General features: G+C 33.8%; 3 protein-coding genes across 5 annotated transcripts; 1 reads left to right on the forward strand and 2 right to left on the reverse strand.

Moving 5' to 3' along the window:
* The first annotated feature begins 3,965 nt into the window (after window positions 1-3,965).
* LOC100267391 (kinetochore protein SPC25 homolog) lies at window positions 3,966-14,955 on the forward strand. The gene is made up of 8 exons (XM_010664825.3): window positions 3,966-4,235; window positions 4,622-4,687; window positions 5,884-6,030; window positions 12,751-12,864; window positions 12,948-13,037; window positions 13,127-13,249; window positions 13,372-13,607; window positions 14,561-14,955. The coding sequence occupies exons 1-8, from the start codon at window positions 4,067-4,069 to the stop codon at window positions 14,570-14,572; spliced, it is 957 nt and encodes a 318-aa protein (XP_010663127.1). The 5' UTR covers window positions 3,966-4,066; the 3' UTR covers window positions 14,573-14,955.
* A 7,884-nt stretch (window positions 14,956-22,839) lies between these two features.
* Window positions 22,840-25,365, reverse strand: LOC100263820 (short-chain dehydrogenase TIC 32 B, chloroplastic). Of its 2 annotated transcripts, none has more exons than XM_002281521.4 (8): window positions 25,189-25,365; window positions 24,483-24,714; window positions 24,141-24,220; window positions 23,857-24,010; window positions 23,684-23,762; window positions 23,509-23,596; window positions 23,356-23,402; window positions 22,840-23,214 (listed from the first exon to the last, which is right to left on the reverse strand). In XM_002281521.4, exons 1-8 carry the CDS (start codon window positions 25,310-25,312, stop codon window positions 23,026-23,028), a joined length of 993 nt encoding a protein of 330 aa, XP_002281557.1. In that variant the 5' UTR covers window positions 25,313-25,365; the 3' UTR covers window positions 22,840-23,025. The 2 variants fall into 2 exon arrangements, with proteins under 2 accessions (XP_002281557.1, XP_059590132.1); XM_059734149.1 differs by lacking the exon at window positions 25,189-25,365 and adding an exon at window positions 24,790-25,125.
* Window positions 25,366-45,068: 19,703 nt separating this feature from the next.
* Window positions 45,069-69,558, reverse strand: LOC100241550 (suppressor of mec-8 and unc-52 protein homolog 1). Of its 2 annotated transcripts, XM_002281497.4 has the most exons (16): window positions 69,432-69,558; window positions 68,826-69,036; window positions 61,782-61,934; window positions 58,528-58,576; window positions 56,072-56,155; window positions 55,599-55,702; window positions 54,018-54,104; window positions 53,831-53,884; window positions 52,631-52,726; window positions 51,029-51,156; window positions 50,612-50,738; window positions 50,456-50,515; window positions 50,179-50,286; window positions 47,966-48,066; window positions 45,624-45,675; window positions 45,069-45,413 (listed from the first exon to the last, which is right to left on the reverse strand). In XM_002281497.4, the coding sequence occupies exons 1-16, from the start codon at window positions 69,461-69,463 to the stop codon at window positions 45,315-45,317; spliced, it is 1,545 nt and encodes a 514-aa protein (XP_002281533.1). In that variant the 5' UTR covers window positions 69,464-69,558; the 3' UTR covers window positions 45,069-45,314. The 2 variants fall into 2 exon arrangements, with proteins under 2 accessions (XP_002281533.1, XP_019082149.1); XM_019226604.2 differs by lacking the exons at window positions 68,826-69,036; window positions 69,432-69,558 and adding an exon at window positions 58,721-58,814 and having other exon boundaries at window positions 61,782-61,894.
* Window positions 69,559-72,089: the final 2,531 nt, after the last annotated feature.

Consider the following 72,089-nt stretch of genomic DNA (forward strand, 5'->3'; position numbering starts at 1 on the left):
CTTTTTTAGAATTTGTTATGAGAAAAAAGTTATTGCTATGTTTGATAACTATTTTCGAAAATAGTTCTCAAAAATAACTTTTGCAAACTATTTTAGATGTTTTGTATAATAAAAATTTGTTTGGATATCTAAAATGTTTTTAATATTTTTAAAAATAATTTTTATATCTAGTGTTTTATTTTAAAACATTTTACATATTTATATAATTATTTTTTAAAACAGTTCTTAAAAAACAAATCAAAATAACATAAAACACATAAAAAATATTATTTGAAAATATGATATTTTTTATTCTTGGAACAAAAAACAAAAAAAAAAAATTTTTATTATCAAACGCGCTTTTCTAATTTTTTTTTCTAAAAAACGAAAACTTGTTCTCTTGTCCAACAAGTTGTAAAAGTTTCTAGAATAATTTTAAGATGTTTTCAACTTTTTTTACAGGATTTCATGATAAACAATTAAAAAATTTGGAGAGCACTTTGTATTTTTATTTTTTATTAGAAAGTGTTTGTTTATATTTAAGTTCTCAAATAATTTTTTTCCTAAATATAATATAAAAATTTTTAAAATTATTCTCAAAAATTATTTTTCAGAATCAATTTTAAAGATATTATCAAATATGTCATTGAAAACATTTCTCTATACTTAGAAAAAATAGTTTTTTAATTTAACAAAAACAGAAATAATAAAAAATTTTATTAAAAAAAATCAGATTTTTTGGAATAAATTTGATATGTTTTGATTTTTTAAATGGGATATTTTGAACAATAATTAAAAAATTATAAAGAATAATTTAATAAATTTTACATCATGCACAAGTTTACAGAACTTCATGGGTAATAATGCTGAAAAAAACTATTCTTTTTTACATCTTGTCTTTCAATAAAATTTTAGTTCCCACTTTGACAAGTGTTTTTAAAAATATATATATTTTTTATGTTTTATAGAATAAAAATCAGTTTAAAAATTTAAAATATTTTTAAATATATTTTAAAAAATAATTTTCATATCTAAAATTTTATTTTAAATTATTATATATGTTTGTATAATTGTTTTTTAAAATATTTATCAAAAAAATAAATAAAAACAGGTCAAATATACATTTTGAAAACATCATATTTTTTGTTTTTAAAAATAGAAAATAGAAAATAATTTTTTATTATAAAATTTATTTTTAAAATTTTTTATTTAAGAAAATAGAAAACTATTTTGGAAAATAGTTTCATCATGTAACCGTTATATTATTTTTTTAAAATAACTTTTGGAGTTTTGTTTTCTCCACCCACAACGAATTAAAGACCAAAAACCAAGACGAATTGATGAAAGGACAAGCAAAGTGGTAAAGTGCTCACTTTTGAGCAATTATTACCACAAGAAACAATCCCAATGAGTAAAGTCCTCAAAATCAACGGATTCCAACCCCAACTTTTGTAAGTTAGGTCTCATGGGGTTTCGCAAAAATCAGCTCACATCCTTCCACCTGAGAGAACAAAATTTGCCGTGTGCTTTTCCTTTTCTTTCTTTTGCTTTCTCTTGGGGTTTTGTTGGAACCTTCTTCTCTTCTTTCAAGGGTAATGCCCTATTTTGCTTTCCTTCTTTCGGCTCTAAAGGGGAAAGAGACCATGTATGGTATGATTTTTAGTCTTGTCTTTTCCTCTCTTTTTAGGGCTCAACCTTTTTATTAGTGACTATGGTGAGCTTACCATGTCCATCTTGTTGTGGGGTTTGTGGGAATGAGACCATAAAATATTTGGGTTTTTGTGTTGATGCAATGCATTTTGAGTCAATGCGGGTTTTAAAACTCAACCATCTTATCATACTTTCTCATGTTGGTATTAACAATATTTTTGTATATAAAAAATATGGAAAGGAGCCGAAGAGAAGTTTTCTTCTTTTGCTAAATGATTTTGGTCACATTTGGGACGTTAAAATAGAGAATAAGAATAAGAATTTGAAAGAAATATTTGGTTAAAAGGGACAAAATAATCCCTAAAATCGGAAATCTAACCCTTCCCATATTTTTTCTCTGGAAAAGTAATATATTTTTAATATAAATGTTATTTTCTATTTTAAGTATTTACATATAAGGTTTTAAAAAAAAATGTTTATTTTTACAAGAAAATAATGAAGATATTTTTGTCTAAATGATGTCAAAAAATTGTGAGAGGTTAAATTTCAAAAATTAGGTTTTGAGAGGCTCTTTTAATCAAATAACCCAATTTGAAACCACTAGAGAAGATACCTGCATAATGGAAATGTCTGATCTTGACATTTTGGGCCTAGGCCTTTTGGGCTAAGGTCAAAACATAGAGAGAAAAAGATAATGGATATTGAAGACCTGGCATGAGGAGCCCCTTGGTGCAAAAGTCAACTCAAAAAAATTTGAGACATCGTATGAATCAAGCATTGGTTCATGGGATTTGACAATTCATGATTTTTTTTCTTGGGTTTCTTGCCATTTTTGGGCTTGAAATTCAAGGCAACATTGATATCCATGTGGGTCTTGCTATTTTAGGTTTGAAGTTTAAGGTAACATAGAAATCCATGTGGGTGTTGTGTGATGTTGGTCAAGCCATATTAATTTTTTTGACATGTAGGTTTGAAATTTTGTAATGAACTAAGCATATGTTAAGATTATAACTAGCATGTGTCCATAACGAGTGTGCTTTCCTCTTTCTTCTAGGCCATTTTGGGTCCAAAATGGCCCATTTACCCATCTTTTGGGCCTATTTGGAAACCGCGTTTTACAATTTCGGTTTGTATTATCCTTTTAGCCCAACCCTAAAATTAACAGGCCTATTTTTTTACATTATACCAACTTTTATGTGGGCTAAGGCCCTAACATGAAGAGCCCATAGCATGGCTCGGTACATGAAAACAAAGAAAACCCAATGGGAAGATGTGGCCCTTTTGAAGATCAACCCAATGAAATGGGCTTCTCCATTTTGGGAAAAAATAAATTATAAATAAAAATGAAACTGCTAACTTAGAATTAGCTCATTGGTTCACCGAATCAACGGTCCAATGGTCAATTAGTCCTACTAAAGCGTAGTTCAAAGGTGAGGTAGTCCAATTATCAATTAGGTGGTGTGTGGTTTTTTTTTTTTTTTTTTCCACTTAAATATAAATTGAACTTAATTTAATATAATTCTAAATACAACTTGATAATATTAAGTAGAGTCACCCTTTTTAATTTAGGCATTCAAAGTTGCGATTTTAGGTGTCTAGAGTCATATTCTTCTCAATTCGATATATCGTTTTCATGATTTAGGTGTTTAGAATACCATTTTTTTAAATTTAGGCGTTTAGAACTGTAATTTAGGTATTCAAAGCCACTTTCATGATTTAGTTATTTAGAGCAACAATTTTAGGCATGGAGATCTATAATTTCAAATGTTATAGGGATTAGAAGTGTTAATCAACTATTTTTTCAAACTTTTTTTAAAAAAATTCATATTTTAGTTTTCCTATTCAATTAAAAATATTGGTAAAAAAGTTAAAAACTCAAAAAAAAAAAAAAAAAAAAAAAAAAACAAATAATTGAAGCTTGAAAATAAATTACTTTAAAAAAACAAACACTCCATTTTCAAAGTCCTTCAAAGTAAAAGGGTGAATTGAATTAGAGAGATTCGATTGATTGAAAGAGCCGATTGGATTTGATATTTAAAACATTGCAAACAGAAAACGAAGGAAACTCAATGTGCCATGGTGCACTTGAAAAATGAAACGGTGAAAGTCCAACTTTGTGTTAGCACTCGAAGAAGCAGAATAACGGAGTAAACCCAACGTTGCGTTTTAGCACTCGGAGAAAGAAAAAGGAAAAACGCTCATATTACCTCCACCGTTTGATGCGTAGAGCGGTGCCAACGTGGAGCGCCACCTGTCAAATAATCCCTTGCAAAGCATGGTATCTCCGTGCAACCTCCAGCCTACGTATAAATTCTCTCCAGGCCCCAACTGCGTTTAAAGTAGAAATGGCGGGCTGAGCGTCCAATTTCGCTTCGCATTCAAACTCTCTCTCTCTCTCTCTCTCTCTCTCTCACTCATTCTCTTTCTCTCTCCACAAATGCAGAGCAAAGTGGAGCAATCTGCACGGACCAAAATGCAGGAGCTGCGATTGATCTGTGACAAGGAGATTCCGATTCAGCAGCAGAAAATTGACTCCGCGGTGCTTTCGTTTCGGAGATCTCTGGAGACGCTCCAGTCCAAAGCACATAAAACGGTCGAAAATCAAGGTCCGTTTTGATTTCTCGTTTTAGGGAAGGAATTTTGAATTTGATTGTTGGTTTTTGAAGCGAAACCTAGGGTTCCGGTTAAGATTACGTACTCGGAGTGGAGCTAGGGTTTGTATGTCGAGTGTGATCAGTTAGGGTTTCTTTTGGTTTGCTTTGTTTGGTTGGTGAGAAAGCGTAGGAAAGCGTTGAAGGTTCTGTGCATCAGAGGATAGGAACTTTTGATTAGTTATTCTATTTTGTTTTATTTTTCTTTTTTCAGTTTTTTTAGCAACCATAGGGGGGGTTAAGGAATGAATCCAACATTAAATTAACTGTTGGGGCATAATGTTGAATTTCACCTTATAGTATTCAATGAATGAGCTTGATGTGTTTGTTTTATTTTACAGTAAAACTAGGAAAGCTTAAAGCTCAATTAAGAGAGATGGAGGATGATTTGGTGAAAGCTCTAGCAGGTATTTTTTGTTTTCTGAATCAAAAGTTTGGTTTGTTTTCTTGAAGCTATAGCTCCCAATGGATAATTCTTTAAGTTTTCTCAGTGCATCTGAAGGGAAACTGTGGATGGAATTGGTTGTTTTTACATAAGATTGAATTTGAATGTTTAGTGCATTATACTGTTTTGGTTTAAGATCTTGGGAGTTCAGTTTTTGAATTTGCATTTATGTCCTGTTTTGGCACTTGCATCATTGTCTCGATTTTTTCTTTTCTTTTTTTGTTAAAATATTTCAAAGGTAATAAAATTGTGCAATTTGAAATTGTTGAGCTGCTTCTTTGATCTTAATATTTCTTTGGAAGTGACATTGATTGACTAATTTTAGATACCTGCATTATAGTCTATAATAAAATAGAAATATGGATTTGAAAATGCTTGTTTTTTGGGAAGCAAAATTTTGAGTTGCTCATGAATTGTTAGAAGACATTAAGTGGAGGACACTACATGATTGGAATATATAAACCTGCTAGTGAAAGTATCTTTCTCACTTGGATGCATATGACTTGAAGAAATGGTAAATCTAATAAATGAACTTTTCTTTAAACTGGCACCTATGTGTTTGGCATGCTTAACATTTTTTTTGCTTTTGGGGCAGGGTACTCTTTTTGACTCTATTTGATATATATGGAATAGAGAACAGGTTTATATAGTTAGAATTTGAGGCTTATTTAGGAAATTTCAGAACACCCTGCTGGCAAAGTTGATAATATCTATATCCATCTATCTATCTATCTATATATCTATATATCTATACATATATATTTATTTATTTATGATGAAAGAATTTATGTCTCCAGTTGATCATCAAGAAAATTTTTTCCCAGCTTTTCAATTTAAAAGCATGCTGGTATTTTTGTTGGCCAATTTACTAATTTCTTGATATACTCTTCAAATATCAATGTCCTCATCTATAGCATTCTAGCATATACAGATTTCTTTCTTATCTGTTAGCCAATTAATTCAGAAAGCTTTCATTTTTCTCACCTATTCAAACAATGATAATTATCTTCTTTTTTTTTTCTTTTTTTTTCTTTAAAAAAATATTAACAAGTTCATTTGTGTAAATTTCTCTATGGGTTGTATGATATAAATAGTTATATAAATTTTCTCAGAAGTTCAAACTTGCATTTCATTATTGTTTTTTCCATGGCTTTATAGTGAAGACACGTAAAGAGGCCAAGAAGATGGCTATAATGGACTCAATTTCTGCTACAAAGGCTAAAATAGAAGAGCTTAAGAGAATTGTTGAAGAGCACAAAGCTAGAAAAGATCAATGTGCAGCAATAATATCTCAACAAGATATAGGTAATTTACTTTCATCAAGTTGACCTTCTACGTTATTCATCTACGTTTAAGGTTTTTATGGCATTCATAAATTTTATGGAAGCTTAAGATGAATTGAATAATAAGCTATTCTGCTTGTAATTTCATCTTAATCTGAATGACATGTGCTCATTTAAATGGAACCAAAGCTTTCATCAATTGTACTGCTTTTCACCATTTGATACAGGGAAAATGATAAAAACATTAGGTTAATGAAAGTGGATTATGAATGTAGAGTAGGATAATGATGGTGTAGAGTAGCAATTTCCCAATTATTCCCTAAGGAAGGGTTATAGTGGAGATTTTGGATTGGGATTCTTGAATTTTTAAGAGGGAGTGATTCAATTGAAGTTGAATGCATTAAAAGTGCTTTGTTATTTTTTATTCTTTTTTTATAAAGAAACAAAACAATTCATTACCATGAAATAAGTGCAAAGAAGAATGGGAAATCCTTCCTTCATAATATCAACCGCTACATATCTCTAATCAAAAGTAGGACAAAACTATCAATTTTTTATAAGCCAGGAAAGTAATGCATTAAGAAGTGCTAAAAGAAGGGAGGGCAAAGTACACAGGATTTATACTAGGACAATACTATCTATTCCAGAAAACATAGAGCATTGTTCTAAGTGCAAAATCAATATTTAAGGGGTAGAAAATTCTCTATAAAGGACATCAAATGTTTGGTTTCCTGATTTTTTTGCTTTCATATTTACTACATGATTAGTTAAACGAGGAATCCTACTAAGAGAGCACTCAAATCTCTGAAGTAAAATTGAAAACTTGGTGAAGCTACTTATCAAATTTCCATGAACCTCTTTCTTTCTTATTTATCCAAGATAGGATTACTGTGGAATCTCCCTCTACTAGAAGGTTGGAAATACCCTTAAGGTCTTTCTACCGGGCTACAATTTCCACCTTAATTGCTAGACCCAGTCCAGTATGTTTAGAGAACATTCTCAATATTCCATGGTGATCCATGATGATTCATGAACATTCTTTCGATTCCTAGCTGTCATGGATTTCTGAATGAGCACCCATCATAAGTCAACTTGACACAACCAACTAAAGGAGTCTATTTAGAACATATCTTCTCAGCTAACCTAGTAGATGCGCATACTAGGTTTGAATTTAGCAATATAATAGTTGAAGGGTTGTATGTAAATAATGCACTAGTTGATGCCCAAAGGGAAGAGGAGAAATAAATGGAATCCCATAATGTGTCCAACATTTTCAATCTATTCTTAAAAACCTTGCATTCCCCTTCAGCCATATGGTCCAAATTATTTGAGGCTAACAATACATCAATGTGGCTTCCCTTTAAGAAGATCTCCAAAACCCTTGTAGGAAATTGTTACCATCCACCACACTCCTAGGCGGAACCTAATCAATCCAAACAACCTATGCCCTAATGCCAATGCTATTAGACAATGCAAAAATAAAAAATAAAAAATAAAAAAAATCTAATGATTCTTCACTCTTCTTACACATGACACACCACTCTGAGCTAAGGGCTTTGTAGGGTCTCTTCATCCATAGTGAGTCATTGAAATTAACCTTCCTACTTGCAACCAACCATGCAAACATTTTGACTTTGGGTGGAGTTTTGGCTTTCTAAATGAAATTTGCTGGAACAAAGAATCTTGAATTGATGGGAACAAAGACTCTATTGGATGAATTAATTAAGAACATAGTAGAGGATGTCAAAAACCAAACTCTCTCATTGGGGAAGGTAGGTGATAAATGCACATGGACTAAAATCAACATAAGGATAGTGAGTTTTTTTTTTAAAATTTTTTTAAATAAAAAAAGATTATGTCGAAAATTGAAATTCTATGATGAAAATGAGGAAGAAATAAGAACTAAAGAAACATAGGAGTTTCTTGTCCTTGCTACTTTATAAAGGTTAGGGAACTTCTCAAAAGTAGATTTTTGTACCATCACTAATTGAATACTGAGTGAAACAAGAGTAATCAAAGAATACTTATGTAGTGGCCTTCTAAGGACACTAATGAGACCACCTAGCAACAACATTGACATCCCATCCATTAGAGTGTGGCCCATGAATGCTCAAAATGATATTGTACATAAAACATTGCTCTCCCTTGGGAACCTCCGCAACCACTTTCTCATGCCCATTCACTCTTTGGTTTACAATATTAGGAAGGCAAAAGAAGAGCTTTGTGAGTGAAAGCATAATTTTTCATTTTTTAATGAAGGATAGGGGTCTAGATAGAGATGATTAATGAAAAAGATCTAAGTATACAATCTTTACTAGAGTTCCCTTTTGGCACATTACAATACACATCTCCCATTCTCTATTTTATATAAAATAGATAGATTTATATGCTTGATTCCAAATGGTGGGACTATAATAAGGCTTTATTGAGTTGAATTGGTTATTTATTGCATATGATTATTTTTAACTTAGTTGATAGAGTGGCTAGTGGTATCTTTGAGTTGTTTAAATTATCTTTTGATAAATAAGAGAATGTAAATAAGTGTAACTAGTGCACAAGAGTACACAAAACATATACAAGGAGTGCTAAAAAGGCAAAAAAAAAAAAAAAAAAGGAAACAAAAACCCACTCCCTCCCTCAATAAGAACCTAACCAAACTATAAAACCAAAACCAATAGAGACATTGTGCTTCCATCTATGTACACCTTAATCCATAGAGATAAATTGTTAAGGAAAGAGCTTTTGAGCCTTTGATTTGACATCTTGTTTTCCAACAATCTTCAGTTTCTTTCCTTTCAAATAATCCAAAAAATACATAAGGGAGTGGCTTTCCAAGCCTTCTTTCGCCTTCTATCTACAAAAGAGCCATTTCACCCTAGGAGAGTCTCCCTAATTGAGACAAAAATAATCAAAGGAATATCAAATAAAGAGAACATCAATTTCCATAAAACCCTAGCCTTGTCACAATGAAGAAGAATGTGATAAGTGGATTCTGCATCTTTACACGTGGCATGCCTTATGACTAACAACCAACCTCTTCTTTGTGGTTGGTCCAATCAACGCATTACCCCAACAAGCCTCCTAAGTGAAAAAGCTCACCTTAGAAGGAATTTAGGAGTTCCAAATTATCCCTAATGGAAAAGGGATAACACAATTCACTGACTATCCTTGGATTTTAAATTAGAATTGCTTCACGATATCCAACTCCTAATCATTCAGATTTCTTGCAAAACAAAAGTTCCAATCTCCTCATTTTCCCCTCTGCTCCCATAAATTTGCTACCCATGCATCTTTCAATTTGGTTAAGGCAAATAAGGATGAGAATAACACACTTAAAGGCTCCTCACTACACCATCTATCTTTCTAAAACTTCACTTTGCTCTCGTCACCCACTACAAAGGAGACTCTTGTGTTAAAGAGATCTCACTCCTTTTTTAGAGCTTTCCATGGACCTTAAAAGAGTCTCTCACCTCACACAACCACTCCCCCTTCCCCCTTTTGCTCCTTGTATTTCCCCCTTATGACCTTTCATAGCGTTTCCTTTTCACACAAATAATGCCAACACCATTTGTACAAAATGGTTTTATTTTAGCAAAGAGGGAGATTGAACACCTAGTCCTCCTTTTGACTTGGCCTTATAGATAGTCTACCGCTTCACTAAGTGCAATTTGTTCTCTAAGGCTACTCCTCCCCAAAGAAAATTCCTTTGAATCTTCTCTAGCCTCAAACTAAAAATTCTCAGAGTGGTGAAAAAAGACATGAAGTAAATTGGAAAATGGGATATAGTACTATGAATCATTGTAAGTTTTTTCCCTTTTGAGATGTATTGCCTCTTCCGCATTGAAAGCCTTCTACGAAACCACTCTTCAACCCCATCCCAAACCACCTCCAATTTGCATGAGGTCCCTAAGGGAAGTCCTAAGTAAGAAGTTAGTAGCTCCCTTACCATACAACCAATCTTAGAAACCAACTCTTCCATGTTATCCACCATACCAACTAGAATGATGTAGCTCTTCTCCAAATTTATCTTCAAACCCAAAATGACTTTGAACCATATGAGAAACTAACATAAATTAGTGACTTGCTCCTAAGAAGCCTTATAAAAAACAATAGTGTCATGAATATAAAGATGAGAAATTTCCTCCCTCACTCCTTTTTCCCCCCACTTTTAAATCGTGACAAAACCTCCTTCTTGGGGTCTCAAAAACAAACTATTGAGAGCCTCCTTTGCAATCACAAAAAGGTAGGGAGAAAGAAGTTCCCCTTATCTCAACTCTCTAGAGTTTCAAACAAAGCCTATGGGAGAACCATTTACCAAAACGGAGAAATTGAATGTAGAAATGTACCACTTAATCCACTCTAGCCATTTATGCTCAAACCTCATCTTGCCAAGAATCACTATAAAAAAAATACCCAATTGATATGATCATAAGCCTTCTCAATGTCAAGGTTGCACAACAATCCATAATATTATTTTTCAACAATGAATCAACAACCTTGTTTGCTATTATCTTTGCATAAAGAATTTGTTTTCCCTCCACAAAAGCATTCTAGAATTTGGAAACTACTTTTCTCACCACTTTCTTCTTGAGTCTATTGACCAACACTTTTGCTAACGGTTTATAAAGGCCTCCTACCAAACTTATGGTTCTAAATTCCTTAAGATCTTCTGCTCCTCTCTTCTTAAGGATAAGCACCATAAAAGAAGCATTAAGGTTTTTTTACTAACCTTCCATGGTCATGAAACTCATTAGAAAAGCTTAATGCTTTAGTTTTCACAAACTCCTAATTGAATTGCCAAAAGACCATAGAAAAGCCATTCGGGCTTGGGGCTTTGCCACCATTCAATTTTGATAACACACCATACACTTCATCCTTTGTGAAAATCTTGTCTAGCTTCCCAAACTCTTTGATCGTCTAGCACCTCAAAGGAGATAGCATCAATGCCAAGCCTTCAATCCCCTTCTTTAGAGGTCTTAAATGCCTTGGCCACCCCCTCCTTTATCTCTCTCTCTCTTGCTTCTATAAGCCACACCCCATTTTCTTTAATCTTGGTAAGAAAGTTTCTTTTTCTATGAGCATTGTCCATCTAATGAAAAACCTTAATATTTCTATCTCCCTCCTTAAGCCAAATTTCTCTTGATTTTTGTCTCCAAGATGCTGCTTCCATCAATGCCCAATAGAGTATTCTATTATTCTTTTGCATTTTACATGTCAGAAAGATTTTTATAGATCAATCCCTGTTTTTTAAAGAATTGGCCCTTTTAACTATTTACCTTTGTAGCAATGTGATAGGTATCTAATGGAGAATTATTATTGAATTTCAAGAATTTCAAGAAACAAGAGTCCCAATTGATCCTCAGATAGCTATTCGAGAGGCTATCACTCTCCTACCAGATCCAAACAATATCCAGCCCTTGTAATTCCCTCTCTTTTCCTATTTAAACCATCTCAGCCTGTATCCAGACTGTGACCTAGCCTATACTAAGGCTGTTACAACTAACTGTCAGGTGGCAGTACATTCCTCTTCTCTTTTCTAGTATACACATAATGTATAGGAGGCCTATCACAATGTTGCTGATTTCTCATCTCTAGTTTCCAGATGGCATCATATTCCCTTACTCTGTATAGGAATGACAATAAGTCCTCCCTAATTTGAAGTTGTTTTGGGCATTAAGTTCCATCTGGAGCACAGTTTCATTATAGAAATTGATATTTGGAAAATAGTCCTTAGTCAATAGATGTGTACCAATTTAAGATGATGCCTCCCCTAGTTGGTTCAGCTGATTTGGGGTCCTAGTTACAGTTATTATGCAAGGGTATACAAGTGTAGAAGAGCAAACAGATGTTAAAGGGCATAGCTCTTTTGTTGACACTCAATAAAATGGGGTGATGAGATGGATCCAAAGTATAGAGCTTTTGCTTGGGCAGGTTCATGAAAGCCTTACCATTGACAAGGCAGGGAGGACAGACCTGTTGCATGATTATATGTATTGTTACATAGCTGACCTGAACTAGTTAGGATCAGCTATTGTTGAGTTGGAATCATATTGCTTTCAGTGTCATTCTTCAAAAGAAGGCATTTGTATCTTTCCCTTTTTCCATTTCAACTCCAGCACTCCACTTGCATCTGATCATAAATAGACCAAATTGCATTTATTTTCAGCATTGTTGCATCTGATGCCTTATATTTCTGTGGTAACTGAGTTAGCAGAATCTATTTATCTCTGCCTAGATGTAGCCGGTAATATATGGACTCATGTTTACATGTATCATTTTGAGCCTGTTCCAGCATGGGCATGGTTATATGGAATTTAGATGTTTTTGAGGTTTCCATGCTATTGTCCTCTTATTAGAATGTTATGACTCACTACTTATCAGTTTGTAAGATGATACATTTGTTGATTTTCTAAAATTTTGAGATAGAAAGATCTTCCTTTTATCTGACCATATTGATTTTGGTTTATTTACCTCCACAATCCTTGTCTTTTAACATGCTTGAAGCAATGAATAAATATATAAAAAAAATAAAAATATCTCTCTCAATACATTGACTTTTATGTTTGTATTCCTCTGTCCTCTCAATTTGCTCCTTAACGATGTTTGGACTTTGACTCTATATTCTATTTTTTTTTTCCTTTTAGATATTTAGTGAATTTTTTTATTTGCATCATTTAGTGCTAAGGTTATCCTAGTTTACTGCCTGATCTGTGCCCCAATTTGTCCTTTGGTATGTCAAAAGCTTTGGCAACATATGAAGGAAAGGGTGACCAAGTCACTGGACGTAGAGAAGAAATACAAGAGGCCATTGCTTGGTACAATGAGGTCCTTGGTTTTCAAATTGAAGGTGGACATGGTAATTAAAATGTTCTTGTTTGTGGAACTTGTATTTATTTTTTTGTCATATATTAGTTCTTATAGATTTCTGTTTTGCTGTAGGAGTTAAATTCATATTCACCAACATCAACTCGAAAAACCCAAGTGAGGAGTATTCTTTCACCATCCGCCATGCAAACGATACTTACACCTGTAAGTGATATATTCCTTTATTTGTTTTCTGACTACATTATATGGACATGCATTTTAATCATCTCTTTTTTCTTTTTCATAATCCTCAGTACTGGATTGCAGTCCACACTTGAATGACATCAAAGAGTTAATCCATGAGTTGAATAGAACGAATGGTTTATTCAAATTTGTCAGAATTATGAGAGAGAAGTTCCAAAAAGCTGCTGAATTTGGTATGACATTATCCCTTGCATCCTGCATGCTTGAAAGTTGGCCCCCCATTAATTCAATTAACTAGACTAGAGCCACAATGCTTTATATAGTAAATATTTTTGCACCTTTTATGATTCAACAGGAGTTCTGCCTCAATTTACACCTCTTCATCAACACTCTTCCACAATCTCCATTTCTGCTCCAGTTTCTTCAGTTTCAACTGATAATAGAGATGAATCTCCAGCTGAGAAAAATGAGCTTCAAATTAAACATGAACGAACCAACTGGCATTCTGAGAAAGCTATTCATGAAGGGGGTAGACATGCATTTCTGTCTCCTGGATCTGCATTATCTCTTCGTCGATCCCCTCGATTTCAGGTACCATCGATTGAACTATATGACATATTCCTGCATGTCTCTTTGTATGATATCTTGAAACTTGCATCTGGACTATCTAAAACCACAGTGGAATTGCATTAGTTTCAGTTTTTTAGTTTCAATTTGTTGATTCAAAAGCTGTGCCTGTGTTATATTTAGGGCCTTTCTAGTATATATCCATCTCAATCATGGAGAAAGGAGCATTGTAATGGGTAGACAGTTTTTACAAAGCCTTCAGGGCAAACCTTAATGAATATAGGGCTGTGGTACAAAGAGGATATTGGCAGACAGCATATGGCATTTATGCAAGTAGTTAGAAGGAATTTTTCTAATAATGTTATGATTCATAATTCATGACATTCACTTAGAACCATTGACTTTCATGTTTAAAAAAGAAAGAGTGGACTTACTATTCAGTGTTACTATCTTGGCAAAGAATCAGCTTCAGGCAGTTTAAAACTGCTTAAACCTCCAGAGTTTGTGACTAGTAGAATTGTATTTTAGAAAATTTACGAACTTTATTAAAAATACACTAGAATGTGTTTATGATTTGGTCAAAATACATTAGAATGTGTTAAAAATCTATGATGTTTTGGCCAATAGGTCCAGAGCCAAAACTAAATCAGTTCGAAGAGTTGGTTTAATGGAATGGGTTTGATTTTGCTAGCTCTTTCCATGAATTATTACTTTCCTAAAGTAATTATACTAGTAGTCAGTTTAGAGTCATCCAAGTTGGTTACCCTTAATAAGTCTCTTGGAGAAGAATTAAATAAAAATGACTTTCCATCCTAGTGCCTCTCATCCGTAAGTTTATGAATGCTTTGCTTTTGGCTTCCCTGCTTAGGATTCTTTTATGAACATTCTTATGATTCTTGGACCATCGATGTTGGTACTCTATAAACTTAGAATTATTTTTTTATGAATAAAATTCATGATCAAGGAACATATGACAGGTTAGAAAATGAAGATGGAGTGGTGGGTGTTATGTCACCTGCAATCCCATCACCTGCAACTGACCCGGACAAACCATCACCCGTCAGACACGGCAGCCTTACCATTTTGGTAGCACTTCTGAATTTTGATAGGCTTATACTGGGGTTGAAATGTAAGGGTGATAATCCCAGTAACTGTTAACTGTTAGTGAAGCTTGTAGTTCCTTTGTATCCATCTAATCAATAGGGCTTCAAGCTGTGGTATTCAATTTAATCATTTGGTGTAAATGTGGAAAAGGTACTCTCCTGCTATGAGAGTGGATGGATGGAATAGGCCTGGTTTCATACTGGTAGCTGTTGTCATTTATGAGTGTAACTGCCTTTGCACCACATCATTTTATTGGGGGCTACGTCCAGATTAATATCGTGCAAATGAAAATATACAGCCACAGGTACACCATCTTAGCTTACACAACTTGTGCTATACATGACGTAATGCTTTAAGTGTATACAAACCACACACGCGTAGGTTTTGTGTATATTTATACCACTGAATCCATAAAATAAATAAAGTTTTTTATTTTGCTCCTTCACAAAAAAAAGTCGAAAAATATGCTTAGGGCCTATTTTTTAGCATGTTACACATTTGGTGACCCATCTTTTTGGCAAATCGGGCCAAAAGACTCCATTAAAAATAATGTCTCCTGCCAAAAAAATGCAAACATGTTTCTTATGTCAAAACTGGAAAGTAACATCGCCATCCACTTTATAAACCAGTTAATGCTGTTATACTTTTCTTTTTTTCTTTTAAATTTTTATATTTTACAAACTCGCTCATGTTCGAAAATGCATCTATCTTCTGTTTTATTTTTTATTTTTTATTTTATGGTTTCTACTATACAAACTTGTTCATCTTATTCCATGCATCCACATTTTTTTTATATATATATCTTTCATCAAAATTTATAAAATTATCAATTTTTTAGATAAATATTATAATTATTTTTTTATTAAAAATGAATAATAACATTTGAATTTTTTTTAAATGAATAACAATACTTAAGAATTCAAATAAATTTTTATCAAAATTAAAAAGAATAGTAATTTATAAAGGATATATAAAATAAATGGATAAAATTTATTCATTATTTTTGTTAAAAGATTATAATATTTTACTCAAAATTTAAACAGATTAATATTTTCTTAAATCTATAAATTATATTTATTTGTTAAAAATAAAATAATAATATTTTGATAAGTGATAAGTTCTCATAATGCTTTTTTAAAATAAATATAAAATTAAATGTAATTCATTCTTTTAAATATTCAAAACTTTCTGTATTACAAATATGCATTTACTCCTTAATTACTATCAAGATATTCTACACCAATGTGGTCTAAATTTTTGTAATAATTTCAAAATTATTTTTAAAAACTACTAAAAATGCATCAACCATTTTCTTAAAAAAAATATTGTTAGGTTGCTAAGAGTCTTCACTTAGTTAGGGATTCTAGACTGTTAATAGTCTCACTTAGTCAAGATTCTGAGGCTGCATCTGCCACATCTAACCAACAAATGGTGTCGATCACTTGATTGCAAATAACTGTTCACGGATTAAACGACAAGAATTATTTAGAGTGGACACAATATGTTATATTAGCGATCGATGGTAGAGGCAAGTTGGGAAATCTGACGGGAGAAATACAGAAACGTGTAGAAGGAGACCCAGATTTCAGAACATGGAGATCAGAGAATTCCTTAGTGACGACATGACTTCTCAATTCCATGGAACCATTTATTGCCAAACCCAATATGTTCTTGCCTACAACAAGAGATGTTTGGGATTCAGTATGTGAAACTTATTCTACAACAAGAGAATTCCTCTCAGATCTTCGAACTAAAATCGAAGCTTTGACAATCCAACTAAGGAAATCGCGAGGTTACTGTTTATTATAATGAAATGGTAACCTTGTGGCAAGAATTGAATCAATGATTGTGCTTGACATATGAAGAGAGAAGAAAACATTCAAGTCTATATGTTTTTGGCTGCTGTAAATCGCAACTTGGATAAAGATAAAAGGGCGGATTCTTGGTTGAAAGCCTTTCCCATCTGTTTGTAAGGTTTTTTCAGAGGTAAGGCAGGAAGAATGTAGGAAAAGAATCATGTTCAACAACCTTGAATTGACTCTGAAAACATAACCCGAAGGCTTAGCACTTGTTTCATGAGGTCTTGATTTAGAAGGAGACATGACAACAAAAAAAAAAAAAAATACCCTGGTGTGATCACTACAAGAAACTGTGGCACACTACGGAGACTTGCTAGAAGATTGATTGCTACTAAAAAAACAGAATATTTTAGATAGTAATTCTCGTAAGTTTCACATCTTTTGAACAGTAATTATACTTAAAATACTCAATTAACAAGTTGTTGCTCTTATAAGAGTTGTTAACAAGTTTTATGAAGTTTTGGAGTCATTTTAAGGTATGATTTTGATAAATTGGTGATAAAAAAAATGAATCGATTTGAAGAAGACAAATAATATTGATGATGATCCAAATGCATAATAGAAGAATCAATATAATTAGTTTAGATCAGGATTTGTTGCTAATTTGGAGGTAGTTAAGGTGTAGTCAAAAGAAGAAAATGAAATAAATGACAAAGAGGAGCTTAAAAACCAAATGTTGTAGATTCGCATGATCATGCGAAAATTTTGCGATCATGCGAAAATTTTGCAGTCATACGAAATGGTCCAAAAAGCTCTTTGATGCTATTGCTACTCCACTGAATTTCGCACGACTGTGCGAAAATGACAGATTTCATGTAAAATGGCCAAAACTCATGCGAAATCATGATTTTAATGTTAAACTCCAGATTTGTGAATTTGGAAGATTCTAGAAAACCAATTAGAGTTTGCCAAGTGTCCACTTGACATTAACGTATAAATAAAAACTTGAATCTCTCATTAAGCGGCTTTTGATATATATATATATATATATATTTAAAGATTTTTCTAGAAACTTTTTCTCTCAATAGAATTCTCTATTTTATTTCATTTCCTCTCATTTTCTCACTAGTCAAACATGCCTTGTGAGACCAAATCTCTAAGCATAAGTGGCTAAATCTTATTTTTCTCGGAGGAAGGAGGATCTAGAGACAAGATTTAGGGTGAATTAGAGAAATGGGCTTTAATTGCTAAGGTAATTTGATCCAATTGATTGATTACTTAAGTTTTGAGGATTTTTCTCTTCAAATTATTTTGAATAACTATTACATTGCAAACTATATAGATTCATTAAATTCTTAAAGCTATATTTAATGAGATTGAATAGTTGCATTGTAGGAATCATTGGAAGATGATTTAAGATGAATTAAATATATAATTTAAATTGATCTCTGGGATTAAATAACCTAATTTGAAGAGAAATTAGGTCTAAACTTAAAACTAAATCTAAATCCGGTTTAGATGAGAATTTAGGTATTTAATCTAACTTAACGAAAAATAGATCTCAACATCTATTCACCATGAAAATTGTTTTCTAGAAATCCTAACTCTAAGAATTTATTTTCCTATTAATTTTCTCTTATTTTACATTCTATTGTTTTTCTCAATTAGAAATCATTGTTATTTTGAATTTTCACCAAGAATTGTTAAATCATTTTCACTTTATTACAATAATTTCTTTTCCCGTTAAGGCCTTAATTGTTAAGAATAATCCATCCTAGTGGAGGACACGTAAAAACCACTATACTATGGTAGTTTGTACTAAAACCATTTTTGATCGGGTACAGGCTACTCTAGAATAGTGAATTAACTTATAAATTATGTTTTGATGAGATAAACAATGAAAAATCAATCAATCAAAGATTCATTGGAAGCTACAACGCCTGAAAAAGCGATCCAATGGTTGGGCTCTTCAAACCATGATTGAAAGTTCTCAAGAGCAACAAGTTAACTCAAGCACCACTCATTTCACAAGGGAACAACTAGAACACTTATAAAAACTCTTTTAATCTCCACAATTCTTCGTTAATCCTTCTTATTCTTTAGCACAAACAAGTAATTACCTAACTGCAACACTTTTTAGTGTCAAGTCTAACCCTTCATACTCTTGGATTATCGATTTTGGAGCAACTGACCACATGATAGGTTGTTCAAGTATTTTTTTTATCCTATAGTCCATGTGTAGGGAATAAGAAAATTAAAATTGCAGATGGTTCAATTTCGATAATTGCTTAAACTAGGAATAAAAATCTCATTTTCCCTCACTCGTTTCTAATGTGCTTCATGTCTCGAATTTGTCTTGTAATTTATTGTCCATAAGCAAAATTATTCATGATCATAATTGCCGTGCTAACTTCTTTCCATCACGACGTGAATCTCAGGAACTGGACTCATGGAGGATGATTGGCAATGCTAAGGAATATGGTGGACTCTATTTTTCTGAAGATGGAATGAATTCAAGTAAACAAGTCCAGAGTACCTATTTTGAGTCTATTTCTATTTCTAGTGATAGTGAAATAATGTTGCAGCATTATAGATTAGGTCACCTAAGTTTCCAATATTTGAAGTACTTATTTCCAAAATTATTTAGAAATAAAATTTCATTTTCATTTTAATGTGAGATTTGTGCTTTAGCAAAACAACATCATGCTTTTTATCTACCACAACCTTATAAACTCTCTACTCCATTTTTTTTTAATACATAGTGATGTGTGGGGTCCTTTATGTGTTTCTACAGTTTTTAGAAAAAAATTGTTTGTCACGTTCATTAATGATCACACTATGGTCAGTTGAGTTTATTTGCTTGAAGAAAAATCTGAAGTGGAGAGTTTTTTTTTTTTTAAAAAAAATAAAATTATACCATGATGCAAACACAATTTCATGAAAAAATCAAGGTTTTTAAAAGCAACAATGGTAAGGAGTATTTTAACAAGATTTTGGGGCAAATTTTTCTTGAAAAAAAGCATTGTTCATCAAAGTTCTTGTAACGATACCCACAACAAAATGGAATAGCCAAAAGAAAAAATAAACACCTTTTAGAAGTTGCACGAGCATTACTTTTTACAAATAATGTTCCCAAATATCTTTGGGGTGAAGCAATTCTTATGACCACTTATCTCATTAACAAAGTTCCTTAAAAAATATTGGGGTTCAAGCCATTGTTAGAAGTTTTTCAAAACGTTTACCTTACATTTAGGCTTACATCTTCTTTACCTTTAAAAATATTTGGATGTACTATTTTTATTCATAACCATGGAAAAAGGAGTGGTAAACTAGATCATAGGGTTAGAAAGTGTGTTTTCATGAGTTTTTCACCAAATCAAAAAGGGTACAAATGTTACGATCCAATTTTTTTTTTCAGCTGTTTGTTATCAGGGATGTTTCTTTCTTTTTTTTAAACTAACTGGTTTTACTGCCCATCTTTAGGAGGAGAGAGAAAAGAAATGAAGATTCGAAAGATTCAAAATTTCTAGGTTTTTTCAAACTTCACTAGAAACTTCACTAGAAAAATGTGATATATTTCCAAGGTTTTTTCAAACTTCACCAGAAAATTGTGATGTCTTTCCAATTACTAATAGAGTTTTTACTCTTAAAAGAAATTAAAAATCTTTCAAACTTTGAAACCACTGGCCAAGATTCTAATTTAGGAAAATTTGATTAGTTTTTTGAAACAACAAATTCTAACTCAAATTTTAATTTTGAAACTAAATCTAATCCTAATCAAATAGAAAAAACAACTTATGTGTCCAGTGAAATAGGTTTTGGTCAATCTCTAAAGCCATCATAAAATCACAATCCTGTTGGCATCGGAAATGGAGGAAAACAAGTCTAAAATCTTTGGAATAGTTTATGAGAGGAAGTATCCAAATCAAATAAAAGAAATCAACGCTTCTCTATCAAGTCATGAATCCAATCCAAGTCAAGTTCAAGAGTTTCCAGGTAATTCTCAAACTGTGTTAGATAAAATCTCTCAGTTTTGCTCCAATTCTCCAAATGAGTCATTTAATGATTTATATGTACCCACAGCAATCCATAAAGGAAACAAGTTTTGTATCAATCATCCAATGTCCAGATTTGTGTCTTACAAAAATCTTTCATCATCTTTTTCTGTTTTCACTTCTCAACTTTCTCGTGTAAAGATTCCAAAGAATGTACAAGATGTTTTGCGAGTTCCAGAGTGGAGGAATGTGGTACTTGAGGAGATAAGAGTACTTGAGAAAAATAAGACATGGGAAATTGAAAACCTACCGAGAAGAAAAATCACAGTGGGCTGCAAATGGGTGTTCACCACCAAATACAAGTCAGATGGGACTTTAGAGAGGTATAAAATGAGATTGGTGGCCAAAGGTTTCACACAAACCCATGGCATCGACTGCTTGGAAACTTTTGCACTTGTGAAGAAGCTAAATATTGTAAGAATACTCTTGTCACTTGCAGCAACCTTGGATTGACCTTTATAACAATTGGACATCAAGAATGTTTTCTTCAATGGAGGTTTGGAAGAAGAAGTCTAAATGGATCCTCCATCGAGGTTGAATAAGGGTTTAGATCAAAGATGTATAGGTTAAAAAAATCATTATATGGTCTTAAACAATCACCGAGAGCATGGTTTGAAAAATTTACTTGATCGGTAAAAAGACAAAGGTATAGTCAAGCTCAAACCGATCACACTATGTTCATCAAGCATTCAAGAGATGGAAAAGTGACTATTTTTCTAGCGTATGTAGATGATATCATACTCACGGGTGATGATGAGAATGAGATGAATCAGTTGAAGACTTGTCTAGTAGTAGAATTTGTGATCAAAGACTTGGGATCCTTGAGCTATTTCTTAGAATGGAGGTAGCTCGATCTAAAAAATGGATTATGGACTCACAACAAAAATATATCCTACATCTACTCAAAGAGACTAGGATGAGTGGTTGCAAACCTACGAACACACCGATTGATCCTAACAAAAACCTTAGAGATAACAAGCAAGGGGCTCCTGTAGATACGACTCAGTACCAAAGATTAGTGGGAAAATTGATTTGTTTGTCTCATACATGGCCTAACATTGCATTTTCCATTGGTATGGTGAGTCAATTTATACATTCTCCAAGTAAAGAGCATCTTGAAGTTGCTTATCAAATATTGAGATACTTGAAGAGCTCTCCAAAAAAAAGTTTTACTTTTCAAGAAGGGTGAACAATAGACAATTAAAGCCTACATAGATGCAGACTGGGTAGGGTTTGTGACATATAGAAAGTTTACATCCGGGTAATGCACTCATGCTTGGGGAAATCTGGTTACATGAAGGGGCAAAAGGCAAAATGTAGTAGCCTAAAGCAGTGCAGAGGTTGAGTTATGGAGTGTGTGAAATCATATGGTTTCAACGAGTACTTGAAGAATTGAAGCAACGAATAAACATGACTATAAAGTTGTATTGTGACAACAAATCAGTTATAACCATAAATCACAACCCAGTGCAATGCAACATAACCAAGCACATCGAGATTGATAAACACTTGATAAAAGAAAAACTTGAAGCAAGACTTATTTACATGTCATTTGTTCCTCCCATGTAGCAAACTATTGACATTTTAATGAAGGGATTGTGTTGACCAAACTTTGAATTTCTTGTTAGCAGGTTGGGTTTCATTGACATCTATGCTCCAACTTGAGGTGAGGTGTTAGAAGAAAGTTAGGAAGTTAGTTAGGATTTTTAAGTTTTCCTTCAATAAAATCCAATAACAAACTTGGAGTAGTTAGGACCTTTCCTATTTTTTCTCTTCAGTTACTATTTTTTCTCTTCACTTAGTTAGGATTCCAAGTTACTAAGGATCTCACTTGGTTAGGATTCTAGGCTCCTAAGAGTCCTATTTATTTCCTACTGTATTCCAAAAGTAATTTAATAAAAAAAGAATGTGGATTATTAATACATACTTATATATGTTTACTCATATTCAAATTTTAGTTTATTATCCTAAAGACTTTCAAATTTTCTTTCTAAACCAACAAATTTTGAATACTTATTATATTGAATTTATTAACCAATCTAATAATTTATAAAAAAATATCTTTAAACTCAAAAATTAAACAAATTAATGCCAAAATTTCTTAGGCCAAAATATTGTCATCATTTTTTGTTTTTATTTTTATTTTTATTTTTCTCTTTAGGTATAACAAATGATGGAAAAATGGAAAAACGGGAAGGCAACTTGCCAAAGGAGGTCAGATTTTGATGAGATAATCCCTTTTCGACTACGGTACCAAGCCCAATCCCAACCTCCCGACCCTACACACAGAGAGAGACATTGGGAGGACAATACTGACTGTTCCTTTATTACTTTGTACTTGACCACTAAATGCCAATGCCTTGTACACATTATATACGTATATGTAAAAAAAAATATGTACAGAGAGAGAGCGAGAGAGAGAGATGAGTTCCTGTTATGTATAGAGTTATACAGAAGAAAAAGGACACATCTCAAGTCCAAGTCTCAGGCAGCAGCAGCTGGTAGACGCAACCGTCTGTGGATCAATGCACGGCTCTGCCTCCATAGGTTGTGTGCTTCACTTTCATCATTTGCCATGCTTGAGCAGCTACACTCGTTGCAGTCTGCGTAGTACTTTCCACTCACTCCTTCTGTCTTCCTACTCAGTCCTACGTAGCATGTCGTTGATGCTCCCTGCGCCCATCCACCCACAAAAACATCAGCACCCCCCCCTTAGCTTTAGCTTAAACCCCAAACTCCCTTCCTTCATGTCTATCTTAATTCTTAACTTCATAACTCACTCATCATATAAGGTAATGTGGATGACAACATTACCTGAGAGGTCGATTTTAGTAGCTTTGATGCTATGAAAAACAGAGAATCTGCAGCACATATTCATAAACATATCATTAGTCTTGACTCTTCTCCTCTTCTCTTCTCTTCCATTTTTTTTTTTTCTAAAATTGTGAATGAATGATGAATTCTTGCCTGTGATAAAGCCTTTGTGATCTCTGATGATCCCTGTCTTCACAATTCCTGGGTGCACTGCATTGATTGTCACTCTTGCATTTCTTGCCTGCAATGTAACATTACACAACATTTATCCTTGTTTGGTTGTTGAGAAAATTGAAGAATCCCCATTAAAGGGGAGACTTAGGTCTACCTTAAGCTGTCTTGCCAGCTCCTTGGCATGCAATATGTTGGCTAGTTTGGACTGTGCATAGGCTCTAGTGCCATTGTAGCTGCACCCGTTGTGATTAAACAAGATAATGAGATGGGAGTACGGAAAAACATATATATATATATATATTGATATAATTAAGGAAAGTAATTTACTTTTTTGGGTTAAGCATCTGGTTGAAACGAAAGCCATCTCTCTTCACCCAGCTGTGAATTACCGAAGAAACATTGATTATCCTTCCCTGTATGCCTGTTTGTGCTGCTGTCTCTACCATCTTCTCTATCAACAACTCTGTTAATAAAAAATGCCCTGCCCAAAGAATTAATTCAAACAGATATCATTTATTCTTCCCCACAAAAGTCAGTCCCTGGCCCAGGACCAAGCTCAGCTCCTAACCCTGCCCAAAAACCCTAAAGCAGAGCAAAGTTGGGAGATTTACCTAAGTAATTTGTAGCAAATGACATCTCAATTTTGTCTTCAGAAAACTCCAACTTGTGAGAGAACTTTCCTGCATTGTTTCTGCAAAAGTCATTTTCTTCCCCATTAGTTGTTTATATTGCTTCTTCAAATACATGGAACTTTATTATAGTATGGATGAGTACTAAAAACGTAGTAGCCCACATGTGCATATTTGGATCTATATGTCTAATTTGTTTGTATCTTTATACCTTGATCTCCTTTATTTATATCTTTAATATATAAAGATGTGAGTACATCAGATGAAAAAAAGTATTCATCAGAGAAATGGGACATGAATGGAGAATGATGCGACATAACTCACATGAGGATGTGTAGGGGGAGTCCTAGAGATAAGAACTCAGAGCAGAACCTCTTGATGGAGGCAAATGAGCTGAGATCAATCTCCAACACTATAACCTCAGCCTTTGGGCTCTCCTTCTGGATTCTCTCCTTCATTTCACCTGCTTTCTTCAAGTCCCTCGCCGGAATGATCACTCTCACCCCTCTTTTAGCCATCACTCTCGCCGTCTCCGCCCCTATGCCCGACGTAGCCCCTTCAATATCAAACCCACAACATCAAAATTCAACACAATTTTCCTTAATTTTAGAATTCAAGAACCAGATGAAACCTTGTACTACTGAAGAGGATATCATTAGAGAACCAATGAGGGGAAAACTATTCAGGAAAGGACAAAACCATAGTACGTACTGTAAGTCTGTGGTGAAAAGGAACCATTATTAAATACAAGTAGGGATTCTGATTGGAGGGAGAAGTACACACATATATACACATCACCCAAAAACATCCGGGGAAAATGTTTTCATTCAAGAAAGGCTAAGAAAAAAAAAACATAGTAAGCAACTTCTTGGGAATTTCCCTCAAAACCCCATTAAAGATTTTAGATTCGACACACTGTAGGAAGATTAAAGCACTCATTGGAGAAACTCTTGGGATCCAAACAGAAAAGAAACTGATGCATTACTAGAAAGTTTGATTTCTTTGTATTTTTCCATGGTTAGAGACAAACCAGTGATTATAGCAGTCAGCTGAGAAGGAAGAGAACAATCTTCCGTAACTTGCTCAGCAGTTGAATTGGAGCCATACCCACTTGGGCCTGCAAGACCTGCTAAGTACCTTAGTGTTTCCTTCATGAGGGTGCAACTTTAACAGCGAGAGAGCAGCTCTGGTAGAGACCAAAGTCTATTTATATATATATATATATAGGGAGAGTTTGCATATATATGGACAGAAGTTTTCAGCCTATCCCTATGGTAGGGCCAGATGGTAGATGGAGTTGGCTTCTTGACCCATCAATTCTCTCCTGTTTATGGGTGATTGGTTGAGACCACCTAACTTGGGTGGACCTCGCTGTGGATGATTTTTGAGCCATCTACTGTGAAAATGCACCAACATTTTGTGTCTTTTTTGCTATAATTACTGTCTGCTATATTGTGGGTGTCTTCCATTTTTTCTTTTTGTGTTGTGGGCTATGGAGATTGTTGTTTCCACTCATGTTTTGTCCACTTCATTTTATTTTCATTTGCTTAAAGAAACATATATAATTTGATGTGACATAAAGGGCTTTCACATGAGATAGTAAAATTATGGAAGCAATTAATAGTTTGGAATTTGGAATTCTTTTTCTTTTTCTTTTTCTTTTTCTTTCACTTTTCACTTAATTTGTCTGACGTGGCCACCATAAAAAAACCCATAATTTGCCCATCAGAAAAAATTCCCCAATTAATTCACCACTAATTACCCTCTGTTAACGCCATGTGCTTTTTCCTTTTTTTGTTTTTCCCACCAACCAATCACTCCTTTCCTATCATTTAATTCCCTTCCTTTCCCTGCTCCAAACACCATCTATGAATTTGTGGAGGCCCATCCCTCATGTCTTCTCAGTATATATTTTATGAATGGTAATTAAGTAATTAATTATTCCCATCCATAATTCAAAAAAATATCATTAAAAAATGTTGAATAATAAATCTGAAAACCTTCCACTAGGAATGTAATAATTACAAGTCTCATTTATGAGTGAAAACACACACACACGGGTGAGTGATGGACAGTCACAGTGGCATCATTCCCACGTGCACCTCTAGAAAAAGGAGAAAAGAAAGAAAGAAAACAAAAACGTAGCAATTACATGCAAGCAAATTGAGAGAGAAGTAAAAAGCACTTTACCATGAGAAAATAGGGAAGAAAGGTGGTGAAGACAAAAATGCTTTTGTTGCGTGCCTCTAACTCTCCTTTTTGTCTCAATGGCGAGCCCGTGGTTGTTTTTCTTTGAAATTTCATGGATGATCAGGTTGAGAAATGATGGGCAATGTTGGATGTTTGAGGGACTAAAAGAAAGCATTGAGGTTGACTCCTCAACAATGGAGTTGTGTAGTGGCTATGCACTAGGGCCCCATTTGTTTCCCAACTCTCAAACACCTTTGATCCTGAAAAAAAACACCTCCATATATGCCCACTGCCATGACCCATCAGAGTTTTTACATGTATACATGAAGCTACTAGCTGAACCACTAGTTGTCTTGCAGTACTACTTTTCACATGTGATCTTGCCTAGCTCTTCTTCTTCTTCTTCTTTATTAATCACTTTGGTTCATTCTCTCATTTCATTCATTCATTCATTCATTGCATGCCCACAAAAGTTAAAGAGAAAGTAAGAAAAGATTTATTGATTGTCATGCCCATTTTACATGCTTGTTGGGAACAAAAGCCACTTCCCATTATATTCTGAAAAAGAAAAAGAGCTAGCTAGGGTTATTGTTCTTCTTGTGAGAGAAAAGAGGGAGTTCTGAGTTTGCTTGAAGACTTTTTTTTTTTTTTTTTTTGAATTTAAGTTTTGGGGTTTTTGTTTTTATATTTTTTGGTCATTCCCTCGTGTGCATGTAAGTGACAGAAGGTACTCATGAGATTAAAAGAGAAACAAGATTAAGTTGAGTGATTCCATTTTAGTTAATCATACCAATATTTGAATGAAATGAATGCATGCTTGAGTAAGAAAGCATGAAATGAAGTGTCAAATTAAACCATTGGTATAATTTGAGATGGATGGTCATGGTTGGTTTAGATACACTTCTTATTTTTATTTTTAAAAATAGAAATTAAAAACTCTTTCATGAAAAGTAAAAAATTTAGTTTACGTTATTTAAAATTATTTTTAAAATATTTAAAATTTGAGATATTAAAAATTATTTAATGCTTGAATTTTTAATCAATTTTAAACAAGTATAACATTTTTAATATAAGTCTCCAAAAAGTTCTAATATTTTATGCACAAATTATTATTATTTTTTGTTTTTAAAAATAAAAAGTGTATCGAGAATCAGATAAACGCTAAGTTGGTTCAAAAATTAGTTCAATAGCAAATAATTTTAATCCCATCATTTTAAGTAAACTTTAAGTCTTTAACCATCTTTATGCTTTTGTTGGCACACATAAAATGAGACCAAAAAAAAAAATTCCTTTTTCCCATATGCCCTCTCTTATCCTTTTCCTCGGCAAGGGAAATAGTTTACTTTACATGAGCCATACATTCAAGAGACATTGAAAAGTATTGGCATTGAGAAAATGGAGTTGTGTCCATTTTCCTATCCTTTAATCATCTTTTGTTAATTGCCAACAACTCCACTAAGTCAAATTATAAGAGCCAACCGCCTAATCTTGACCATTAGCCTTCCTAATCAATGAAGATGGGATTTCTCCACCAAAATCCCAACAACCCAATTTCATTAAAAAGTGAATAGACACACAAATCTTAAGAGGGAAAAACAACTAGCTAGAACCCTAAAAGAATGGTCCCCAAGTGACCCCAGTGTGAATTTTTCCTACCTGAATTGATGCATTCAACAAAGTGAAAAATTCCTTCACCGACCAAAAATGTGCCCATATCACTATCATATCAACCTACCTTTCCCCATTCATGAAAATTAAGAAAAGAGGTTGCTTAAAAAATAACCCATTATTGATCATGTACCCTTACCCCTAATCCTAACCCTAAGCTCACGTGCCATTCGTGTGGACCACAAAGATAGGCGACCCCACTCTCCGAGCCATTCACGGATGAGATTTGGGCACAACCCATCACCTCCAACATGGATTGTTATAGCTTTAAATAATTATTAGTCTAAAAAGTCTTTCCCTTAGGAGCCAAAATACAATTCATTGCATTGTTTTTCCTTGGTTGGGGCCTTTGAATAGTATGATTTGGAGAAAAGTAGGCTTGTCTTTACCTCACATTGCAACATATCTAACCAAAAAGAAGGTGGGTTTTAACAATTAAGTATCAAAGTCCAAGGAAAATGCTAGTTGGATTCCCATTGTAGATCAAGGCTAATATATCAATATATATATATATATATATATATATATATATATATATATATAAGTATGATCAATGTGAAGCATGGAGATGTGTCTGTGTGTATATAAATATATATATATACCTCCCCATGACCGACATTGGATTGAATACACGAGAGATTTCAAAAGTTGTGGTTAAGAAAATAAATTATTTTATTCAAGTTTGGATGCCGGAGAGGAGACATTGGAATTCATAGTGAAAACTAATTCAAAGACAGTATAATGTGGATGTTTGCCATTCTTAGTCAATGGATGCACTGTTGAAATGGACGTGGCCATGGTTGATTAGAACTTCAAATCATTTTTTTCAAAAGCAAAATGATGGATGATTTGGCTTCAAGTCTTTTGGATTAGCCCTAAGTCATGATTTTCAGGTTTGAACTTTCCTCCCAATCTGCCTTTTTCCCCCTAATGGACGCTCATTTTTCCTCCCCATCATTTACCTCACTTTCTCATACCAAAAATTCACCAACTTTTACAGTGTTTTCCCATCACAACTGCAATTTACCTTCATCATTTGGACACCTACCAAGGTCCACTAGTGTTGTAGTTGGGTTCAAATCCATGGCCTCTTCTTTGAATCTTTCTGGTATGGAACCATCAAAGAACTGATGAGAATTCATTGGAAATTTGGCTGAAAAAAATAGGAATGGCCAGCTGTGTGTTCTTTCACCATGTAGCTACATCTTTAAAAGGATAAAATTTTAGAAATGGTCCCAGGCCTAAACCAATATGCCCACAGGCTTCTCTATTATTGTTGAGATATTCAATGAACACAATGAATTCTTGCTACAAAAAAGTATGAATATTGAGCTCTGGATGGTTGTCTTCATATGCCCCCATCTTTATCCTATGGTGCTGACTAGCATGTCCAGACTCCGGAACCTACTCTATTATTATTAGTAATAAATTCAGCTGCAGTATTCGTATGGGTTAGGCTGGTTGGCATTGAAGAATCTCTTGCAGGACCATGGCTGACCTTGAGGGGTTGGGACCTTGCATGCCAAGGTAAAATGGAATTCCACTAGAGAAAATGCTTTATAGCTTTCCCTTATCTTTAACTTCAGATTCGTCATTGAAAGACATTTTGAATTCTATATGGCTCTTTTTTCCAAAAGATACTAAAAATAGGAAAAATATTCCCTTCCTAACTTTCCCCACCCAACAATTTCCAACAACCCCATTGATGGCTACCCAAGAATAAATAAATAAATAAATAATAAAATAAAATAATCAAAGAGTAATACTATTTTTCTCATCTAATTATCATCTTATCATGATAAAAATGATTATTATACATTAACTATATATATATATATTTATTTATTTTTTTTGCATTAAATTATTATTTTATTATATAAGTAATTATACAAAAAAAAATATATGATAAAAATGATGAAAATAATAGGCATCACTCAAATAAACAAATTTGACATCTCCATGGCCATTATACCTTCCCACTATTACAAGAACAAATTATGATGTCATTATCAACCTAACAACATCTTAAGGCCTGAAATTAATAAGGGTGAAGCATTGCAAAAAATATTCACTTGGAGAATCAAGGTGATGTTATATTTGAGTTTATGATGTCGTCATTAAGAAGACAACACCATATGAAATTACAAATTTATTCATTTCTGATTCAAATTAAGTCTAGAAGTTGCTGGAAATAAAGGTACCATTTCTGTAAAATAATATTATAGTGCAAAATGGTGACCATAAAATTGAAAAAAAAATTAGTAGTTGATTATCATGTACATAGACATATTATGTAGGTTTATTATCCTATTTTTAAATTTTTATTTTATTTTATAAAATCATCATTTTTTTTTTTTTGCTTGAGAAACCATTTAGAAAAAATATTTGGAAAACCTACTGTCAATAGCAAGTATGTGACAAAAATGTGAACAAATTTTTGTAAAAATAAAAAATCACAAAAAAATTAGATGAAATTTTGATAGATGGTAAAACGATTAATATTATACATATTAAGCTAATTTTCTTGACAATAATATATGTATGATTTTAATAATATTAGATGGTAAAAGCAATTTTATGTTTCCAAGTCTTATGTATATTAACTATTGTTTGCTAGCTCATTTCATTTTAATGATAAAAAAATATATTCTCAAGTAGAGTTTGATGAAATTAAATAAAAATAGGTCATTTGATGAAATCAGATGACCTTGTGTGGTTAATTAATCAATTAGGACTTTTTTGAGCTACATTAAGTGACCTAAGCTTTAGTAGGCTTAAGTTATTTAAGCCTAATAGAGGAATCTTATAAATACCCTGTTAGAGGTTAGGGTTTCCAACACTCTAGTGAGATAATCGCCTTCCACATCCAGAAAGAGAGAGAAAGAGCTAAGGCATCCTCCCTTCCAAAGTCCACTCTTTGTAGTGTTGAGGTTATGGTTGGAGTCATTGGGTGGAAAGATTTGGGTGTTTGTGACTTCCAAAGTATTCAAACATCTTTTTCACTTCAAGGAATTGATTTGGGAACATCTTGATCCATGTATGAATGTTACTTCTCTTGTTCTATTAATCTAAATGGCTTTAAAAGCCATGTTTCCACTTAGATTAGTTTCTATAAAACCCTAAGGTAGATTTGCATGTACCTACATAATCCGAGGTTTGGGAACAAAAAAATCCAAGGTCCCCATCAATGATCATGTTCAATTAGCCTTCCGACTATTGTATGAACTATTTGTAGTAAAAATACAACCTCAAAGATTGGTTAAGTTATTGTAATATAAAAGAATTAGAAGAAAAAACAAGAAAAGAACACATTGGAATGCTCAAAGAAAATAGAATATCTTTTTAGTAGCAAGTTTCCCTTTTTTATAGAAAGTTAAGAAAAGATTTATATCAATATGAATGATCATCTACAAGTTCTCACAATATGACAAATTCCATATTCAATAACACTTTTCTTGGGTGATCATAAGAATATGCTTTGTTAAAATCTTACTAGGAAAAATCTAATAGGAAAAGCCCTAGTGAAAGAAAAACAATATAATATTCTTTAAGTGGTTTGATTGTTAGAACTATCTCATTAAAAACCTTGCTAGTAAAATTCAATGAGACAAAACTTAGACAAAGGAAAAAAAAAGTATAGTTTATACATATTAGTATTTTTCTTCTCATGTAAATATAATTATGTTTTTTTTAACACTTCAACTAGTAAAGCCTTAATTTTTGCATTCCAATGTTGTATCTTAATATTTCAATATAGTCAATAGTTACACTTCTGTGAATAAATGTACTAGATTATCATATGACCAGATCTGATCATGAACACAGATTTCATGATTGCATGTCTTTAGGATAACCCAAGGCTATACACTATCTCAAACCTATGAGAAATTATAGTGTCTATTTTGAGAATACTTATTTCTACCTACCTCAATCAACAATGGCATAGGGAATGTATGACCATCTTAAAGTCTCACCCATAAGTTAAAGCACTAAAGACCTTAGCACTAGCTCAATATTCTCATAAAGTTGAGAGCACATACAACATAGTAGTTTAGTGAATCATGACTACTTGATACCAAATGTTATAATTCATTGTAAGTCCTGTCTAATGTGTAACTATACACACTAATGCACTCACCATGGAAAACTCATCTTGATAACTAAGATAATTCATTACTCTAATTAAGAGGTAATGCATTAATTTCAAACTCAGCCACTGATGATCAAGTTTGAGCCCTAAGACATGTTGAAATGAGTTCCAAAGGCCTTCATCCAATTCAAAATACATTGTAATCATTTGGAACTCATAATTTTTGAAGTTTTTTAGGTTGTTTATGACTTTTACTTGTAATAGGTGACCAATGAGAGTGTACCACATGTTAGGTCATTAATGATACTATATAAACTCTCTTAGTTCTAAGGTTTAGGCATCTTGGATCTCTTTCGGGAGTTTAACATTTTTGTGGGGAAGAAGACGAGAACTTTGGTTTATTTCTTTTCTTCTTTATTGAATAATTTTTTTTTAATTTCTTTTGATTTAAATTATGGATTTTTACCCTATTATGGATTGTGAATGTAACAGCACTCCCATGAAAGGCTAAAAAGCCAACTTGGGGCTTGAATTATGAAAACCTAAGGGTTAGAAACTCATAGAAACAATAGGTAAATTGTTATAACAATGGGATTAATTATTGGTTGGGTTACAATTTATCAATTTTTTATCCTATCATTGTGTGTTAGTTTAGGGAATGATACGGTAGGTTATTATCGATACCAGTGATTCTTGGTAACTCTTGATCATTAGTTATCTTAGTCTTCGTTATTGTTATTTGTCCCAAAACAAAGCTATAAGGAGTAGGAAGGCTTAAAAAGTCAAACCTTAAACCAGTAATTAATCTCATTCATTTGATAGTTTTAGGAATCTGTATTAAAAATGAAAAATTAGGTTTCAAATGTAATTTTGAGTTATAGAGCTCAAGTTGATTGCGAGCCGCCAAAAATCCCAAAACCCTAAGATCATTCTACTTAAGAAACCTTTGTTTTCTCTATGTCTATACCTTAAGTTAGATTGTGGAAAGCCCTAGACTTGAATCAATTGAATTAAAAATCAAAATTTGTTTTGATATTAATTTAGTTCTTTTGCTTAGTTTCACTTCATTCACATATTATTTTTCACTTTAGGATTCAAATAAAAGTTATTCATTTATCCTAGTATTGACAATTTCCATAAGTTAGTCCTTGAGGATAATACTTGGAGTAATACAAAAGCCATAGTGACTCTTTCTCTGGTTTTTCTTTACCAAAGTTACTATGTAAAATGGCTTAATATTTTGGACAACAAAGAAGATCGGTCAAGAAATTGGCACCGTTACCAGGGGATTGGCAACTATCATCACCAGGATAAAGTGCATTGTTTTGTTTTAGTTCTTTGGTTTTTTTTTTTTAGATTTTATTTTCTTTCTTTCTTTATTTTTAAGATTTTCTTTAATTTTTGTTATTTTATTTCCATAAATTTTTCCTCTTTTTATGCTTGGTTGGGAAAGAGATCTTTTAGGTAGACTTTAGATAACAAATTAGGAATCTCAGCCAAATATGGAGGACATTGAAGAATTTAACAACAACATCAATAGACCAGATATGTTTATACAAAAGTACATAACTATGAGAGAGTATCTAAATCCTCCAAAGCTAAGTACACCCTCATGTTTTGCGATGCCACAAAATTAAAATCATGTTATTATCTAGCCACAACTGGTTTCTCTCCTACCAAACTAGTGCATTGAAGAAAGCAATTTTGAACTTTAAAGCTTTGGAAAATGAGAATTTTTTTGCATGTTGGGAAAGATACATGGAGATAGTTGGAGTTTGCCCTCATCATGGCTTCGAAAAATGGATGTTAGTGCCATATTTCTATGAGGGCATGTCTACGCAAATAAAGCAACTCCTTGAGACAATGTGTGGTAGAGATTTCATGAACAAGAGCCTAAATGATGCATTTCAGTATCTTGATTACGTGGTTGATGTTTCTAAAAGTTGGGAAGATCCTATAATCAAAGAGCAATAAAGATTCAAGGGTGTAAATGAGGTAACTGCTAGTGGAGTGTATGCATTACCAAATGGTTTAGATGTCCACACAAAGATTGTCACTATTACAAGGAGGTTAGATGATTTGGAAGATAAAAACGTTCAAGAGGTTTAGATAGTCAACGAGGGAATAATGCAATCGTGTTTGATATGTAAGTCCATGGGACATGATGTGCATTCCTGTCTTACACTACTTACAGTACAAGTTATAGTAGAAGACATGTTCTCTAAGCAGGCTAATGCTATTGGAACCCATAAACAACCAATGAACAACTCTCCATACTCAACACTTACAATTCAGGTTGGAAAAATCATTCAAATATGTCATGAGGAGGTAACAATAATGATCAGTTCCAGCATCAAGGCAAAAAGTATCAAGATTACCAAGGTAATGGACAAGAAGGACTTGCACCTTAGGGAATACCATCTCAAGGTTTTCAATAGCAAAGGCAGATTTTATCATCTATATCAAGCTTAGAAAATATGATGAAGTAGTTCATCCAACACCAAGGTAAGATCAATGAGGATCAAGAGAGGTTCCTGCTCAACCACAACAAAATCTAAGGTGTGTTATGTGAAATTTCAAAAGTAAGGAATGAAGAATGCAAGGGATTGATCACACTTAGAAATGGAAAAAGGATATGAAATGTTTAAGAATCCAATTATAGAAGATAATGGCACAAAAAAGAATTGTCCAAATTTAGGAAGAAATATGGAACTTGAAAAAAAATCAAAGAAGTTTAAAGAAATCATTGCGAGCAAGAAGAAAGAAAAATCTATCATTTTCCATTTCCAATAGTACTTCAGAAATATAAAGTATGAAACAAAACCTCAAAAATATTAGAAGTGTTGAAGTAGGTTAAGATAAATATCTCTTTCATAGATATGATCAAGCAAGTTCCTATATATGCCAAGTTTCTAAAAAATTTGTGTACTGTGAAAAGAATGATCAAATTCAGTAAAAAAACATTTCTCACCAAACAAATAAGTGTGATCATTAAGAATAAAGCTCCAGTGAAATACAAAGATTCAAGATGCCTCATTGTTTCAGTGCAAATAGGCTACATATGTGGAGAAGGCTTTACTTGATTTGGGAGCTAGTGTGAATATCCTGTCATACTCCATCTACAAGCAACTAAGGTTAGGAAAGCTCAAGACCACTACTATGACTTTGTCTTTGGCTAATCGATTTATCAAAGTACCTAGAGGAATAGTAGAGGATATGTTAGTACGAGTTGACAAGTTCTATTATCTTGTCAATTTCGTGGTACTAGACACTGAGCCATTATCTAAGGGAGTAACTTTTGTGCATATCATTCTTAGAAGACCCTTTCTAGTAACAAAAAATGCCCTTATCAATTGTTGAAACGAGGTAATGCAACTTTCTTTTGGCAATATGACATTGGAAGTTGAATGTATTCAACTTGAGTCATCAACATATTGATCATGAGAAAGAAAAAAATGAAGAAGTATGCCAAATAGAAAGTTTCATCCAAAGGCCTATTAGCTAGATCTTGCAAAATATGGAACTAATGGTTGATTCAACTTCATCAATTAAAGAAGTGCAAGGTAGAAAGTTGCTGAAAATTCCCAAGGAATGTAAAAAACATGGAATGAATGGGAAGATTGACTTAAGTATTTTGGAGAAAGAACTCTATGATAGGTGGAGGAAAACAAGAGGTAAGTTAAAATTCCATCATAGTAAATAGAACAAAAGGATAAAGTTCAAGCTAAGCAAAAGGCAAGTTCCCATTTTTGGCCTCATCAGCTTGCTCAATCCTAAAATTGGCCATAAGTTTAAGGTGAAAGATCATTACCTCAAGTCCCTTAGACAATGAGTGTGGCCATAGGGGGAAACTTTTCATATTGTTGATGAAGAGATTCCAAATGGATGATGCATTTTCCTTTATCTAGTAGGTAAAGTTAGGTTTAGGCTGTTTTTAGTTATTGTTTTTGTTTACATTTATTTTTCCTTTATTCATGCTTAGGAATTTCTAGTTTATTTCTCTATTGAGACTTTTAGGATTTGAATTGCTATACTTTGTTTTCTTGTCTTTTAAAAAATGAAAATGACTTATTTAAGCTTAAACAATTATCTGAAGGGGGTAATGGCCTTGTATTTAAGCCTTGGTCCCCGAAACCAACTAGTTAGGAGTCATCGATATTTTGCTTACTACACAAGCTAAACTCAATTTTGGAAAAGAAAAAAAAAATGAAGTTTGAGAAATTCAACCTTGTTCTACCTTGAGCTAGGGTGATACTTGAGGGGTAAGTGGCCTATAAAGGTCCTCAATACCTTGTACCTTGGGTGAAAACTCAGGAGTTGTCGGTGGGTACCTATTGAGTCATATAGAAGGAGATTTCCTAAACTAAGAAAGAAAAATCAAAATAAAATGTCTTCCTTTTTTAACTTAAAGAATGATGAAATATGAATTTAAAAAAAATTCTTAACAAAAATAATATAAAGGGACATCAAAATTAAGCATATAAGATTTAGGTGGAAAGAACCAATCAAAGGAAAATCTAGAAACACTAAGGGGAATGCTAAACATGGATGCACGTTTATGTATACAAAGATAAGGTGAGAAAACTAAGAGATTGCATATCTTGTGTCATCTTGCTCAATTCTAAGAAATTTGACTACTTGGGTATCTTATGTGTAAAACATGTTATGTTGAGTCACTATAGTTTCATGAATCTCATTACATATTTTTCATTCTTTTTTATTCTTTTTATTTGCTAAGGACTAGCAAAACTTAGGTTAAAGGGGATGATTGGAGCCAAAATATGTGTTTTAATGGCACATATTAGATATGATTTGTGCACTAAAGGACACTCAAATCACCTAACTTGACCTAAATCGATGCTAAGACTCTAGCTATGAGTTTAACTTTTATTTTAGAGATTCATCTCAAGTTTAAGGGAAGAAAATGGCGCAAGTTGAACCACTTTAGATTTTGAAAGATCAATAAATAGTTAAACGAGGAAATGAGCAAGTCAAGACTCATGGAAAATGGGGAAAGACAAAATGAAGATATCATGAGTTTGAGATATGAGCAATGACCATTATAAAGTAATAAAGAAAAACACGAACATGGGAAATGAGACATGAAGCAAGATTCATCAAGTTTGCATGGAAATTTGGAACTCAAAATTTGGTGGCAACATGCACTCTAAATTTGAGGTGACATTGGGAGCACTTCCCAAATTCCATTTTTGACAAGCTATATATCGTTTTAAAGCTTTGGAATTTAGGATCCAATGCTTCAAACTATGTGCATATTGGAGCTAAAACGAGAAAGTTATGCACACTTGAAGCAAACTGGTCATAGATGAAAGTTGAGTTTGAAATTGGCAAGTTGAATTTGAAATGGTTTTTGACCATTTAAAACTCATAGAAATGCAAGGAAGCTTTTGGAAGAGGCTAAGTTCGAATCTCCCTACCTATTTCAAGCAAAAGGCACGTATTTCAAACATGAAAACATAGAGTTTTTGCATGAGCAATGGGTAAGTTCGAAATTCATTGTGAATTTTGAGCTCACCTTGTTGATTTTGAATTGGTCCAATTTTCTCCCTCTTATGAGTGAATTTTGAACTCTCCCAAATTTCGAACTCAGCCATTGGTGATCAAGTTTAAGCCCGACTACATGTTGAAACAAGTTCCAAATGTCTCCATTCAATTCAAAATACATTGTACTTATTTAGAACTCGTAATTTTTGAAGTTTTTTTAGGTTGTTTATGACTTTTCCTTGTAATAAGTGGCTAATGATAGTGTGCCACATGTTAGGTCAGTGATGATACTCTATAAAATCTCTTAGTTATAGGGTTTAGACATTTGGAATCTCTTTCAGGAACATTTTTCTGGGAAAGAAGACGAGAACTTTGGTTTGTTTCTTTATTTTTATTATTGAATATATTGTTTTTAGTTTTTTTATTCAGATTATATATTTTTACCCTATTATGGATTGTGAATACGACATCACCCCCATGAAAGGCTAAAAATCCAACTTGGGGCTTGAAGCATGAAAACCTAAGGATTAGAAACTCATAGAAACAATGGGTAAATTATTATAACAATGAAATTAATTATTGGTTGGATTACAATTTATCACTTTTTTATCCTATCCTTGTGAGTTAGTTTAGGATATGATATGGTAGGGTATTACCCGATACTAATGATTCTAGTTAACTCTTAATCATTAGTTATCATGGTCTTCCATATTGTTATTTGTTCCAAAACAAAGTTATAAAGAGTGGGAAATGTTGAAAAGCCTTCATTCATTTGATGGCTTTAGGAATTTGTTTTAAAAATGAAAAATTAGGTTTCAGATACAATTTTGAGTTATAAAGCTTAACTTGATCACAAGCAGCCAAGGATCCCAAGACCCTAAGATCACTTTACTTAAGAAACCCTTGTTCTCTTTATTTCTATGCCTTAAGTTAGATTGTGGAAAGCCCTAGATTTGAATCAATTGAATTAAAAATCAATATTCGTTTTGTTATTAATTTAGTTCTTTTACTTAGTTTCACTTCATTCGCATATTATTTTTCACTTTAGGATTCAAATAAAAGTGATTCATTTATCCTAATATTGACAAATTCCATGAGCCAATCCTTAGGGACGATACCCTAAGTAGTACAAAAGTCGTAACGACTTTTTCTCTAGTTTTTCTTGAACAAAGTTGTTACGTAAAAAGGCTTGGTATTTTGGACAACAGAGAAGATCGGTCTTATCCTATAGCCTTAGATTGATTGTCTAATTTCATGAACTAGTTGTGAACAACTCATTAATCTTCCAAGAAACCCATGACTTGAATCTTTAGCGCGACTCTTAATGCACCTAATTCATGTATAATGCAAGTGAAACAGACTTGAATGCTCAAAACATTTAATAAATAGATATAGAAAAGTGAAAAGAGAACCAAAATCATAATATAAATATTAATGAATTTCATTTATTGTTTCATCCTGACATGTTTTTAAGGGTTTTATCCCAAAAATCTCTTATTAACCTTAAAACACACTAGGCACCATAATAGGCCTGTCCTACAGTCATATCATCTCTTTAAACTATCTCAAAGATTAAGTAGTACTTCCTCTTTATATGTTTTCTCTTCCGATGGTTTCTTAGTTCTTTAGATTGTGTCACCATCCCATCGTTATCACAAAATAGGATGATAGGCAATACAACCAAGGTAACTACCCTAAGTCCCATAAGGAACTTCCTAAGCCAAATCATTTCCTTTGTTGCTTCAGAAATAGTAACAAATATCACTTAGAATGTGCACATATCCAAAGGTACCTACGAGAGTCTTTTTTAGACATAAGTTTGAATTTGTTTACTGAATGCGTACCAACTCATTGCTATAGAACATAAGCATATAATCTCTTGTTCTTTTAAGATACTTGAGTATATGTTTGATAACCATCTAATAACTTAGTCCTAAATTGGATTGTTTTTAATCGATGATAATAAACATACATCATTCCTAACGAGTAAATTGCCATCTTCATTCAAGATCTAAAATCACCACCATGTTTCCCTACCTATTCTTATACAATTATTTTTATCCTTGTTTTGACATCCATTTATTATATCTCATAATTAAGATACACCAAAATGGATATGAGTACTTTGATAGATTTGAGCATGGCTACTGGCAAAAAGGTTTTCCATAGTCAAAACCATGTCTCAAACTATAACTTAGCCACAACTTTAGCCATATAAGTCTCAACCTTTCCATATACTTTTTTCTTCCCCTTGTAAACCAACTTACTCTTATGGGTTTTATCATTTCGAATACTTCTACAACACCCTTGACTATGTTAAAATACTAGAATTCTAACTTTCCCTTCATAACACCTTGCTATAAATGAGCATCAACGTCACTTATTGTTTCATCATAATTTGTAGGATAGAACCCTCCCACTATGATGAGACATTTATGTATTAGAATTATTAGGAATGATATGTGTTTATACCCCTAGATTCATATCTTATGCAAATGTGGGTTTATCTTTTAGCATTTTCTAGTTTATATCACTCTTTGCCTTATGACTTATCATATAGTTTTCATCAAAAGTCTAGCATTTATATTAATAAATAACTCATGATGATCCTTACTATAAAGGTCTTCATCCAGATCAACCAAAAGGTATTTGTTAGCACAAATGTTAGATTTTCTAAAGAATACTATATGATGAGTAATAGGGTAAAATATGTTATAGATTGGAAAGCACTTGAACACATTCCCACATTAGAACAAAGAACTATGGGTTTAAAGATTTTTACGCCTACCAGTCATATTACTTCTAAGACACGATAGCCTTGTCATAGTAAAAGGGGTTGTTATACAACATGATAGGTTCATGTATTTGAAAGATTTTTTTGAGGTAATTTCAAAGGAACATCAGATCAATCCCACGAATTATGATGAAGCAATGAGCAGTGATGATGTTATTCTATGGCAATGAGCTATTAAGACAAAATTATAATCTATGTATTCTAATGAAGTTTGGGGTCTTATAGAAGCAATTGAAAAGATAAAACCCATAGGGTGCAAGTGGGTCTACAAAAGGAATAGATGGGTAGGTGGAAAGGTTGAGACACATAAGGCTAGGCTTGTAGCGAAGAGTTTTAGTTAAAAACTTAGTTTCAACCATGAGAAGACCTTTTTGCTGGACTATGCTCAAATCCATCAAAATACACCAATCCATTGCAATGCATCTTGATCATGAGTTATAGAAAATGGATGTCAAGACAATATTCTTGAATGATTATCTTGAAGAAAACATCTATATAATATAACTTGACAGTTTCATAACAAAGAGTCAAAAGCAACTTGTGTACAAGTTGCATAAATCCATTTATGGATTAAAGCAAACATCTTGCTCATAGAATATCTATTTTGATTAAGCTATCAAGATTCTTGATTTTGATCAAAACGAAAATAAGCTTTATGTATATAAGAAGACATAAGGAAGCATGGTTGTTTTTTTTATCTTGTACATTGATGGCATTCTACTTATTGGAAATGATGTAAGGTTATTGTTATCAGTCAAGATGAAAGATTTAGGGGAGACACAAAATATTCATGGGATTAAGGTTCTTCGGGACCACAAGAATAAGAAGATTACGCTATCTTAAGTCACCTACATTGATAAGCTTTTGGTTAAATATGTGATGTAGGACTCCAAGAAGAGTGTCACCCTTCAAGCATGGAGTACCCCTTATTAGGATAGAGCTCTTAAAAGCATAACACGATGTAATAAATTTGGAATTCATTATTTATTAAATATTATTTTAGTTTCACTTTTATCTATTCTTATTCCATGCATTGTATTCTATGAGCATTCTCGTCTATCACTTTTTGCACTATACATGATTTGGGTGCATTAGAAGTTGTACAGAATATCCAAGTTATGGGTTTCTTATAAGCAAATGACTTGTTCACAACCGGTTCATGAACTTAGGCAATTTATTAAAGATTATAGTGCACTACCTCGTAATTGGAGGGATAACCGATCTTGGCCATTAGGATTGTTTTTTCATGGTGAGTGCATTAATGTGTATGGTTACACATGGATAGGACCTACGGTGATTTATGATATAAGGCTATCAAGTAGTCATGACTTCACTAAGTTGTTCATTGTGTTGTCTCTCAACCTTGAGAGAATATTAAGTTTGTCTTAAAATTAACAATGGCTTAGACTTATAGATAAAATCGTAAGATGATCATATATTCCCTATGGATTGGGTCACTATTGATGAAAACCGATAGCAATAATTATTCTTAATAGAGGCACCATGATATTTCATAGGATTGAGACAGAATGTCTCATTGGGTGATCCTAAAAAGGTGTGTTCAAAAAAATTATGGTCATAGTAGTTCCTTAAATGGAACTTGATATAAGTTCCTTGTGAGTTAAGGCATGTCAATTAAACACACAATAGGAGGATCTATAACTCAAGGATAATAGAGGTAGTCTTGAAAGGTTAAACTTTCACCTTATTAGAATACGGACACCAATTCATAAGGAGACTAAATGCAAAGGGTAGAAGGTTATGGAATTGAGCACATGGTGTCTTGTTGTTATTTACATAGGATAATAAAGTTCAATTAATTCTCTAAGGTGAAGTGTTGAATCAATTTCAGAATTGAACTATGAGGAAGCCAATACTTCTTGGGTCCTAATAGTCCCCGTTCAAGCTCATGTATCTTGTTGGCACAGTTTATAGGGTCGAATTAGTTCTAAGTTCACTTTTATGCATAAAAGTGTTTTGATAATTATGCAAGGTTCTATAATGGTAAGTGAACAAGGTCTTTAGATTGAACTAATTGATTAATTAGTAGGTCATGTTGGGTTAATTAATCAATTAGGACCTGTTTGAGCTAAATTAAGTGATTCAAGCTCTTAAGCCCACGAGGAAACCCTATAAATACCCCTAAGGGTTTCCATAACTTTTTCATAGAATTGTGTTCCACCTCTAGAAAGAAAAATAGTCATAGCCTTTACTCTTTTTTCCCCTACTGGAAGTGTGTCAAGATCAAGGAATAGTCATTGGGCGGAAAATCTTGAATCTACAAGACTTTCGACGATATTGATTTGATTTTTAAACACTTGGAATTTTAGGTATGGGAACATCTAAATCTAAAGGTTAATACTTTCACCCTAAATATATGTATACATATATTTTGAAAAATTAGTATTGCTTCCATTACTTAGATTTAAGATGTCAACACCTATTTCCCATAATCAATATCCTGAGACATCAAAGGAGAAAGATTGCATGAAAACAATACTCTACATCTCAATAATGGGTAGCCTTATGTATGCAACGCTATGTACCAAATTGCATATTTGTTTTGTTGTAAGGATGGCAAGTAGATAATAGTCCAATCTAAGCATAGAGCATTGGACAGTATTCAAGTATATACTAAAGTATTTTCAATGAATAAGGGATTATATGCTAGTGTATCATTATGATGAGTTACTATGCTTTAGGTACACAAATTCAAACTTTTAGTTCGATAGAAACTCTCACAAGTCTACCTCTGGGTTTGTGTTCACTTTAGGTGGTGGGGTTGTTAGTTGGAGAAGTCTAAAGCAATCATGTATTACTAACTCCAGTATGGAAGCCAAGTATGTTGTTACTTCTGAAGCAACAAAGGAGACCATTTGGCTTTGAAAGTTCCTAATGGGACTTGGGATAGTACCTCTAGCCGCATCACCTCTGATATTGTTTTGTGATAAGAGTGGAGTAGTGACATAGTCTAAAAACCAAAAAACTACCAGAAGGGTAAACAAATAAAGAGAAAGTATCATTGATACGTGGGATAGTAATTAGAGGAGATATAGTTGTGGAGAAGATAGCTTCACGAAGAACCTGACAAATCCCTTCATGATACTTTTGTCTACTGGAGTCTTTGATAACCATAGAGATAGTTTAGGCTGAAAATAACCATAGTAAAAACTTAGGAAAAAACACAAGGTAATTGGATACCGCATAGCAGTTGAGTCAGACATGGGTGGGTGGGAAAAGGAGCTATTTTTGCCAAGGGTAGGTAGGAAATGGAGCTGGTTTTTCACTCTCTTTTTTTCTTCTTACTCCAAATGAAGCTTAAAAGGAAAGATGAAAATTCCAAAGTTCTTCTGGACATTCTGTGTATCTAGAGTTATTCCAGTACCTTTGAATTTTGGTAGCATTGGCAAAGGCAATAAGAATCCACAAACTTACAAAAATAGAACAGTCCATTTGGTTGTACAGAAAACCGACAGATCATTTGTTAAATTTTTTCACGAAGATCTTTGGTATATGGAACTAGTGAATCTGCGGGCAAGATGCTGCCACTACTGCTGCCTCTCTAGCTGCTGTTGGTAGCCATCCATTTGGCATAAGAAAATGATGTCAAATTGGGACAGGCATAGGCTCTTAGGAGGGGATGCCACGAGCCCTGGATCTATTATAGGCTCCAGAGCATGTGCAGCCTCAATAGCTACTAGCTCATATCCTGGTGGAACTGGATACCTGGATAAGTATCATATAACACTAGGAGATGATAAGATTTGTAAACAAAGTCAAATTTTATATTTTAGAACGAGGTCTAAATGCTTTGAAAGAACCATAATTTCTTCCGTCATTTCAGTGCATAAAAAGACGAAAGAACCACAAGGAGATTTCCCTTCTCTTCCCTTGCTTCTCCTTTTACTTTATGTTTCACTTCTCTTCTGGGTACTTAGCCAAATAGAGTTTAAATAAAAAGAAAAGAAATGCAATTCTGAATATCATATTCCATACTGTTGCGTCCTAGAATAACTAACAAAAGTAACACAACATAGGGGGGGGGGGGGGGGGGGGGGGGGGATTGAAGCTCTTGAAACAAAGTAAAGGAATCATAGCAGCAATTTACATAGTAAAGGAAATTGGGGACTCAACCATAAAAAGTTAATCACATCCCAAATTGAAATTCAAAAATCAACAAAGCATTTCATCTCAATTTAGAATTCATCATAAGAGAAAAAGTAAAGGGCTACATCCAACATAATCTAGTGTTCAATGCTGTTGTGGAGTCTTGGATTGAGAATGGATGGAGATATATGAGTAAAACAAAAATGGAGGGTATTAAGAATCCTTTTAGGGTACTTTTGAAATTTTTAAAATGTTTTTTTAAAGAAACATCTATCAAGTACAAGTATTTTGACCCAAAAAAAAAACACATTGAAGGTGAAAAGCACTTTCTAGGTTCACTGCCAACAGCTCCAAATGATTCTTTGATGCATCATTGCTTCTATTGTGAATCACTCTCTAAAAAGATAACCAATTGCAATATGCCTGTTTTGAAATTATTTTTGGTAATTAAATGAATATATAATAATAATAATAATAATAATAAAACTACTTAAAAAACAACATTTAAATTTAAAAAGAAAAAAAAATTACCTTCTTACGTTACGCACTCCTAACCTTACAAGACAACTCCCAAACCCATTCTTCATGCTTCATCTAAAATTACAGAATAATAGGGGCAAGTAAATTTCTAATTTCCGATAACATTTCAACTTACCCACTAGCATTCCTTGTGACCCATTTACAGATGAATCTTGCTTTAAATAAACAATAACTACCAAAAAAGAATTAAAATCAAAGTACAACGAAGGTTTTCGGAAAGCTCAGAATTGTTTTACATATAAAGAGAATGGGAAAAAGGGGTTCAAGGTTTCCATAATTTCATGGTGCTGTCTTCACTATATGTAGCAACCAGATTCCTGTGGGGATGATGGGTTACGCCGATTACATCCTTTTCATGCACCTGCCAGTGAAAAAAGAGGTAAAAGGGGGAAAATAAATAAATGAAACCACCAATACAAACGCAGTCCTAATACTCATGCCAGTTTATTGAGACACTGCTTGTGAAGAACTTTGCTGATTCTTGTGATGTCAGATACACCCAACTAATGGCAATCTCAAGGTGGTATTAGTAATAAATACTGGCTTAAGCTTCCACTACCTAATAGCTTACCTTCATTAGATGCTCTAATTTACCCGATTGGTAGCTGAAGCAGTAGATATTCCTACATATGATCAACAGTTCAGTTAGCTAATAGTAGAACCGACACCTGCAGTAAATCCAGCAGAGACAAGAACAGGCACATGGGAATCATATACTAAAGTGACATTTCAACAAGAAATGGAAAATCTTGTTGCAGCAACAGAGCAGAATACCATTTCAGCGGTTCTTAATTACTTTTAAGTTTAGGTTCAAAAAAAATTGAAGTTACATTTTTCTCAGCACCAGTTACAAATTCTTTAGGTACTAATCACCATGATGCTACAAGCACCTGGTTTCGGGTTGAAGGTTCATTTTCTTCCAAGAAAAAACTTGGCTAACTCACAACTGAACTAGAAAGTTTTGCAAGTGAGGGAAAAACTAGAACTTGATGATCGTGCTGGGGCAATCCAGTTTCCAAGTTTAGCAGAAACTCCCCTCAGGAAGGAAGGGTTCTCCTTGGCAACTGGAGCAATTGTTGGAAGCTTCTAGGGCCTTGACAAACCAAAAATTTCTGAAGAGGTTGCAGAGGGGAAAAATCACTTCCTCCCGCTAAAGAGAAGAAGGTGTCTTCAACTAATTGAAACTTTTGATGTTGGCAAATGGAGGGTCATTCTTATTCCAGAAGGAGATGGATCCATTGGGTTGTCATCAGCATGAGTCAGTTAACTGAAAGTTCTGATGAAACCCAATCAAAAGGACCAAGGGAAGCCAGCAGTTATGTATAAAAGTATAGAGGATGGATTGAACAATGGTTCTCTAAAAGTTGAACCTAAATTTTAAAGGTTGAGATTGAAGAAGGCATCTTTGGTAGTTAAGCAAGAATGCCCTGAATGCGCAGCAGCTGGAGTTGGAGAGTGAACATGTGGACAAAAGCTAAAAGATGGTAGGGACTCAAAGTAGTGTCTTGATTACCTGATCCTAAAAATGTTTTTTCTTTGTGCAAAAACCACAACCCTTGGGTACTGTTACCCAGAAAGGAGTTTCTCACACGGCTCTGTTGTAAGGCTAAGTCCCCTGTCAATTCATATCCAGGCACTGGACCTTTTGGTGGGGCAGGGGCCACTATAAGTATAAATTGATACTATTTGTATCAGAAAACCCAAAACTTTGCAAAACCATCAGAGGCTAGAATGAGAAGTAGGCTACAGGAGGTGCCTTGGAGGTCATTGCAATGCTTTAGAAGTTGTGTCTTTCCTCCTCTAGTTGATCTTTTCATTTGTGTAGCTTCAGCTACTGGTAATTCTCAAGAAGTAATCTTGAACATTACCATATAAAGTATTTTTTCATCAATTAAGTCAGGTTCTGAGTAAGTATTTTTTTCATCAATTAAGTTTGATTCTGAATAAAGTCACAAGGCCCACAGAATTGTGAGTAATATGAAATAACACAAACCAATGCAGCTACTCCCAATGTTGGTTTGCAGTGAAGTTTGTATTTTAAACCTTGTGTATACTAATACCATGAAAATTTAAAATCATATAAGAACTAAAAGCACAGGAAGAACCAATTAAACAAAGATAAAGTCATCAAGCAAACCCATTTTTAGGTTATTAAACCCCCACCTTATTAGAAGTGCTATTGGAAAGAAGAAGAAAACAGCAAAAGCAAAGACCAGGAAAAAGTGAAGAGAGAGAAGAGAAAGGTAAATAGAACTGTTCTATTCAAAGAAGCAAGGCACAAAAAATTCAGATAGAAACAAGCCTAAAATGGGTATCCTTTTACGTGGATGTGTATTGCAAAAGGAGAACTATGAATAGCAGAATTGGTTATCGCATGAGGTCATATACTCATTTTTTTTTTTTTTTTTTTGATAGGCAAGGTCATATACTCTTGTTAATAAATTTTATATGTGATTAAATGATAGGATTACTATAAAGGCAATTTCAGATAAAATAACTGAGGGTGAAACTGATGATGACAGCTCTGAGGGGATATATTTATAAGGCAAGCCCATGGAAATGACTAACTAAAATTATTAATGCAAACACTAATAAATTTAGTAATAAGATAGTTTAAGGATCAAAAGTTTGCCAGGTGGCACATTGCCGCCATAAACTGCCTACTTGAGAATTGTTTAAAAATTATATATCCAAAACCAATAAAACTAGAGCATAGTTGTCTAATGATCTCAAACCTTTTTAAAAACTATCACCAAAAACCAGCTTCAAAAGTGAATGAGAAAAAGAGAAATAAGAAAAATAGCTATATAGTCATTACTTATTTATTGCAAACAAGTAAAGAACTAGATTTACTTAATGGAAATAGATAAAAAGTATGACATTAAGAGCACAGCACTTCATTTAAGCAAATACCTGTCTTCACCAACACAATAAATCCATTCTCCTTTGGGTGAGACACAGGCTGCAACAAAATCTCCACCTTCTCTTTTACCAGAAGAGAAGCTCTTCACAACCTGCATCACAAACATTTTTTTTTTTTTTGATAAGTAACCTGCATCACAAACATTTAGAAATCACAACCATTCTGATCGTAGTTCCCCTTGGTTACGCACCTATACACCTAACTAAAGCTTGCTTTGCTAACTGCTTACATGTAAAACAATAATGATTGGCTCATGTTATATGCATCCACAGATCATCTTTATTAATTAAAGGACGATCATCTGCAAATCATCATAAATGGATGGGATAAACCTAAAGATCTTTACCGCCCACTGATAGATCACCAATTTAGGGACTATTACAACTCATAATCTGTATAAAAATTGGGTCAATCCTGTATTCAATACTGTATTGGCAGAGAACAAGGGATTGCCAGTTTAGGTCCTCCATTGCAACCCCTAAACAATACTCCTACACAAAACCCTAGAGATTACAAACGGAACCAGTGATTATTTGATTGATGTTCAGTCAGCTGTATGACATATAAGCAAGATTTCATGTTAAAAAGGATGTACATATAAAGTACAAGATTTCAATAAGGATAGAATTGTTTGATTAAAGAAAGATATTGAACATTTAAAAGCAACAAACACACGTGTGCCCAGACCCGTATAGCAACTTGCTTACAGAAAGCATGCAAGGAGCACTAAATAACAAAAAAGAAAGAAAAAGAAATACCATGGGCAGTAGGAAGGCCTTAACCAATCCCTAATCTATAGCTTCCTTCTCTAGAACCAAATAAACAAAAAAGAAAGTAAAAAACAAAAACAATACAAAAAATCAATCAAAACTGTAGCACTAAGAAGGCACGAAAAGAAAGAAAAAGGGTAAAACAAAAAAAATGAAACAAAACAAAGAAAAACAAAGAACAGAAACAAACAAACCACACACAGTAAGAAGGCCTTGACCAATCCCCAACTTTAGCTTGCTTACCCTCCTATGGATCCTATAGCTATGAAGAGATTTGAGGAAAGAAATTTATGCCCTTCCTGTCCAATGAGCTGCACATCCCTCCACCAGGCCCTCACCATGTCCTCTAACTTAGGATGACAAAGCGATATGTTGTCTAAACAGATGGGAACAAGGTCCTACTTAATTGAATTGCAGTCACGAAAATAGAAAATGGTTTGACAAAGGTTTAGGCAACATCTGAATTCTTGGATCATGTTGGAGAATTCAGATTCCCATTTATAGGAAAACATGAATCTATCAAGTCTCTTAAAAGGGGCTCTGCTGCAAGTTACCCCAAGTAAGGGATGTTTTTAAGGGCTGGATCCACCAGCTCGCACTCCCTAATTAAGTGGGAGAAAAAAAAAAACTCTCCCACTCAAAGTGGTACCAGCCTATGACCTTCTGGTTATTAAAATGCAATCCTGACAACAATAAAGTTTCTACTCCCCTTAGCAACACCCAATGGATCCCAACTAAAAAATTGTCTTTCAGCTCGGCTAGAATCCCTTTCACAGGCTTAAGCTATTCAACTATACCATTGAAATTCAAAGTCCTCCCCACTATCCACATGAAACCTAAAGGATCATTCCACCACTGCACAAGCCTTCAACAGTACAGTGTCCCAAACTTGAACCTCTTCATCCTGCTCTCCCACCAGCCCCGTAAAACAGAAAATGGCTCATCTGTATTCCTAGCATCCAGGATACCCTCATAATTCCCCTAGAAAACAGCTCCAATCTTAGGTTCTTGAATCAAGAAAACATTTGGGACTTGCAAGAAAATCATAGATAGCTCTCCTCTTATTGCTAGAACCAACCCTCAAATACTCCAGCTGATCATCTTCATCGAAACCACATCAATGATTAGATAGAGGACAGTGATTAGAGAGAGCAAAATGGTGAAGAAAGAATTATGTAGCCAACCCTAAGCCTCCTACTGTAGGAGAACTTCAAGAAAGTCACAGTAAGTCATGCAAAAATTCACAACTCTTACACATGCACTTTAATTCACAAATCACAATGTGAAGTTTCAGTTCTATGATGGTCTGCAATGTTTAACAATGAGAAAAGAGCCCTCATCAGTTGGTTATTTCCTATTGTCTATACAACAGACTAAAATAACAAATAGTGTGCTATCTCACCCTAGTTTCCACAAAGAAAAAGAATAAGTACCTGTCCTTGAAGTGTCATAAGGTATATTGATGATGTCCTGTTACACACAATAATATGGTCTGTATTTTTGGGGAAAAGATGAACGCCATTTACAGATGCGTCACCTCCCTAACAGTTCAAAAAGAAAAAGGTAGTAATTAGTCAAGAAATAAATTAAAGCAGACCAGATATGCAAAGGAATCCAAATTAGTTATATTGCTCAAACCAAAGAGAGATGCACTTTTTAAATAAAAGAAGTACCCTTAAATCCATCAAAAATAAAAAATAAAAGAAGTACCCTTAAAGGAGGTGGTGGCTTAAATGTCTGCAAACAGTCGGTTGTCTTCACATCCCAGACCTATAATAAGGCATATGCAACCTGTTATGGGCACAGGAGAATGAAATAGCCTAACCTAGTCTGTTGTCTTCACATCCCAGGACAAGATAAATTTACCTTTACTGTGCAATCACTGGAGGCAGTAACAACACGACCTCCGTCATTTGTAAATATAGCATCATTCACATAAGATGAATGGCCACGGAATTCCTTTAACAGTTTCCCAGACTTCAGTCCATGGATTCTAAATCAAACATAGCATAAGGTAAGTAACATTTGAACAACCAAGGGGTCCTCTCCTATTTCATAATCAATAACATCAAAATTGATAAAACTGCCTCACACCATAGAAGCTCCACAAGAAAACCCCGACAAGAACTTTATGTAAACCACATGAGAAAAGGAACTAGACCAAAATATGAATGAGACAAATGCCAAAATGTTGGCATGTCAGAATCACTACTCAACAAGTAATTTTGACACACCACATTAAGAAACACAATGCAAAAGGAAATTCCATTAATCAAATAAAACCTTGCAGTGCTGTCAAAGGATGCACTTAGTATCTGACTTCCATCTCGAGAGAAAACAAGACTTGTAACACCTTGGGAATGTGCACGTTCAAGTCGGCGTAAGCATTGACCAGTCCTTATACGCCACACCTGATACATATAGTTTGCAAATAAATCATCTTCAATTTTGATGTCAAACTTCCAATTTTGAAGCAATACTCCAATGTTTCACCAACAGTATAATGAAAGAGAAAAGTTGATGCAAATTAGAAGGATGCATAACACAAAAACATTTACAAGGTTCAAGCCAATGACAGGAATCAGATAATAAAAACAAAATTTGAATGCAAGACCAAATTTCTTAAAATAGAAAGGCATCAAATAAAACAAAAAGGAATAGAAATAATTGACCTCATGTAACACTTTCCATCCCTCCCTTTCATGCTTTTAGCTAAAATCCACCCAGCTGAATTCCATATCTAATTGGAATGCAGGGATAATTCGGAATCAGTTGAAATTTTGGGTAACATCATTGCAATAGCTGTTTAATTGAGAAATATTGCAGTATTGATTATATTTCCCTTCATTTTTTGTCAAAATAACATGGAGGCAGCATTTTATTGAAAACTCCTGAATGCATAAAATGTTAGCCAAATGCTTATGTTATACTTTATGTAGCATGGAAAAGAACAACATCACAGATAAAGAAAGCAAAGTCTGGAGAAGCAGGATGAAGGCAACATCAAAACTTATTTTAAAATTCAAGACTCATCCAACAAGTCTCTGGTACCTGTCCAAGCACATCGGAGAAGTGTTGCCAAACAGAGTACCATCTCCAAAGTACACATCTGTTTGGAACCATCCAATCCCTCAAATGCTATACAATCGAAACTCAGATTTTTTTTTTCCATGATAGATTTTTTGTTTTTTTTTTTCTTTTGTTGCTGTTACCTGGAGGTAAAACTGGAAGCTCCCCCATCCCCATTCAACCCCTTGCCACTTGAGCCAATCCCAAGGTCTGTGATCAATTTTCAGAATCTTATCATTCATCAGATTCCAGATACTGCTTTTACAAGAAAATTATAGAAGTTTTTCCCTTCTGTAGTTCAAATGGCAATAGTTTGGTGGGTACATGGTCATTCCATCAATACCACCTTCCATCAATTTGCCATCACAACTTACATTCTCCATGCCGTGACTTCATTAGTGGATGGAACCTTTCATTTTGGCTCACTATATAAAAGAACTGTAAGCCTTTCCTCTTTGCATAGATATGTGCATCATCACCACTCATCTAAAGATCCTTTTATACATTTTCTTAATGAGATTCTAAACCATATACAATGAGGACACAGAACAGGATTTTGTTTGCAGCAAGGTTCTGAGGTGTCTGACACAGCAAAAGAATACAAGGGGTGAAAATAACAATTACCTTGCTACAAAACTTCCTAAGAAACATTTTGATAAGTTCAAATAAAATAGAATATAGAGGGAGATTGTAAAAGTTACAGCATATGATTTATTAAAAATCCACCATGGCAAGACACCCAAAAATAGAAGATATGGAATTAAAGGAACAAATAGAAATTTAACTTCAAACCAATGTATGAACAATTAACAATACTTTGATTTTTCCATCTTGTGATCCAGATGCAAGCATCTCCGAATCTCTGCTAAAATCAACACAAAGGACAGCATCATCATGCATCATAAAGGTTTCCTGTAAAAGTTCATAGCATGTCAGCAAATTCATAGGAGGCCTCTGCCAAAAAGATAAATTGCTAAAAGTTTCTTTGTGCTTTGTAGGAACCAAAAATAGGAAATAATATTCATTACTGTGTCTTCCTCCAATTATTCTTGTCCTTGTATTACCATAAATTTAATCAGTTATGTTTAGTATGCCAGGCAGCCACCCACAAATATGTGGCATTTAAACTATTTTTCGAAGAAAACAAGCACTTGAGTATTGAAAGAGCAAGTGTAATCAACAAACATCCCATTGGCCAAAGACCAGACAGCATTATGTCTATGTCATTCTATCTTTAAGCATCTCATTAGTGGTGACCTTCATGATCATTAACTGAAGAGGATATTTCAGTCGTGAGGAAAGGAATGTCATTTTTCAATGTAGGAAGATTTGAAAGAAGGATTAAGAAGTGCACATGCCACTCCTACACAAGGACCAAGATCACTCCCAGAATAGAATCAGTTAAGTAAAACTCATCCTAAAGAAGGAGCAAAGAAGCCAATTAACCAGTATCCTGATCATTTTAAAGTTATGAAGAAACCAAAACCAAATAGAAGTGATTAAAATGACTCCAAAAAGTAGCCACAGGACTTGAGATTCCGTATAGACAAGGCAAAACAACTGGAAAAGATTGATCCACAACAAAAGATCTTCCGGGAAGCAACTCTGAAGGTTTCTACTACTGGTAATTGGGGTTCAAGTAGGAACCACCCTGAGGACAACATCAAAGTTAACCTTGATAGGTAGTCTTAGGAAAGCCACAAGAACTGGGTGTAGAAGGCATTTGAGGACATAGTATTGAAAACTTTTTCTTGCACGACTTGTACATTGAGAAAATGCAAGAAAAATAGGAGCTATTCAAATTGCTCCAAAATGATAGATAAGTTACAAATATCGATAAGAATGTATAACAAGTACATTAAACAATTATTCTGCAGAGTTGCATCGAATGAGTTAAGAATAACAAAAAGTAACATTTAAGAAATGGCTCCTATCATTGTAAAGAAGTTTCATCACCATATGCATCCAAGCACCTATATTAGAATATGGTAATTAGTTTAAGGAAAAACCACTCACATCAGCCTGATACTGAAGATCCTTCTTAAGTTTCCCACTTATATGGTCCCAAACCTGAAAGCACTCTAGAAGTCAGAGAGCATCTGAGTTTCATCAAAAAATAAATAAATAAATAACTATAAAGAGAACGTTTTTTTTTTACGTTTTTTTTTTTTTTTTGATAAGTAAAGTTTTTTAATTTATATACCTCAATAAATCCATCCACGGAGCAAGACACAAGAAACTGCCCATCTGGAGAAAACCGAGCATATTCTGCATGACTTTTTGTTCCAAACTGCAGTGTAACACCAGCACAACACATGAGATGAAAAGCAAAACAACTGAAGAACCCAATAGCATAAAGGAAAAACTAAACACCAACCAAATAATAGCTCAGAAGTTTCTTCAGAAACATATAAATAAGAATAAGAACTCAAATGAAAAACTGCTGTGATTTCCTTCTCCAACACTTCTACAATTTCGATGCTTTAATTCCATAATACAGACAAAATTTCATCAAAAATTAATATCACCCCAAGGTGTAAACATTATCTTTGGCAATAAGTGAAGAACAAAAGTATATTCAAGGGTGATATGACAATTCTGGCACACGATGCATCAAAATGTAGCCACCCACATACAATTAATAGAACACCAAGACATGATTCTTATTTGGACCATAAATGTTGCTACAAGAAAAAAAAACATGAATCACTTTTTTTTTTTGATAAGTAAGCACAGAATTCATTCAAAGAAGGCAAAAAAGCCCCAAAGTATACATGGCAGCTAAGGCCTTACAAGCAAAAAAGACCAAAAACTCACCACCCCTTAACTGGAGGCTAACCACTCCAGGAATCCTATAAGGGAATGCGGCTCCTCACCCCTATACAATTTAGCCCAACCCCAAATGTTACATACAAACATTTGAAAAGCTTTACAAAGATTTTGATATGAAAATGTCTGATTATTGTTCTGGAACAGGTTCTAAGTAGTTTAAGACCAACCAAGGACATTAGACACAACTATTTTATGATGGAAAGGTAAAACATTACTACAACAGTTATAAGCACTATCATCTAAGGAAACATCTAAAACAACAAATCAAGAATCCAATAGGCTGGCCAAGAGGAGCCATTCCTTTTGTTGACTTTGTTGAGGATCTTTGTGCCTCCTTGAGTTGAGTGTGGGGTTCAGGCCGAAGATCTTCCCCTTTCTAATCTTGTGTCTATATATATCTTTCTTTCCAAAGGACCTCCTATCCTTCTTGTTATCATCTATTATTTAGTACAATTACAGGTATAATTTTTCATCTGAATCAATAAATAACAAGATAAAGAAAATTTAAACACCAATGGTCACTTCTGGCCATTTGTTAGGCTAAGAGCATAAAAGGATAAGAACATTGTCTGGGAGATGAAACTTTAGTTTTCATTTTTCTTTTTTCTTTCAATAGGAAACAATGCATATTGGGTTGCGCTCCCTCTTCCATTCAGGCACTGTCCTATAAAATTCCATTTGCTTGTCAAAAGAAAAAGGAAAAACACAAAACGAAAAAGAAAAGGCAAAACATAAACTAAACAAAACAAAGAGATGCACAAGTGAACCAGTTCCCCAGATCTTATTATTAAAAAATTTTCAGCACCCAAGATCAGTAATGCAACAACAGATTCCAGAAATAAATAAATAAATATTTTATCTGGAAAATGTGAAACAAAACAAACTACTGCAACCCTCCTGGCCTGAAAAAACTAAACATTACCAGGACCAAGAAAGATATATTACACCTTACCTTGATGGTGTGCCCGAGAGTTGTTGGATACATATCATCTACATCTTGTTTCATAGCAGCTGTTCCTCGGAACAAGTCAAACTGTGTTCCTGGTGGAAGTAACCCTGAAAGAACAAAAGAAAAATCTGTCAGGTGAAAAAGAAAACAACAACAATGAAAGAAAAATGTTTCAAAAGATATAATCAATACCATAAGAGTGCCTAAGCATCAATTAAACAATTGATTTTCCAAGGCATGAAAAGGCGGGCAAAGGTTATGCAATGATAACAATTTTTTATTTGCCCATCTATTTCCAATAATATGCATTTCAGAAAATAGAAAATATATTTAATGCAACTCCAGTTCTTGTACTCAACGAAGGAAACAAGAACTCAAGTGTATTACAAAACAAATAAATATATAAGATTTTGAAAGCACTTTAAGTAAACAAGTCACATTCACAGCATAATGCAACATTACAATAAAATGTTAACCTTGATGTTGCTGCCACTTCAGAGCCTGACCAATGAGAGCCATTAATCGTGATGGAGGAACTACAGAAACTTCAGCAGCGAGGGCTGACAAATGAAAGAGAGGAAAAATCATAAAGAAAATAAAAGACATGAAGTATAACTACAAATATTAAAGAAATCACAGTATACAATTATAAATGCATTATGCGTTGATCAATCCCATTGCTCCCTGTATATTTAAGTGAGATCCACAGGCCTTATTGTGACTTCAAACCAACTGATTTTTAGTGACAATACCAACCATTCTTTGAACACTTCAGACAAGATAAGAAAGGAATGACACACTACATCACTAAGCCAATACACCAGAGTTTAAATAACAACTGCTGAATCAGAGTGCCAAGGCTTGATTTAATAACATGAGAAGAGGGCAGACCATGCCATCTGAAGGAGAAAGCTAGGGAAATTTCAGTAAACACATTATTGAGATTTTAAACTTGCTTTACGTCATAAATTTACTGATGACCCAAAACAGGATTAGTTACATCCTTCTTATTTCCATATCCAGCATTGTGAACATTTGATATTTATGTGGTGCCATGGTGAGCATAAAGGTGATCAAATCATTAGATCACATCAATAACTTCTGCACCACTGGGATAAACATGGTAAAATAAATGTGATCAGCCTATTGTTTATATTATAATGAAAAACATATAAGCTAAAAGAATTTGTCTAAATTTTTCTAACAAAAGTTATACAACTTGGATGAAGAAGGTCAACAACATAATATGTACTTTAGCTACAAAATTTATCTAAATTTCACTACACTCTTAAAGAAGATTATTTACTCAGAAGCAGTAATATTTTTCAGAAGTAGAGAAGTTGATTCTTATAAGAGCACCTAGTGTGGTTTGTTGGCCTACTCTTATCTCCCCTTTATTTCCATTGCTTTATTGCTGAGAAGTTAGAGGAGTTACGAAGAAGTTTCCTTAAGGGAAAATGGGAAGGGAATTTAGACAGGCCTGAGTTAGTTGAGACAAGGTTTGGGAACCAAAGAAGAAGCAAGAGTTTATGTCTATGAGAGGTTCAAGGTTGGGTGTCATCAATAAAGTCTTCCATTGAGAGCTTTGGAGATTTGTAGAGGAGCTAAAGTCTGTGCAAAAAGTGGAGGCAAAATATGGAGATGGAGAGTAAACTTGGAAGATTAGGTTTGTAGATAGTGTTTTCAGGGAAGAAGTAGGAAAGGAGTCAGAGAGCTTTCAAAGAGGGCAGACTGCAGAGCTTCAACATTGAGCTTAAAGAGTCTCTCCTTGAGTCTTGGTTTCTGTTGTCTATGGATTCTTGAGGAGGAAGGAGTTTGTTACCTTATGATTTTGTTAGATCAGGAGGTGTGGGATGAGATCATTGTCTAGTGTTAGTTTGCTAAATGAGGAATCTACAATGTATACTACAATAGATATTCATATGGTGTCCTTATTGAACTAAAAGTTGTGGTTGAACTAGGAGTCTATAATATGCATGCACAATGTCATAGTCTTTGTTTTTTTATAGGCAAACAGAAAATATATTAAGCAGCATCTAACAATAAAGAGGCGCAGCCTAAGCACACAGGATAACATTATAGTTAATTAGACTATTGATTCAATTAACACAACTAATATTGTTTAATTTTAGAATTTATCTTGTGGATTCTATTCAAAGAAGATGATGGTAATCTTTCCGGGTTTCTAGCATGAAATCTGAATTAAAAAATGGTTCAATAGTGTGACTTTTCCCTTTAAGAGTCTCAGAAAAATCTTGAAGTAGACTATTAACAAAGTTAAAATTCAAGTCATAGGTTCATTGCACATAGAGTGGATCTTTTGTTTTTTTAAGTTTTAAAAACAAAGAGGAATATCATGCCTACAATAACACATATCGCAGCCTTTTGTAGGGAACATCGTGACTTTTTCCTTCATTCATAGGCTGTTAACTACACATATAATTTCTATTTGAGGCCTATCAAAATAAAAAATAAATAAAAATTAAAAAGGAAAACAGAAAAAGAGAACAAAAAGGAATTGAAAGGAATGAATAAAAACAAAGAAGAAAATAAACACTAATAAAAAGAGAGAATAAAAACAGGTGCAGACTTCAGGGATGAGGTGTTACAAGCAAGCAACAGTCCTACAGATCTAAACAGAACAAAGTCCCTTTAACTTGATTTTCTTTAAATCTCTAGGATTAAAGGAAGTATATCCATCATCACCATCTGTTATTCCTCAGCAGGGTATACTTTTTCATTGTCATCATCCAATTCACTTTAGTTTTTGTAATATACAGTACCTTTCATGGTCCATGTCAATATTATAATACTTTAACTTCCTGGGGAGATAACTTCATTTTCAATAGGAAAGACATGAACCCAAATTTTAACCAGCAACATTCATGCATCAATTAAATGCAATAGCAATGTGAGAGGCAGAGGGGAAAACCTTGGGCAATTTGAGCACGACGTTTCTCTTTTGTTGAATCTTGATAAGCCTGTCACATGACACAGTGCACAGTTTTTTAGCACCAAGCACAAACTCAATGAAGCAGAAACTATAGCATAGATTTGATATGATAAAAAATAATCATCTCAACAATAATCATTTTCATCAATTCTAAGGTTAACAATGCTCTTACTGTGCAATGGGGGTTCTGTACAGAAAATATAGAAGCCAATGCAACCAACTTGCACAAGGAACCATAAAATTGAACAGTGGGCAGATTCAGAAATCTGAAAGAAAATACAAAGGCAATAAGATCCTACAAGAGCAGTGAACATATACAAGCACAAATTCCCTCCCTTGGAGTCAGGGGCATGATCTGACCATGCAAGTGAAGTGCCATGTTTAGTTCACCTCTAGTTTAATGGCATTATGAAGAAATATACAGAAGTAAAAGGAAATGCAACATGATGATTTTTTTTTCTGTAGATGAAAAGCCACAACCCAAATGAAGATTACTAAGTTAAACAAAGTAACCACCAAAGTGTAGCATAAATTTCTATGCTACCGAAACTATATCCATTACTACATTTGCCATGAAACCCGCTTTTAATAGCCCAATTTCTTTATAATATTTTGACTATTCAAACAAATCTCACCAAGCCTAATGGATCCAAAAAATCTGAGAGTCAGCTCAATACTGAAAGATAAATACTTTCTATTAATAGGGCGATGCTATAGGGTTTTTTTTTTTTTTTTTTTCACTCTCTCTTGATAGGTAATAGGCAATGCTACAGCATCATCTTAAGGTATCAATAATTTGGGATTTTTTTTAGCCAAAAACTAAATAAAGTCCCTTTATTTAGGGAACAAAACCTAGACATAGAATTCAGATTGTATTCAAGTTGGTGGTGATTGAAGACTCAACTGGACATCAATATAATTAGGGAAGTTCAAATTGATCTGTTTATTCCCAGATCCATAAAATGATCACAATCACTCTCATATTTTGTCTGCGTCAGAGGATCCAAGTTGTGATTCATAACCTCTACATTGAAGGACACGGAAGAAATAAGATTGACCCTCTCTTCCATTAGCCCTCTTCTCTTCATATGAGAAACTCTAGCAACTCATCTAGAAGAAAGCCTTCATCACACAATGATGAGACCTGAAAACTGAATGATTCATCTTTATTGCAAGTCCAACACCAATTTCATTACTCAAAAGTGTTCCAAACAATTATTAATGTATGCTTTTTCCTCCTCCAAACAAGATGTATTGGGCATGGTCTCCTATGCCATTTACTCTTCCAAATCCTTTGTTTGGTGCCCTCTCTACAAGCTAAAAGCAAAATACTTTCCCTCAGATTGTTAAATCAGGAAGTCGAAGCATTCACTTAGTAGGTAGGACATAACAAGATTAGTACTAATGCTCTGTTCAAGATTAGGAGGCTTTATGAAGTCATCAGCCACTGATTAGTGTGTCCTGTGCATGGAGAGCACAGAGTCAACTAACAATATTTTTCTCCACCATATTGCCCCATTGCTCCATTGCCTTGGGGTCAATGGCAAAAGCATTTTTTTGAGTGGCTTGTATTACATTGGTTGCCACAGAGAGTTTATCAAAAAAAAACATTGGTTGCCACAGAGATAAAATATGTTGACTATTTCCTGTCAGGTGTTAAGGAGGAACCTAAAGGAAGAATGTTGAGGCATGGGAACTTTTAACCACACTTTGGATGATTTGGCCTAGGAAGAACACCAGAATCTTCAACAGAAAAGAGAACCATTGACAACCCAAAGGGTAACATCTAACACCTCATTTCTCCTAAAAGGCTACCACTAAGGAATTCTCTGGTGTTCTGGTTGCATTGGAAATCGAATTGGCTTCCTCATTGAAGAGGTGTGTAGTAATCAGGGCTATTTGGGCTTAGCTACCTTTTAGGTGCTGCACACTCAATTTTGATGGCTGTTCTCTAGGTCACCATGTCAGATGGATTAGTCACTGGTTTGAGGACCAAGGGATGGATCATTAAACCATTCAAAAGGACTATTAATAATGGGTCGGCTAATGAGACAAAGATTCTGCCTTATTCGAAGACTTGAAAAGAACAACCACAGCAAGGGTCTTTAAACTTGTGCTAAATGAGCATTTGGCAACGTTATACTCTGGCATCACTAGGCATAGAAGGTGCCCTGGTATGGATGATAGCTGCATTGTGGATCTTCCAAGAGAAACCCATTGATCCTTCCTAGGAGCAGCTAACAAAAAGGTTGAGAGACTCACAAATAGGGAGCTTATTCCATCATCTTTGTTGGAGACTATTTTCCTGAATTTCTGCAAACTCTCCTTTGTCTTGGTTCTTCGTTTGAAGGGTATTTTTATACTAGGAGATGTTGTACCGCCTAAAGAAGCCCCACCCTTCCATGTCACTTTTCAATTTTTATTAGTAATGTTTCTATTTCCTATATGAAAAAAACGTGGCTACACAAAAGAACCCTAACTAGATCATTTTCCTCTCTCTCTCTCCCTCCCTCCCTCCCTCTCCCTTCTGTGTCACTTTTCAATTTTTATTAGTAATGTTTCAATTTTCTGTGTCCCTCCCTCTCCCTCCCTCCCTCCCTCCTCCCTCTCTCTCTCTCTCTCTCTCTAGGCAAACAAAAATGTTATTTACAGGATCAATCAGAAAAGGGTGCACCAAAGTACATAGAACATATGCAAGAGTTGCCAATCAGCGATAAAAGGAGAAAGAAGCCAAAAAAAAGAAACAAAATCACTCTCTCCCCATTATTTAGAACCGATTAATTAGATCTAAAATAGGGCAATGTGAATGCAATAAGGTTAAATTTAAAACTAGGATAAATTCCAGTCTCAGAAAACCACCCAGAGTCTCAAACTAGTCCAAGATTAAATATATTTACACTGCCAGATTTGGTAATGAACCATAATTGTACAAATTAGAAGGTTTCTGAAGAGGCCGTGAACGTTCAATAATGAATGAAACGGCGACTATGCCATTTCAAGAACAAAACCAGTCAACCAAAGATTATCAAATGATTTCAAGTACAGAAATGATTACCATATGTGGGATATTTTCTAAAAAGTTTATAATGCATTGACTCGATAACTACCATCAATGACATCAAACATACACATCATCCCACTGTATTCAGAAACTCACTTATGAAAAACAATGGTAAAATGGAAGAGTAGGTGTGAAGAATGATACAATGTATGATTAAAACCATCATTCTAACCTCATGTGGATCAAAATAAGTTCGAACAAGAAGATGCTCAAGACGCAAGTATCTTTCAGGCTGCTCTTGTTTCATGACACCCATTGCCTGAGTTTGTCTTAAAATAGCACGTGCAGTATCCAATTCTCGCAGTTCAATCATTTCTAAAACAATCTGCAAACAGAAAGACAACAAAACCTGAAAAATGGAAATATCCATGGAGGCAAATGCAACAATAGAGCATCTAAAATATGATATTTGATTCTGACTTGACAGTCCAATATTGAGGCCAAAACACAGACACAACACCAAGGGTCAAAACAATCTAAATTTTTAGCTGAGACGAAATTGGCTTGACAAGCTTGAACATAGAATGATAGTCAACTCAACCCATCCTAGGACAGGAGCCAAGAGGGCCACTAGATGATAGTCATATCGTTCTCACAAGATATCGATAGTGTGTGAGATGGTAGTCATTCTCCTCATGAGAAATCAATAGTGCACACATACATGCATGGAAGAGAGAGAGAGAGAGAGAGAGAGAGAGAGAGAGAGAACTACTTGAAACCATTGTCATAAAAGGAAAAGAGAATTGGTCATCATTACCATCCCAATAAAAGTGAGAAAAGTATTTGTTGATGCTTATAATTATTTTATAAATAAAAAAATAAAAAATAAAAAGATCCAGAACTTCACAATTTTTTTCCTTTCAAATTGTAAAATTGGAGCTTCTTTATTGTTATGCTCTGGATGCACATGACCTAGGGCGACCAGGATACATTCTCAAGATTAACCTTTATCAAGAATCTCTCGGTTTCAATGTCACCAGTATGAGATAAACCAAAGGAGATGCCATCGATAAATAATGATTGCACAACAATCTCCTGCAGGTTCAATACTAGCAGCTAACACCCCCAAGAACCCTCCCCCAAACAACCCACAACACCACATGCTCCCCCACCCCACCCACCACAAAAAACCCCCTCCTTTCATGTGTTAAGATCCTCTGCCAAATAGCTGCTCATACAGAGAAAGCACATAGTTTCTTCTCAGGGAATTGAACCCTAATCTCAACAAGCTTGTAGTAAGATTTCATTGCAAACCTTCCATTTTTAGTCCTCTTCCATATCATTTCATCCTCACTTGCCCAATCCACCTCCACTCTGTAAATGTACTCCAAAGAGGAACCTTGGATTCCAGCAGTTCCTTATCTGTGCCCGCCTGACCAATTTGTCATCCTAGGAACTCTGTTATATGTTATGCTGGAAAATGTTTCCTTCATAGTCCTCCACCAACAATCCTAATCTTCACCCTCTTTGCATATTCCCACTCTGTAACCTATGAATTTAGAGAAATCTTCCCACCAACTCTTAATTTGCTCCCAAAGGAACCCTACCTCTACCTCTTCATGACTCCTGGCCACCACTGTCCTCCATAAATCCTCCAAAAAGTCATCGAGCGAATGATTTTATCATGAAAAAAGATGGCAATAAAAAGAAAATGAGAGGGTCAATGATTTGGTTGTAATGGAGTACCAGCAAACAAAAAGTTGAAATTAGAAAAACAACCACAAGACAAGCTTAATCTTACAAAAAAAAGGGAATATTACACAAAAGATTTGGTTGTAACATGTTTGCACCCTGAACTACAAAAACAAACAAAAAGGCCTCTCAAATTGTACATGCATAAAACTTCTTCCCCTCTTATCAATTTTCCATTGAAAAACTAATATTTAAGCATTTTTTTCAACTATTTCGATCCACTTTAGTGATGATTTTTCCCTTATTTAAAAGAAGAATGTTTTCAAAAGATCATGCTGATGGGAGAAAGCCTTTTAAAGTTTATTCAAGGAGGAAAGGGAAGACCTAAGTAAACTTTAAGTAGGATTAATATTAATTAGAATTGATTTAGGATTGGTATTTGTTGGAGTCTAATTAAGATTAGCTAGTTGAGTTAAGAATTTGAGTCATGATAGGTTATTAGAGTCCTAGTAGACTTTGAATGTTATAATTAGAATTAAAATTATAATAGGTTATTAGAATCCTAGTAGACTTTGGATTTCTTAAAGAAGTCTATAAATAGACTAATCAATGTAAATCAAAGGGATGAATTTATATTAATAATATTATATTTTCTTTCATTGCAAGGTTGCAACCCTAAATGGTGAGACTCCTAGAAGGCCTTAGTGAGACTCTAAGATTCTCCATCTTTTCTTCATTGTTTCTTCTCTCCCTATTTCTTATCTTATAAGTTTCTCTACCATAAAATTTATTTGTTGTTCCTCTCCTTACACCCTAAAAATAAAACCCTAGTCCACCTACCCTTGAGTGTAGGCAACCATCCTAGGGTTGTCCTACATCACATGCCCAGCAACATTGCAATACCAAGGAGCATTGCAAAGTTAAGAAATTCAAATTTGCCACTTGATCCACTGAAAGCAACAGGAGACAGAATTCACACACAAATCAACTCCATTATGCAGGTAAATGATCAAAATCGGAAGCACAATTTCTGCATTGATTAAAATTACCTAAACGAAAGAAATGGCAAAAGAAGCCTCATATTTGAGAATTGGTTTGAGAGATTGAGAAAGAGGGTTAAAAAGTGTGGGTCCGAGAGCTTAAGAACAACTTTGTGAGAGCAAGAAGGAGCCAATTTAAGAGATTGAGAGAGAAAGTTGATAAAGAGAGTAGAGGGAGTAGAGGGTTTAGAATGAGTTTGAGAGAGAAAGATTGGATTGAAGAAATTGAAAAAAAGATAATATTGAGAAATTGTAAATTTGATAGGTTTAGAATAAGATTTGGAGATTGAGGAAGAGGATTATTAATAAAAAATGAATATGTATATGCATATACATGTACATATACACATATCTTTGGAGCATTAAGAATAAGGATTGAGAAAAAGAATAATGACTGGTAATTTGATATTTTTGCTAATTCCCTCAAATAGCTCAAGAGGATTTTTCTATGTTTGAATAGTTCAGGGGCCAAAGTGGACAACCCCACAATGCAACAACCACCCAACTCCATAGCTGAGGATGATTGGTGGACTACATAAGCCTTATAGCTGCAGTTGACGATTTAACAATGGATTAGTATTGTGCAAGGATTAAAATATCGAAAATCACAAAAAAATTGGTCCTTGGATTTTACAAAAATATCGGAAATATCGACAAAAACTTTGAAAAATATATTGACAGGACTGGAATTAATCAAAACTTATAGAAGTATTAAAAAATTTAAGAAATAATAATATACATGTTAAAGTTGTTTTAATGGGAAAAAAATTACATAAATATATTTAATATAAAAAAAAATGATGATGTACATAATTATTTTTTTTGTTTAAAAATGTTTTGACTTATTTGTCAGTTTATATTTATTTTTTTTTTTTGATAGGCAAAAGCACAAAGATATATTAGAGAAAGGGAGCTTGAAAGGCAACCCAGAGCATACAGGGAGTATACAAGAGACACCTAAAACAAGCAACAAAAACACAAGCACTCACCGACCCTCAACAAGAACCCAACCAACAGTCAGTTTATATTTATATATCATGTTTAATTATAAAATTTCATTAAGAAGGTTATCGTAATGTTTTTATATCATCAATAATTAGTTAGATAGAATTTAAAAATGAGATAATTAAATTTATTTGAAATGAGATAATTAAAATTAATTAATTTATTAAGAAAAATCTATATTTCTTTTTCTTTTCTTTGTTTTTTGGAAAGCTTTAGAAGACATAATTAGTATATATTTAATATATGTGATATATTTTTATTGAGGGCAGCCTGCCCTACTGGTGAGGGCCAGCTTTTGCAAGCACAAGGTCATGGGTTCAAACCCCAGCCCTGTTTTTAATTTTAAATATGGAAGGAGTGGTGCAGCGCATGAGAGGAGTGTGCAATGGTTCCACACATGAGAGGAGTGCAGAGCGCCCAAAAACAGCAATAATGCCAAAAAAATCAGAAAAACTCCAAAATTCAGGATAAAAAATCCCAAAATATCAATGAAATTTGATCCAACTGACTTTCCATGGCCGATTCCCCATCATTAGAGTTAAAATGACAACTATATGCATTCAATATTTCTCTTTATGATAATACCAAATTGTTCAATGGTCATTTCCAGGAATTGTTCAAGGCTCACCATACACCTAGACTCATGGAGCTTAAGTGACTCAATTAAGCCTTCTAACTCAAGAATCAAATACTGGCATTAACTATTCCTTCTTTTTCTTTTCTTTTTTTGGTAGCATGTGGCCATTGACTTCTTAAAAAAATACTGGCATTAAAAATTTTGTTTCTGATTAATTTCTAAAAGATTTTTTTTTTAATTAATTTCTGGAAGATACATTTTTTTTCTTGAAATCAAGATTCACAAATGCTTTCCAAACATGATTTATTTCCTCCTCCAATCAAATTTTCAAATTAGTTTCTCATTATAGAGTATCTCTAAATCTAATCTAAGACAAAGCTCAAGCATACACACAAACACACAGAATTAAAGAATTTTAAGAGAAGAGAATATTATTTCACCCTCCAAATATATATATATATATATATATATATATATATATATATATATATATTTTATAGACAAAAGCTTGTATTAAGATACGCCAAAAAAAAGGGGTGCACCCAACGTATACAGGCAATATACACAAAAAACCAACCCAAGCATCAGAAAAGAAAGAAAAGCCTAGAAAAGAGCAAGGCTAGCCACAATAAAGAGCCTCCAAAAAATTCAAATAAGAAGGAATTTCCAAATCCAAAAACTGTTGGAACCACTCCACAAGGGATCGGATGAAAAGATCCCTCAAACTTTGGTGTGATAATTCTTCATCTTCAAAGGTCCTTTGGTTGCGATCTCCCCAAATACACCAAAATAAACAAATTGGAGCCAGTTGTCAAACTGCTCTTTTCTTCTTCCCTAGCCCCTTGAATTTCCATTCTAGGAGAAAATTTCTCACTGAAACCGGGAACACCCAAACCAAACCAAAAGTTGTTAACAATACTGTCCAAAGCTGTCTTGTCCTATCACAATGAATCAAAATATGATCAATTGACTCTTCACTATCTTTATAAAGATTACATCTATTAACCATGGACCATCCCCTCTTCATCAATGTGTTTACAGTTAATATCTTCCCCCAAACTGCTTCCCAAACAAAAAAACGAGTTCTAAGAGAAGCATAAGATCCCCAAATCTCTTTATCTGGGAATAATACATTGTTCCCAGCCCTTAGAGAATTATAATAAGACTTGACACTATACTTTCCCCTCCCATCATATATGTCCAAATATATATACACACAGAATTAAAGACTTTTAAGAAAAGAGGTTTGTGAGGCTCTAATTCTAAGTCAAAAATTTAGAGGAACAAATTTCTTAAAATTCTGCCAGGGATCAGTTCTAATAGACCCTTGGGGCTCACTTCCACCTGTAAGCCTAACCTATTTTGACCTTCTATTTCTTGTTTCCTTCAATACACATTTAAACAAATTTATCTGAAATTTCAAAGTATGTGAAGTAACTTTGTCAGACATGATACACCCAAGGAGTTAGGTATGGATTTTTGTCATCCTAATGTTCACGTGCTATCAAATCATCTCTAACTTTCTCAAGTCACAAACTCTCCAACATCTCCTATTTTAGAGGCATTGTCATATAGACTATTGAATTCCATACCACAAACATAAAAGGTCATCAAACAAGCCATCTAAAAACCCATTTCATTGTCCTGGACTCCTCTTTTTTCAACTCCAAACCATTTTACCACAAAAAGGCAGAACCATTTTACAATTAATTAAATCTCAGCGGTTACAGTTATGAAGATCCCTCTTCTTGCAATTAAGAAGAAAACTGATGGAGGAGAACGAAAAAGGAGGAAGAAAATTCTGAGTTGGGATTGACTTATATCTCACTGAAACGGGCAAGATCACCAACAGCTTTCTCAATGTCTTTGTGTTTCCAGATCCATGATATCTTTGTTGATATGCAGATCTTACAATTTGCAAGAAAATATTATAAATAAAAGAGATGGACCTATATACCAAAGTACACAAGACATACCAAGGGTGTCAAATGGCATTGTCATAAAAACGAGAAAAGCAAATCACACTACTCCCTCTCTCATCTAGAGCCCACCCAAATCCACATAAAAAAAAAAATAAAGGCATTGAGTCTTCTCCTATGTACAAACACACCCACAACCTAAGTTGCACAAAAATGTGTGTTTTAAGTGCTTGAATTGTCTACTCTTTACTTTCAAACACCATTTGATTCCTCTCCTTCCAAATCGCCAAAAAAATGCATAGGGGAGAGGCCCTCCATACCATCCATTTCCTTCCCATAAAAGAGCTAGGACAACTTAAGAGAGTTACCTTGACCGTAGAACAAAGGACTCATGCAATACCAAACAAAGAGAATATAATTTACCATAGAACCCTTACTCTGGCACGATGAAAGAGAATGTAATCTATTGATTCCTTTTCACTTTTACAAAGAACACATCTTTTCGCCAACAACCATCCTCCCTTTTGAAGCCGATCCTCAATCAATACTTTGCCCCAACTAGCTTCCCAAGCAAAAAAAGCCCATTTTTTAAGAGAACCATGAATTCCAAATGATGGCCTCTAAATAAGGAATTGCATGCCCCGACTCCAAGATGGAATATAAAGATATGATGGAGAAGACCCTATTCCTGGAATCCATCCATACCACTCTTATCATTCAATTCCCTGCTCACTAGCATCCCTTGAAGCCTCTAGAAAAAAGCATTCACATCATCTAGCTCCCAATCATTTAAGTGTCTACAGAAACCCAATGGCCTCCCTCACTCTAATCCTCCCACACATCCTCCACCCAAACCTCCTTTGAGGAAGCTAAAACAAACAAGGAGCAGAAAGCCATATATGTGTATATCATCAAGTACAAGTTAGTAAAGTTTTCAAAAACAAAATTATATGGAAAAGAACCATGAAAACTACGAATGAATCATAAAGAAAGTAATACGACAATACGAACAATCTTATTTTTGTTAAATATGCACCATCTACCTGCTCATACAAATCCTCCAGTTTCTTCCTGGGAAGCTTAAGTTGTGCTACTTGAGGCAATATTGCATCCCACCTTCCACTATTAATATCAGCAATAAATGTCTCGAGGCTGTCGACCGTATTCAAAGATACCTGACACTCACTTTGTAATGTCTGAAACGTTTGGTGCAAGGAATTTTCTTTACAAAACTGAAGCACGATCTTAATGACACTGAAAGATGAAGAAATACATAAAATTAGATTTACTTCACATCAAAACACTATAAAGTATTAGACAGCTGAAGATATAGGAAGAATACATATAAACAACCAGCATTTCACATGACAAGTTTTAACCCGCTGTTTGGTTGCCGAGAACATTTAGAAAAAGAGAAGAGACAAAAATGCTGAATTTTCAAAATTTACATATCCGCACTGAAATGGTAAGCAAAACAGCAAAAAAAAATTAAAATAAAAATGAAATTAAAAATAAAACGAGCTCAAACTTCATTTTCCATTTTCCTTTTCCTGAGTTTTCTCGGCGTCCAAACAGAGGGTTTAACTGAAATGAGCAAAGATTAAAGAGAATAGAGACGGTAGTAGAGGTAGATGAAAGAGAAAACTTACTCTCGAGCTTCGATTTCTAAGGTCGATGACATTGTCGCAAACAGTTGTAGCAGAGCGATGAGAGAGAGAGCGAAAACTAGGGTTTATGTTGAAATTGGCGGGTCACGTGCGTGGAGCGTGATAATTTTCTCATGGTTACTTTATTTGTTTTCACTTCTATTTTTTTATTTTTGTTTTTGAAGTTAAGAGCTTTAAAAAAAATAATATTAAATAATCCCTTTTTATTTTTATTTTCAAAATTTGTCAAATATTTAAAAATTAAAAATATAAAAGGTTAATTTCTCAAATGTATTTAAGCGGGTTTTTTTAATATAATATTGAACATCTTACTATTATGTTTGCTATTCTAAAAAACAAGAAAAAAATTATATTTAGTATTATTTTAATAAAAAATAAAAGTGAATAAATTATATTTGTTAACTTGATTTTAAATAATAATAATAATATTATTATTATTATTTTATTACTAGTTTATATAAATAGTAGGGAGTTTAAACATGATTGGAGACTCGAACAAATAAAAACCTAAATTTAATTAAATTTTTAAAACATATTAATAACTATTGATTTAAAAATACTACGAATTAAAATCTAGTGATAAGTTATATTTTATAAAATATAATAACTCGTATAAGAAGTATGAATTTACTTTATGTTGGTGTGTTGGTGCACATGGATGCCTTATCTTGGTTATTAGAGTTGGGCTTTGAAGTGGTATGCTAATTTGAATGGTTACGTATTGAACAAGATGTATGCAAAACATGTCTATTGTTATTTGAGTGACATGTGTTCTTCTAATTACTATCTTGTAAGAGTTTTTCACCTTGAGGGGTACTTAGGCTAATGCATGGGTTAGTGATCACTTTAAGTCACATATGAGTAAGACCCACATGGAGGTTATATATTCTCGTGATTTTCAATGGTTGTTAACTCAACATGTAGTTTGTGTATACCCAAAATAGACACCATGATATCCTGCTAAGGAGACAATATATCCCCTTTGAGTAATTCTAAGATACACAGTCAAGGTGAATTCTTGGCTAGAGTAATTTCAATTGATTATTGAAATTATTGTTTTATTCTTTTAGGATATGGTAACATCAGTTTACTATGACAAAGGTGAATTTGCAACTTGAAGGTTAAAGATATAATTTATTAGTGGATAGCAGATACTAATTAAATCACAAGCAAAACAAACAAATACAAGGATTAGTAGGTCATGGGACAACTATTATCTTTAGCAATTAGATGTGATTAGTGGAGTGCGGCTAGTTAACTTCAATTAAGTGATAGATTACTATGAAATTATGTTTGATTAATTTTATGAGAGTCGGAATTAGATGTTGCATTAGTTCCCAATCAATCTACCTATTGGGAATCATATAACAAGTATTTCATGGGTGGCATAGAACTCATCTACCCCATGCTCTTCCACCTGATCTCTCCCTTCGTGAATGTTTGGCATAAGAAAAGAGTGGACTTCTCTTCCTTTCCTCTTGATGGTGGTTAGAGTTTCCCTCTTTAGAATTTTAAACAAACTGAACTGGAAGATTGAAGCACTAACCCCTAAGGGGGTTTATATATGCTTCCATATGGGCTTAAGTCATATAATTCAGCCTACTTGTGCTAAATTTAATTAGTTAGCCTTAATGGACTCCAATTAATTAATTATCTCATTCCAAAATTTCAATTCATAAGATCTAGTACAACCTTACATTTTTACCAAAATACCCTTACGCATACTTTTGTATTACATACCCAAAATACCCTTAAAATATGTGTCACCATGAGTTATGAGCTCAAGTGATGACTATTATGACCCATAGGAAAATACTGACTTTCTTATAATCTAATTTTGAAGTTGGCTCAACACTTCATTAAAAAGAGTCAATTGCACTCCAATATCATATGAAATTACAACAAGACAAAATCCGAGTTTGTGACCTACTATTCACTGTATACAAACTCCCCATGAACTAATATTTGTAATCTAATATACTGTGTCATTTCTAGTTTTTCATCTAGAATGAATAGACATCTAGATTTTAATTGTTGACAATGTCCCTATATCATTCCCAATGAGTAGATCGTCATATACAAATAAGATCTTAGAGCACCAACATGCTTATTTGCGACTTCTTGTACACACAAGGCCCCTTGCTATGAAAAACATCTAGTTCTTGTATCTTATAAATGAGATGCACTGCAATGGATAGGAGCACTATGATGGATTTGAATATGACTATTGTTGAAATTTTTTTCCATAATTAAAACAATGTTTTGCAGTTTGAACTATAACTTTTAGTTACAAATTAACCACATAAAACTCAAACTTTCCATCCACTCCTATGTTCCTCTTATATACTAACTTACACCTAAGGGTTTTATCCCTTTAGATGCTTTTATAAGAACCCAAACTATGTTAGAATATAAATATTCTAATTATCCCTTCATAGCCTCTTGCCAAGAACGAGCACTAGGATTGCTCATTTCTTCATCATAATCCACGGGAAATAAACCTCTCACCATGATAAGTCACTTGTGTATTAAAACTATCAAGAATGGTATATCTTTATACTCCTTAATGCATAGTATTTTGTGTAATGTGAAACTATCTTCTAGTGTTCTCTAATGTATATCACTCCTTGCAACATTCCT

Source organism: Vitis vinifera, chromosome 17 (assembly GCF_030704535.1).
Source record: "Vitis vinifera cultivar Pinot Noir 40024 chromosome 17, ASM3070453v1".
Lineage (NCBI taxonomy): Eukaryota > Viridiplantae > Streptophyta > Magnoliopsida > Vitales > Vitaceae > Vitis > Vitis vinifera.

Bases quoted from the DNA above. Each gene is read 5' to 3' on its own strand.
- LOC100267391 (XM_010664825.3), top strand. From the start codon at position 4,067: ATGCAGAGCAAAGTGGAGCAATCTGCACGGACCAAAATGCAGGAGCTG. The intron at 13,038-13,126 runs GTAAGTGATATA...CATAATCCTCAG, and splicing joins TGCAAACGATACTTACACCT to TACTGGATTGCAGTCCACAC. The intron at 13,250-13,371 runs GTATGACATTAT...ATGATTCAACAG, and splicing joins CCAAAAAGCTGCTGAATTTG to GAGTTCTGCCTCAATTTACA.
- LOC100263820 (XM_002281521.4), bottom strand. From the start codon at position 25,312: ATGAAGGAAACACTAAGGTACTTAGCAGGTCTTGCAGGCCCAAGTGGG. The intron at 23,597-23,683 runs GTAGACCTAAGT...GTTACATTGCAG, and splicing joins AGCTGGCAAGACAGCTTAAG to GCAAGAAATGCAAGAGTGAC. The intron at 23,215-23,355 runs GTAATGTTGTCA...GGATGGGCGCAG, and splicing joins TACTAAAATCGACCTCTCAG to GGAGCATCAACGACATGCTA.
- LOC100241550 (XM_002281497.4), bottom strand. From the start codon at position 69,463: ATGTCATCGACCTTAGAAATCGAAGCTCGAGA. The intron at 58,577-61,781 runs GTTAGAATGATG...GTCATGTGACAG, and splicing joins CTTATTTTGATCCACATGAG to GCTTATCAAGATTCAACAAA. The intron at 50,516-50,611 runs GTAAATTTATCT...GCCTTATTATAG, and splicing joins CCAGTGATTGCACAGTAAAG to GTCTGGGATGTGAAGACAAC.